Source organism: Erinaceus europaeus, chromosome 2 (genome assembly GCF_950295315.1).
Source record: "Erinaceus europaeus chromosome 2, mEriEur2.1, whole genome shotgun sequence".
Taxonomy (NCBI): Eukaryota; Metazoa; Chordata; class Mammalia; order Eulipotyphla; family Erinaceidae; genus Erinaceus; species Erinaceus europaeus.
The window spans coordinates 177944586-178016176 of record NC_080163.1 but is presented as its reverse complement, the minus strand read 5'-3'; the positions used below and the strand labels follow the sequence as shown (position 1 = coordinate 178016176).

Below are 71591 nucleotides of genomic sequence, written 5' to 3'. Positions count from 1 at the left end.
AGCTGTAGTGTCGGCCCTGTTACTTCATGAAGGTGACTGTCTTGAGAACCTGTTACAGGATTGTGTCTCCCCGGGGACCTGGGGACTGAAGAGCTGGTGCCTGCCTTCACTGGCATCATGTTTACCTCTTGATTGCACCCCCTCCCCACCTAGGGGCTTCTGAGTGGCCTCATGGAGGAGAACTATCCAATGTACTCAGGTTCCTCTCCCACCAGCTCACCCTCCCTGGCGTTCATGTCCCTTTGTCTGAGGTTAGAGTAGTTTTTTGAGTTGTGTTTTTTGAATCCAACATCTTTGCCAAAAAACATAGCTTCCTCTGAAGTGACAGGATCATAAACTGTCTCTGAGATATGCCTCTACACTATAACCCTCCTAGTACTGTATTCAGTCTGCTTCTGAACCACAACTGGAGGAAGTGTCATCAAATTGCAATAAATGTTTTCCCATGTATTTGGTGTAAAGCATCTTTCACACTCAGGGTCATGCACATGGAGTGAAGTGGAATGTACTAGATTTGTAGCTTTGAGGAATTAAAGAAAGCCCCCCCCCCCCACTTCCATTAGCAGCAACCTTCCTGCCCAGCTGTCTTAGTTTCCCTGTGCTGCCTGTTTGAGCACTCACCCCCAGCCACCTCCACCAGCAATGGGATGTCCTCAGGCACAGCAGGAACTTAAGGTTTTTTCAATGGATGGGAAGCAGCGAGGCTTCCTTGGGCTTTGGTTTGGAGTGCTTCTGTTCAGGAAACTCCTGTGTGTAAAGAAAACTTCAAAAAAAAAAAAAAAAAAACTTCAGGTGGATTAAAGCCCACAGGGCTAAGGGAAGATCAAACCTCTTATCTCAGAGACGTGGCTCTTCATCTAGCTGCCTATAGCATAGGCCACGGTCCTGCTATTGATGAAGTCACTTCGACTGCTTGAGTTGCTGAGGGCTGAGGCTGGGGAAAACTCTGGAAAACTGAGTGGGAACTTTTTTGTTGAACTGATCATTCCTGTTCTTCCTGCAGACTAAGTAAGTCCCTTTTGTGAACCCTTGACCAAAAACATCTAAAGTCAGGGCAGGCCTTCTCCCATTTTATTTATTTTTTAAAGGTTTTATTTATTTATTTACTTATTTATTAGTGAGAAAGATAGGAGGAGAGAGAAAGAACCAGACATCACTCTGGTACATGTGCTGCCGGGGATTAAACTTAGGACCTCATGTTGCAGAGTTCAGTGCTTTATCCACTGCACCACCTCTTGGACCTTTCCCCCATTTATTTATTTATTTTTACATTCCCTTTTGTTGCCCTTGTTGTTCTATTGTTGTAGTTATTATTGTTGCCGATGTCATCACTGTTGGTTAGGACAAAGAGAAATGGAGAGAGGAGGGGAAGACAGAAAGGGGGAGAGAAAGATACCTGCAGACCTGTTTCACTGCCTGTGAAGCGACTCCCCTGCAGGTGGGGAGCCGGGGGGGCTCGAACCGGGTTCCTTATGCCAGTCCTTGCGCTTTGCGCCATGTGCACTTAACCCGCTGCACTACTTCCCGACTCCCTCCTTTCTCCCATTTAAAAAGTAGTGTTAGTGGGCTTTAGAGTCACTACTTACTAGGTATGTATGTATTGCAGCACATGCTTGATGCCACCACTTAGAGGCCTTCCCCACGCCTATTTTCTCATTCTGTTTTGAGAAGGGAGAAAGATGGAGAGAGAAGGGAGGGGGCCTGGGTGGTGGCACACCCAGTTAAGCATAGTACTAAGTGCAAGGACCTGGGTTCAAGCCCTCACTCCCTACCTGCAGGGGGAAACTTCATGAGCAGCGAAGCAGGTTTGCAGGTGTCTTTCTACCTTTCTTACCCTCCCCTCTCAGTTTCTGTCTGTCATCAATTATTATTGTTATATATTGTTTATTGTTATACAATAAAATGGGAAAAATAAAATGATTCAAAAGAGAGAGAGAGAGAAGGGAGGGGAGAGCATGCTAATGCAAAAAGACTCATGCCTCTGAGAGTTCAGGTTCAGTCTCCTGCACCACCATAAACCAGAGGAGAGGAATGCTTTAGTAGAGAGAGCAGAAACACTATAGTACAGCCCTACCATTTCGTTTATTTTTTTAGTGATTGCCAGGACTTGAAGAGTGACTTTTTCAGATACACACACACACACACACACACACACACATACATATATAGAGGGGGGAGGAGAGGGAGAGAGAGAGAGATAGGAGGAAGGGAGGGAGGGAGAAAGAGACATGACAGTGTCAAAGCTCAAGTGTGATGAGAGCCAGGGCCTTGAGCATGTGCCGCACGCGTGCCAAGGCAGGTGCACTGTGCAGATGGGTTATTTCACAGGTGGTTGTATTAACAGTGATTTGAAATGAATGCAAGGCCTTGTGCATGCAAGACACCTCCACTGAGAGACTCTCCAGCCCAATTTTCCATTCTTTATTTCTTTGAGAGGTCAAGAGGGAAGGAGAGACAGAGAAGAGATACCCCAGCACCACTCCATCATCCATGGGATTCCCCCCGACTCCCCTCCATGCCATCTGTGGCATTCTCTTGGGATGCCAGGCCTCTAACCAGTGAGTGGCCTTGCTCAGCAAGGTGTATGCCTTACTGGATGAGCTATCTCCTGGCCTTGCCCTCTTTTTAGCGTTGAAGGTATTGATTTGTAGATAGTGTGAATATGAAACCAGACTATAGATTTTTGGTTCAGCACTTCAGAAGAATACTTTTTCACTGTGGAAAGTATGCCAAATTCTGAAATTGCCTTTAACTAATGCTCCTAGCCTCAAACTCTGTTAGGCATTCAGGTCCCACCCACCTATTATTGTGTGTATTGGTTTTGTTTTTTTTTTAATATTTATTTATTTATTCCCTTTTGTTGCCTTAGTTGTTTTATTGTTGTAGTTATTATTGTTGTCATCATTGTTGGATAGGACAGAGAGAAGTGGAGAGAGATGGGGAAGAAAGAGAGGGGGAGAGAAAGAAACCTACAGACCTGCTTCACCGCCTGTGAAGCGACTCCCCTGTAGGTGGGGAGCCAGGGGCTCGAACCGAGATCCTTAGCCCGTCTTTGCGATTTGCGCCATGTGCGCTTAACCTGCTATATGTGTGTTGGTTTCATGGTCTCTGCCCAATACCCAGCGAAGGCCTCTCCATTATGATTGCCTTTATATCACTTAAGGAGATAACCTAACCATTGATTTTGTGTGAATGGAATAACCCTTCTCAGGCAAAGTTACCGTCGACTCACTGGGTTCTGCGTGACTTGTAACCCAAAAGGACAGTCTTGTCTTTCCCAAGCATTTTTTTTTCCCTCTCTCTCTGTCTTATCTGAGGGGCTTTGTGTATATGTGATTTTATTTCTCCCAGCAGACTTTCTTTTTGTCTTTTAATTTTGGGTAGAGATGGGAGTGGAGGGAGGGTGGGGAGGCAGACGTCTTGGTACTGCTCCACCATTTATGGAGCTTCCCCTGGTACCATGTAGATTACTTTCATGTGGTGTTGGGACTCATATCTGGACCAACACACTCGGTGAAGTGTGTTTTCTACTGATAGTAAGCTGTCTCTTGGCCCTCAGATTTCCTTTTATTTGCCAGTATTTATTGCTAAGAAAAAGAAATAGAAAACTATGATATAGCAAAAACACTACAAATTTTACCACTCAGAAAATAATGTCAACGAATTTGGTATATTTTCTACTGTCCTTTTGACCATGTTTGTATATTTCTAATGTGCTTGCACCCTATGCTTTGAACACTTTCTAATAACATTACATAGCATTTTTGATATCATATAAAGTGTCTTTTAAACATGTGTCAGGACTGTATACTATTCTACTGCACTTAACAGATCCCTTAACATTTCAGTTTCCTTTTCATGTTTTAATTGTTACAATGCTGCAGTGAACAGTTTTGTGTAAGTATTCTGTTAAAAGTTTGGAAAAATGTGGTTTTTAGGAACAATTCCTTGAAGTGAAATAGTTGGATTTAAAAATATGCAATATTTTGGGAGTCCAGTGGTAGCGCAGCGGGTTAAGTGAATGTGGCGCAAAGTGCAAGGACCAGCAGAAGAATCCCAGTTCAAGACCCTTGCTACCCACCTGCAAGTGAGTCCCTTCACAGGTGGTGAAGTAGGTTTGCAGGTGTCTATCTTTCTCTCCCCTTCTCTGTCTTCCCCTCCTCTCTCCATTTCTCTCTGTCCTATCCAACAACAGTGACATCAGTAACAACAATAATAACTACAACAATAAAACAACAAGGGCAACAAAAAGGAATAAGTAAATGAATACAAAAAAAATATGCAATATTTTTAAGGTTTTTTTTTATTATTTGATCAAAATTCTTCCCAGTGAGCCAGTTTCCTAACTTTCTCCTCCTCAACAATAGGGTTTGGGGGAAAAGGTACATTCTCTCCAAGAAATATTTAGAATGAGAGTGTCTTAAATTTTTTTTGACTTGACCAGCATCTTGGTTGGTGGGTTTTTTTTTTCTTTTTTTTTTTCTCTCCTACCAGAGCACTGTTCAGTTCTGGCTTATGGTAATGGGGGGGGGGGGGTTTGAACCTAGGCCTCAGGTGCCTCAGGCATCAGAGTCTCTTGGCATCACCATTATGCCCCTCCATTTTTTAAAAAAATCATTTTGTTGGAGGAATGATGGTGTATAGTATAGTTGTTGACACATGGGTACAATTCTCATCTCCCCATGATAGATATCTGCAAAACTGTTACTCGCAGCTCAGGTCCTTGTCCACTACTGTGCAAGTATGAGTGGGGTTGACAAGGCCATGGTGACTTCCTGTCTGGGTCATGCTGAGAGTCCACAGTCCCTGTGGCCAAGGCCCAGTAGAAGGAGAAGGGCCATGGCCTGACACATGTATGATAGGCCAGGAGGTGATGTGGCAGGGTGGCACCACTTGGAAATAACTGGGGTTGGGTTGCCAGAGGAGTGAGGGCTTACTGAGGAGGAAGTTCTGGTAGGGGGCACTCAATAATTATAAAAAGAAACCATCTGCTCAGGGCCAGTTATTAGCCTGCTTCCGGTATTGATGTGATACAGTTTGATTTTTCACTGGCAGATGGTGTATTTTTAGCTAGAGTGAACTTTTTATTCCCTCCCTCCCTCCCTCCCTTCTTTCCTCCCTTCCTTCCTCCCTCCCTCCCTCCCTCCCTCCCTCCCTCCCTCCCTCCCTTCCTTCCTTCCTTCCTTCCTTCCTTCCTTCCTTCCTTCCTTCCTTCCTTCCTTCCTTCCTTCCTTCCTTCCTTCCTTCCTTCCTTCCTTCCTTCCTTCCTTCCTTCCCTTTTTTGAGAGATCTGGTTTGGAAGTAAATTCGTCTAGGCTGTATTGTAAAGCGGGAGGCCTGGAGGCACTTGAGTCCCAGTGTGGAAGGAAGCGGCCAGCTCCATTACTTATTGAGAAGCGCCACCTAGTGGTCAACTGCGTGCACCTTCCTCTGAGCTGGGGGCTGCTGAGATTTTAATGGGTCCCCAGCCAGGCGGGTGCTTGGTTGCGGCAGCACAAAGGGTGCCCGTTTTATGAGTTCCCGTGGGGAAGGGGCTGGGCTTTCCTATGGTTTTAATAAGCCATGAACAGAGCATCAGCCATAACTCCTGCAACTTTTCCAGACGGTCTCTCGGTCCTGAGCAGTAAACATATGGCACTTAAGAAATGCCAGGGTTCATCTAAACTATAGGAAAAGGGACTGTCGGCTTTTCAGTTTGTTGGGAGGATGTATATAGTTTTGTTGGCTGGAAGAGGTGACTCTTCAGACTTTTATGAGAATAGTGAGTCAAGAGGCAGAGTTCTGGCTTTGGGATCCCCAAGTCCTGACAGGTACAGGAAGCTGAAAGCTATTTTTTTATTATTATTTATTAATGAAAAAGATAGGAGGAGAGAAAAAGAACCAGACATCACTCTGGCACATGTCCTGCCAGAGACTGAACTCAGGACCTCATGCTTGAGAGTCCAAAGCTTTATCACTGCACCACCTCCCAGATTACTGAAAGCTATCTTTTACCTATTGAAATGGTGGCTATTTGCTTAATTTTTGTAAATTTAAGGGAAGGACTTTGCTCATTCTCATTAGCAGTTTAGCAAATGCAGGGATTATAGAAGAGCTACCTAGTGTGCACCAATTAATTAGTAAAAATAAATACAAGTGATCAAATCTAGATCTGGCTGGGATGTAGGGAAGCACGCACACACACACAAACACACGAGCACTGGAGAAAATATGCAGTGATTTTCTTTTGGGATGGTAATTTAAAGAAAGGAAAATTACAGGAACCATAAAATCATATATACTTTCAAATTATACTAATGTAAGTGGAAAAATTCTCAAAATATTCATAGTACTGTTGCTTATAGTGGCAGGAAAAGGGGCTGGCTAGTGACACACCCAGGAGAGCACACGCATTACCATGTGAGAGGACCAGATTCCAGTCCAGGTGCCCACTTGCAGGGGGGAATCTTCACAAGTGTTGGAGCAGTGCTGCAGATGTCTCTTCTCAATATCTCTACATCTCTCACTCTCAGTAAGTCAATAATACTTCTCTCTGCCTCTTTGTCTCTCTCTCTCTCACTCTTACCTGAAATAGTCATCCCAGAGTGGATAGTATATATAGTGATGTATATATAGATATAAAGATATCATATAGGTGTTGATATTATATATGATATGAATCTTCTCTGTCAGCAACATCCTATAGAAGTCATAAATGTGAGCTATATATGTAGTTTAAGGATTTCAAGTGATCTTTTTTAAAGATTTATTTATGGGGCCAGGTGGTAGTACACCTGGTTGAGTACTCACATTACAGTGCCTAAGGACCAGGGTTCAAGTTCCCAGTCCCTACAAGCAGGGGAGAGCTTCATAGACTGTGAAGCAGTCCTGTCTCTCTCTCTCTTTCTTTCTGATCTCCCTCTTCCTTGTCAACTCCTCTCTGTCTTTATCCAAAATAAATCATGATAAAATAAGTTAAAATTCTTTTAAATTAAAAAAAAGAATTTTATTTATTAATAGTTTGTTACAAGATTACAATGTACAGTTTCACACCACATCCATCATCAAAGTTCTGTGTCCCCATCCTCCCAAAGATAACCACCATAGTTCTTATAAGTCTTACAGTTAGCTTGCTTCTGTTTTGTTTGGATTTTAAAAATAATATTTTAAAAGAATTTTAAAAAATAGTCCTTTACTTATGAGAGAGAGTAGAGGAGAAAGAAAGAACCAGAGCATAAATCTAGCATATGTGATGCCAGGTATCAAACTCAGAACCATGTGCTGGCAGGCCCCGTGCTTAATACACTGTGCCTCCTCTTGGAACACTTTAATAACATTAAAAACAATCTGGCCAAGCATCTCCTTTGAATAGTACACAGTTTGCATGTGTGCAGTTGAGGTTTGAGCCCAGTCTCTACCACACTGAAAGACGCTTTGATGTTGTGGCTTGTTACCTTCTCTTCACTTCTCTGAAAAAAGCTAAAAAGAAATTAATTTTATAATGTATCTATTTGATCCAATATCACCAAGATATTATATCTACCACCAAAATATTATATCTATAACCTATACTAAAAATTATTGAGGGAGTCGGGCAATAGCGCTGCGGCTTAAGCACATGTGGCGCGAAGCTCAAGGATCAGTTAGGATCCCGGTTCGAGCCCCCGGCTCCCCACCTACAGGGGAGTTGCTTCACAGGCGTTGAAGCAGGTCTGCAGGTATCTCTCTGTCTCTCTTCTTTTCTCTCTCCCCCTTCTCTCTCAGTTTCTCTCTGTCTCTATCCAAAAACAAAGAAATAAAAATTGAAAAAAAATTATTGAGATATTTTCTTTTTTAAAATTTTTTTATTAGTGATTTAATAGTGATCAACAAGATTGTGGGATAAGAGGGGTACAGTTCCATATAATTTCCACCACCAGCATTCTATATCCCATCCCCTCCATTAGAAGCCTCCCTATTCTTTAATGCTCTGGGAGTATGAACCAAAGATCTTTATGGGGTGTAATTGCTTCTCTGCTGGATTTGGCCACTGACAGGTTGATCCATACTCCAGCCTGCTGGGCTAGCATGGGGGTGCCTCTTCCAGGGCACATACTCTCTGGGTTGGAGAGAATGCGACCAGAGCCAGCCTGGGCTGCTACTCACTCAGCGACTCGAGGGAGGTTACTCAGGAACAGACTCATGGTGGCAAGACAATTCAAATCTTTATTGATCAGAGAGCCAAGGCTTTTAAAGGGCAGACCCAGAAGTAGCAAGTTGGAAATGGAAATGGCTTGACATGGTTTGGAAAGGGGCAGAGAAAGGCAGAAGTGCTGGGAAATGTAGGAACTTCCTTAGCAACTGTTGCAAGGGTTTTAACTGGTAGGATTAATAACACCCTGTGGGCAGGGAGGGTCTTGAGGGTAGAAAGAAGAGAGATCAAAGGAATGGAATGGGTGGGGATCTTTCAGGCAAAACAATGACTATGTAGTTAATAAGACTGATAAGACGAGAGGATGGATGTCCCCTCAAGTCAAGCCCTGCCAAGCTCAATCACATCCTCACAATTTCCTGACACCTCCCCCTTTCTTTTTATCTAATGGCCATAGTATCAGGAATGCGGGGTGCTTTGTGAGGCAGGGAATCTGATAAGACTGGGCAAACCTTTGGGATTACTTCTGTCCCTCCTTGCTCAACCTCTTGGTAGAAAGAGAGACTGACAAGATAGACACACTCCTCAGGTCAAGCCCTGCATATCTCCTGAGAGATGTGATCATGGTGAAGAGGAACCAAGGGGTGGCCCAGAGCAAAATGTCCCAGAGACAGAGAACCTGTCTAGCAGAAAAGGAATAGAGGGTTTGGGGATCCTCTTGATAAGGAGGAAAGCTGCCCATGACAGAGGGGTCTCAGGAAAATAAGAAGAGGGAGAAAAAGAACCACAGTGCATTCGTGAACACGAGCCTGTGGAGAGCCAAGCGGCCGTGTACTAACCTGGGGCTGGGGTGCCTTTGTACATCTGCCGCTTGTGTGAAGCCGAGGGGGGGGTAGACCCCACGTTCGGTCACCACCAGCCTGTTTCTAGCTCTCTCTAGTGGGGTAGGACTCTGAGGAAGTGGGGTTCCAGGACACACTGCTGAGGTCATTTGCCCAGGGAACTTTGGTTGGCATCATGGTAGGTAGCATCTGCAACTTGGTGGCTGAGAAGCATTAAAATCTAAAGCAGAACAAAATGCAGGAACCTAAAGGCAAAAATATAGCAGATGAAATTTGAGGTCTTCATGTGGGAAGAAGCCAGGAAGTCTATTTTAGGTATATTCCAAAGGGACCATGACTTTACTGCAAATTAGCTGAGCCTGACAGCTAATTTGCAGGTGGACTGAAAGTATTGTCTGGGAAGATGGTGTCAGAGTTGAAGATATTTTCTAATTTTCATATTAAATTACTGAAACCTAGTATGTGTTTTATACTCATAGAACATCTTAGGTAGCCACTGAAACTTTTCTATTGATATCTGCCCTGGGGACCATCATCACTCCATTCCTGTTTCTCTACAGAATGTACTTTGAGCTCTTGAAATTGAACCTGCTCAGTGTTTGGTCAGCAGCTCTGTTGCTCATACATGTCCTGCCAATCACCAGGGGGCGTCTTTCTTAAAAGACTTGCCTGGATCTGGATCTACAAATTTAAAGTTTTCTTTGACCTTTCTCTCCAGGGACCTGTTCACCTGATTGCGGGGCCGGGAATAGTTAGGTCTGGAGCCTGTCATACAGGGAGAGAGACAACCTTACAAATGAAAATGTCCCTGTACACATATAGCTGTCCCCCAAACAAGGACAACCTCCTTCCAGAGTTGAGAACTGCTCCTGGGGCTGGGTGGTAGCGAACCTGGTTGAGCTCACATGTTGCAATGCACAAGGACCCAGGTTTGAGCCCCCAGTCCCCACCTGCAGGGAGAAAGCTTTCTGAGTGATAAAGCAGGGTTGTAGGTGTCTTTCTGTCTCTTGCCCTCTCTGTCTCTCCCTTCCGCTCAATTTCTGACTGTCCCTATCCAATAAATAAATAAAGATAATTAAAAAATTAAAAAAAGAGAACTCCTATGAAAGATCCTAATAGCAATAAGTATTTTACAGTGGCAAAGTTTGTTTGACACACTTTCAAATTTACTTCCCCCCCCCCACAATGCCTCTAAAAAGAAGTGGGGCTGATACCCAGGGTCCCAACCCCATTAAAATCACTTACATTACTCCCAGGGAAAGATCAAGAGAAGAGGCAGTGAGAAGGAAGAATGCCATCTTATTACCAGTTGTTTCTCCATGAAATCATACATTCCTGGCAGTTGCTGTCATATTCGCTGAGCTCGTGTCTCCCTCCCAGCACCTTCTGGATGGACTCCCCAAACTGTGACTCACCTGCTGCTCATAGCGCCATGGCTCGCAAATGAGTAGTCTAGCAGGAGCAATGGCAGTGGGGGTGGCAGGTTGCCACAGGGGGCTGTAGGCAAGAAGTTACAACAGGAGCTGAAGACTTTCATGAGAGATCTATCAAGATCTGTGGTGTAATCTGCCTGAGCTCCCCAGTGGCTACCCTTACCTCACACCCAGCATGACATTCTAGCCTGAGTGACTTCAGCCTAGATGTTTTGAAAGACAAGTGTTCTGCCCTGGTTCATGTCAGACTAATTCCACCTATAGGGTACAGGCTGTGCTGCACCCTAGAGACAGAAAACTGGAACTGTGAAGTGCTGGAAGGCATGGCCGACCTGCAGGTGGCTATTCCTATTCAACCTAAGTGTGTTCTCAGTTATCCAGGGTACAACACAGCTGTACCCTGTTGACAGTAGGGGCCACTGACATAGCCCTAGGCAGTGACTATAGGCAGTGAGAAAGGAGCTGCTCCTGTCTGGAGATGCAGGATAAAGGCTGGATATTTTCATGGGGAATGTTTGGCCTTGACAACTGAGAAAACTGGATCATTAGCTTGGACCATCAAACTACAGAGTAATTTCAATCATGTCTTCCTTCCTTCCTTTCTTAAGCTTCCCCTCCTATCATATGGGATATGAACCAGAGGCTTTCTGGCTTACCAATGGAAATCTCTCTTTTCTAATATTTTTATTCATTTATAAGTTCATAGATAACAGATAGAAATTGAAAGGGAGGGAGAAATAAAGAAGGAGACACCTGCAGCCCTGCTTCATCACTCCTAAAGCTTTTCCCCTGCAGGTGGAGACCAGGGGCTTGAACCTGTGTCCTTGCGCACTGTGATGTGTACACTTAAACCAGGTGAGCTACCCCTGCGATCACTGCTTTCTAGCAGCCCCTCCTGAGGCTTCCTTCTCTTAGGGCCCAACACAGCTATATCCTATGGAGGCTAATTAGCTCACCATCCAGACCCTGCTCAGACAATCCAACATCAACAGCCCTTTGAACATGCTGCCAAGCTCTGAAAGAACCAAACTAGAGTTTCTTTCTTGACTTTTAAACTAAAATTCCTTCCTTAAAGATTAAGTGTTCAGATGCCTGCATAATGACTCCACCATGCCTGGTAGCTGTTTTGTTTGTTTGTTTGTTTGTTTTCTTTTTGATAGAGACAGAAATAGGAAGAGACAAAGAGAGGCAACTAAAACACTGCTTCACTATTCCTGAAGCCTCCCCTCTGCAGGAGGGGACTGGGGGCTTGAGCCTGGGTCCTCAATTCATGGTAATGTGCACTCTACTGGGTATACTAACACCTGGAACCCCAAATGTATTTCTCCAAAACTTAGGGAAGAAACTCCAGGAGAGAGAATCCAGGTACCAGGTCAGCAGTAGTAGATTTCCCAGATGGTAGCCCGTTAGCAGGATTTTATAGCCTCTGGTTCTGGCTTTGGGTCCAGACCTTGAGGAAGGTCTTGGCTTGGCCATTAAGGTTAATTGTATGAAGGGGAATGAGAAAGCTGAAGGAAGTGTTTCTTCGCTGATGTCTGGCTGATACAGCCTATGTATGGCTCACTGTAATTAAACTGTCCCCAGTAAATGATCAAGTGCCCTGTTAAACATTAAGTAAGCCCAGAGACTGCCCTCCAGATAGGACCAAACCCTCTTCAGTATGCTTAGAGGCATACTGAAGAGTCTTTTGCTGAAGACAGTTGGTTCTTCAAATGTTACCACCTTAAGTATTCCCTGAGACTCCTATATACTTAGTGACTATTGGCACTTGGTGTTGGCATCTAGAAGACTTTGCTGTCCTGCCCAGGACTTTCCTTATTTCACCTGAGATAGCACACACCTAGCCATGAGACCAACTGGGGACCTGTGACTGGACACCTAGGAGTTCCTGAATTGATACCTAAGAATTATGACCCTCTAAAGTGCCCACCTACTTTTACTTACTGGACCAATGAACTCCAAGAGACCAAGTTAACCCACATAGGTATGTACTGGCAGATCACAGACAATGGGAAAAAGAGTTGGAGCGAGGGAGGGTTCTACAAAAAAACTGAAACCTGGAACCTCAGGTTCCTGGAAATTTTCTCCGTTCTAGAATCTTCCCATAAAGCTCTCCTAAAACTTTCTGAGAACATACTTTGTTTTCATTTGCTTACTCCCTTAATGAGCTATGCCCGCTTCTCTCTTCTCTCTCTCTTTTTTTGCCACCAATGTTAATTCCACCTCTACTCATGGTCATCCCACCACTTGCTTTCTTTTACTTGATACTACATAAAGAAACTGAGAGTGGGCACAGAGAAGCAGAGAGAGAGAGATCTGCTTCTCTGCTCATGAAGCTTCTCCCTGCAGGTAAGGACCAGGGCCTTGAACCTGGGTCCTTGCACATGGTAATGTGTATGCTCAATCAGGTGCACCACCACCTGGCTCTCATAACTACATTTTAAGTTATTAGGATATTTACAAAACCAACACAAGCCATTCCCTCCACCTGAATGTTAGAAAGCCTTAGCTGCATATCCTGAGTAATGAAGGAAAATCAGGCTTGTCACCTTAGGACTTGATGGCTGGATCCAGAGACCAATATAATGGGGTGAAAGACCAGAGATGTTGGATTTGGGCCTGTGTGCCCCCCAACCTCTGCATGGTACCATGTATTTGTTTGGTTTGATATTTGGTTTTAATTAATAAATCCTTCATTCTTAGCATCAGTATTGTGCTAGTCTGTAATGGATGGTGGCTGGATGAACTGAGATGCTTGTAAATAAAGGTTTTTACATTTTGTAGGTTTTTTTTTTTTTTTTTTGAGGTAGGCAGAGGCATGAGAGAGAGACCACAGCACCGGAGTTTCCTTCACTGCAGTGGTGGCTGGGCTAGGCAAATTTCAAAGGAGTGCAGTATACAAGTGAACTATTTCACCGGCACTTAATAGCATTATAGCCCTCAAGCACCAAACAGTACTTCACCAGTCCTACCTTGCCTTCACTTCTTTAAGAGCCCCAGACTGTCCCAGAAAATTCTCCTAAGATCTCACCCTAACAAGGACTGGATAAGGACAGAATTGGTATATCTGGGCACAAGGATCAACCAGACCATGTGTCCCTTTCAGCATGAAAGTAATAACAGAAGTCAGACCCCCTTCTTTCAGCACCCTAAAAAGAATTTTGTTTTGGTCCATACTCCCAGAGTAAGAAATGCTAGCGACAATTCTAAGGGACTAGAGGCCTGGAAAACAGTAATCCAAGAGGATAGGCAAGTGCTTTCTGTAGGCCAGTAGGAAGCTGGCTCCAGGTAGGACCAGGATCCAGAATTTAAAAGGAAGAGGAACACATGGACAGGCTTTTTCTCTCGGGGCCTGCTTTCAGTGCGGTCTCCAAGGACATTGGCGTAACCAATGTCCTGATAAATTGCGACCACGCCTCCAGCCAGAGCAACCCCGCTTTCAGTCAGGGAGCCAGAGACCACGTACTGTTTGTCCAAAATGTCGTAAGGGGTTTCATTGGAAGAGAGGGTTTCAGAGTTCCAGAGTTGCAGAGTTCGAGAGAGTGCTTGCGCCGCCGCAAAGAGACAGCAGAGTTCTGTTTGGTGATTAGTTTGGTTTAGTTTATGAATCATTGTTCCTGAATAAAGAAATACAGCTTCCCTGCCCAGCCGTATGTCTCTGGTCGTCTCTGTTACCCGCCCGTGAAGCTAGCCCGTCCAGCTAGAGCCTTCCGAATTTTAACAACAATGGCCCTCATGTATTCTGTCATACAAGCTCTCAACCATCTTAATACTGTTTCTGCACAGTTCCTACCTCACACCTTTGCAATAGTTTGCATTTTACATACTTGCTCACAAAATTACTTGTGATTCTTCTGAGGTGGTGTCATGACTGGACTCTTCTCCTGAGAGTAACTGGTGGTCCTGGGAATGTTCCAAGAACCTGGTTGGTTTTCACCAATAGAACAGTGCTATTTCATGGAGGGACGTACTCCTAGGAGGACATCTGTGCCTTGATTCAGGTGTCTCTCTCTGTGTGTAATGTCTGCTAGTTTCCTTCCCTGTACAGCTTTAAATACATATTGATTCTCCTAACCACTTACTCCTTGACCTGTAGAGAAGAGATTGATGTGCAGAAATACCTAGGACCTCACAGGAAACAGTTGCTTGCACTAAGTAAACTCTCAGAGACACTCATTCTCTCTGCACCATTGTTCACCCAGCATGAGGCATGCTCAGCTGGCTTTGTTTCCCCAAATCAGGTTTGCATCTGAATTATGCTTATACCTCATTTTGACTCATAGGATAATCAGCTTGTGAGACAGCAAGGCTGCCTGAATGAGATGTTGCATTGTTTTTGACTTGAATAGAGGAAAAAATCACTGTCCATTATGCTTTTAATGTACTGTTTTCATATCTTGGAGCTGTTTGTGGTTGCGTGGATTTCTCCCTAATTGAAATCCACACAGTGCTCCCTGGCTTATGCTTGCTTGGTGATGGTCTCACTCTGGGGTAAATCTGGATGCTGACAGCCTCACCTGGTCCCTTCTCTTAGACTGTCATGAGAGTAGATTCCCCACTAGGTGACATGAGGCTACTCCTCTCTCTGTGCAGCCTCAGCAGGTTCCACAGGTCTCTCTGGTCAGACTGCGAGCTATTTTATATTTTATATTTTATTTTATTTTATTTCTTATTATTTTTTAATATTTATTTATTCCCTTTTGTTGCCCTTGTTGTTTTATTGTCATAGTTATTATTGATGTTGTTGTTGTTGGATAGGACAGGGAGAAATTGAGAGCAGGGGAAGACAGAGAGGGAGAGAGAAAGACAGACACCTGCAGACATGCTTCACCCCTTATGAAGCAACTCCCCTGTGGGAGGTGGGGAGCCAGGTGCTTGAACCCGGATCCTTATACCAGTTCTTGTGCTTTGCGCCACGTAAGCTTAACCCACTGAGCTACTGCCTGACTCTCTATTTTATTTTATTTTTGATAGAGATAGAGCGTCTGGGGGGCCAGGCAGTGGCTCACCTGGTTGAGCACACACATTGCCATGTGCAAGGACCCAGATTCAAGCCCCTGGTCCCTACCTGCAAGGGGCAAACCTTCATGAATGGTGAAGCAGTGCTGCAGGGCTACAAATTTCTCTCTGTCTCTCCCCCTCCTCTCCGTCCTCCCCGCTCAATTTTTCTCTGTCTCTATCCAATAATAAATAAATAAATAATATATTTTAAAAAAGAGAGTCAGAGAGACAGCAAAAGAGGTCACTATAATGAAGTTTCCTCAAACCTGGGTTGTGTATATGACAAAGCAGCATACTATTCAAATGAATTATTTTATGCCCCCCCATTTTTTGTATTTATTTATTTTTATTTATTTATTTATGAGAGAGAGAACCAAAGTATCACTCTGACACATTTGATGCCAAGGATCAAACTTGGGTCCTCATGTTGAGAGTCCAACACTTTATCCACTGCACTACCTCCAGAACTGCTGGTGCTCATTTTTTAGAGCCAGAATGAAGGTTCAGCAGTACCAAAGCATGCCGCGTAGGGTATGGAATGGGGCTTCCTCTGGGGTTCCAAAACACTTCTGTTGTCTCCTTTGCTTTCACACCATTACCATATCACAACTTCTGACACCCAAAGTCAGACATCCTCTTTGGGTTGGAGAAATAGCTTAGCAGGTAGGGTGCCCGCTCTGATGTGCCCCCTCAACATTGAGCCCCAGCACCATGGGGTGAGGGGAATATTATCACATTGGAGGAAGCTCTGGTGCTGAGGTGTTTCTCCCCCCATCCCCCAGTCTCCCTGAATTAAAAAAAAAAAAAGTTGTTCCTGAGATTAGTGAAAACACACACACACACACACACACAAAACCCCAGCTTCACAAAGAGGAAGAAAGTAAATAAAAAGGATGAAAGGAGTGGTGGCTCACACAGTACAGTGCACACATTACAAGCATTAAGACTGGGGTTCAAGCCCGGGTTCCCCACCTGGAGGGGAGAAGCTTAACAACAGTGAAACTGTGTTGCAGGTGTCTTTCCTTCTCTCCTCCCTGTCTCTTACCTTTTATCAAAAAGAAAGAAAAATGAGCACCAGGAACAGTACCTACCTCACTTCTTTGAAATTAAGTAGCATATCTGTTCCATGTAATCTTTTGTGATTCTTCTAAAATGATATCCAAGAGTGGACCAGAAACCCTGGTAGCTCTTAGGCCCCCTCTCAGACCCAGGGCCAGCCCTCCTGCAACAATCTGAAGAAGAAACAGGACAGGGGGCCTCAGAACCCCCTCTAGCAGCCGTGGAAAGAGGTTGCAAGCAAGCACACCTGATTGAGCACATATGTTAGCATGTGCAAAGACACAGGTTTGAGCCCTTGCTCCCCACCTTCAGGGGAGAAGCTTCACAAGGGGTGAAGCAAGTACTGCAGGTGTCTCTCTCCCTCTCTCTCTACCCCTCAATTTCTTTCTGCCCTATAAAAAATTTAAAATAAAAGGTCACTGGGAGCATTGGGCTTGTTGTGTAGGCACTGAGTGAGCCCTAGAGATAATCTTGGTGACAATGAGAAGGGGAGCGAAAGAGAGAGAGGGAGATAAATTAGCAAGGGGGACTTGTAAAATGACACTGTGAGTACAGGACAGTATACAAGGGGTTAGGTCAGTTAGTTCTGGGGTGATAACGTTGAGGGAGCAGCTACAGAAGTTACCGCCTCAAAAGTCAGAGCTGTTCCAGGAATGTTGGTAGAAGGACCACTCAGCGATGGGCGTGGTTAGTGGTGTGGCTTGGGAGGTGTAGGCGGGGTTTTGAGTTGATAGCCCCAAAACAGAGTGCTTTCAGGCTCCTTCTTGCTCTTGCTCTTGCTCTCTCTTTGGTCTGGACGCTTCATGTAAATCTCTCTTCCTTTGCTATCTCACACACTCTCTTTCCTGGGACCACCATGTGACCATAAAGTTTCTAAGTGAGTTCTCTTCTCTCTCTTTCCCTAACATGTTTTATTTTCGATAAAAGTTTAATTTAGGGGTCGGGCAGTAATGCAGTGGGTTAAGGGCAGATGGCGCAAAGTGCAAGGACTTGCATAAGGAATCCGGTTCAAGTCCCCGGCTCTCCACCTGCAGGAGGGTCGCTTCACAAGCGGTGAAGCAGGTCTGCAGGTGTCTATCTTTCTCTCCCCATCTCTGTCTTCCCCTCCTCTCTCCATTCCTCTCTGTCCTATCCAACAACAATGACAGCAGTAATGGTAACAACAACAATAATAACGACGATAAAACAACAAGGGCAACAAAAGGGAAAAAATGGCCTCCAGGAGCAGTGGATTCGTAGTGCAGGCACCGAGCCCCAATGATAACCCTGGAGGCCCCCCCCAAAAAAAACAGTTTAATTTACCTGAATAATCATGTTCTCTTATCAATTTATTGTTAAGCTAAGACATGGCGAACTCTCAGAATTGGAACAGAGGCTATTCGACTCCATAACCCTTTTTTTAAAATTTATTTTTTATTTAAGAAAGGATAAATTAATAAAACCATAGGGTAGGAGGGGTACAACTCCACACAATTCCCACCAACCAATCTCCATATTCCATCCCCTCCCCTGCTAGCTTTCCCATTCTCTATCCCTCTGGGAGCATGGACCCAGACTCCATAACCCTTTAACAATAACCCTGACCACCACCAAAAACTGGGCTGCTTCTTCCATTCCCTAGGCCCACCTTCCTCTCACTGGAACCCCTCTGCTTCAGTTCCTGTTCTCTCCCGCTAACTCCAGCTCAGACCTTGGGAAATTAAGTCTCAGCAAGTGGCTGTCTTGGCTCAAGGCTAAAAGAATTGTTGGCAGTCCAGGAGGTGGGACAATGGCTAAAGTGTTGGACCTATGAGTAAGAAAAAGGTCCTGAGTTTGACTCCTGGCATCAAATATATCAGTGTGATGCCTCGATTCTTTCTCATTAATAAACAAATCTTAAAAAAAAAAAAAAAGAAGTGACACTGTGTAAGGCACTGATTCGTAGGTATGAGGTCCTCGTCTGGTATCATACGTGCCAGAGTGATGCTCTCCTGTTTTCTTTTCCCCCTTCTTGCTCTCTCATGAATAGTGATTAAATAAATAAAAAAAAACATTAAAATATTTTTAACTTGATTTTGTATTACTCCCAGGGTATTGCTGGGACTCTGCCTGCACGATGAATCCACTGCTCCTGGTAACTGTTTTTGTTTTGAAGTCGAGTGGGAATAGGGAAATAGGGAGAGAGATAGAGAGACACCTGCAGTATTGCTTCACTATACGTGAAGCTTCCCCACTGTAGGTGGAGATCAGGGGCTTGAACTAAGATCTTTGCACATGGTAATGTGTGCACTCAACTTTGAGCGCTATCACATGGCCCCAATAAAAAATATTTATTTTTAAAAAGGTTTTTGGGGAGTCCGGCGGTAGTGCAGCAGTTAAGCACAGGTGGCGCTAAAGCACAAGGACCGGCGTAAGGATCCCGATTTGAGCCCCCGGCTCCCCATCTGCAGGGGAGTCGCTTCACAGGCAGTGAAGCAAGTCTGCAGGTGTCTATCTTTCTCTACCCCTCTCTGTCTTCCCCTCCTCTTTCTATTTCTCTCTGCCCTATCCAACAACGACGACATCAACAACAACAATAACTACAACAACAACAACAAAAAAAGGGCTACAAAAAGGAATAAATAAATGAAAAAAAAAAGAAAGATGCTATTTAAGGGCTGGGGAGACAGCACTGTGGTTCTGAAAAAAAAAAAATTCTGTACCTGATAGACTGGAGGCCCAATTAGCTGGATTCTTGTTTGGGAAACAAAGTAAGCATTTGGCAATAAAGGATGATGGTAATATGCAAAATACATAGAGTTTTTGTGTATTCTGTGTGTTCTTAGCATGAGAAAAAGAGTGAGAGAGACTGTGTGTGTGCATGCGTGTGCAAATGTGTCCCAGAATCCTGAGTTTCCACAGTCAGCTGTGCTGAGGATGGATGAAAGGCAGGATGACTGGCCCTTGTTTTCCTCCCTCCAGCCTAGAGGCCATGGCGGGTAGGAATGTTCCCCTGAAATCCTGTTATTTGGGGTCAGAAAGCTTGGCAGGACTCTTAAGCTATTGCTTCAAGGATTAAAATTTCCCCTTGTTTTTGCCCAGAAATGTCTGGCTCTATCTGCTTTTCCCCCTTCCCTCCCCCTCCCTGTCTGCTTGCCTGCTTTACTGCTCTCACTGGTGGAACATTCCAGTCCCAGCTAGGCTCTGTGGTGCTGGGTAGTGATGAGCCAGCACACACAGCTTCCCTTCTCATCTGGCACAGCCCCCAACTTGTGAGTGGCAGGGCACCTACTGCCTGGGACCTCAGATTCTCTGCCCAGAGAGGGGAGGGAATGGAGAGCTACAGAGAGCCTGAGTGTGATCTCTCTGCCTGCCCTTCCACCAGACTGATCCAGAGGCCAGCTTGAGATTTTGTGGGTGAGACTGGGACGAAGGAGACAGGTTGGCTGAGTCCAGGGCTCGTGAGGAGGAGGAGGAGGAGGAGGGACTGAAGTTTGCCTGTGTGCATACATATGTGCACGGTGTACACATTCATGCATACATGGTGCTTGCTCTCTAGTGGGGCAGGACCCTGCCCTGCACAGACTATGAAGCCTGGCCTATGTGTACCTCTGTGATTTTGCTTGAACATATTCTTTCTTTCTTTCTTTCTTTCTTTCTTTCTTTCTTTCTTTCTTTCTTTCAGACTTTCTGTTTATTTATTCTCTATAGAGACAGAGAAGTTGAGAAGGAAGGGAGAGATAAGAGATAGGAGAAGGGGTGGAGAAAGACTTGCAGCATTGCTTTACCACTCCCGAAGCTTCTGCCTTACAGATGAAGACTCAGGGCTTGAACTTGGGTCCTTGGTCACCGTCATGTGGTCATGTGTGTGCTACCACAGCTAGGCCCATTGAACTTCTATGCTGGCTTTGATATGCTTCTGGTGCCTCAGTGCCTCAGATCCCCTCAGTTTGGACCTGGTTCTCTAGGAGGATGTACAGATGAGTGATGAATAAGCCCACCAGCAGCTCAGGGTAGTAGACAAGTTTCTATGGACTCCGTCCTTTCATTTTGATGATGATGAAGGCATTTTGGGGATGATGAAGGGTGGAGAAGATGGAGCAGGGGCTCCCAGCTGGGGTAACCTAGGAAGGCTACAGAGTGGAGGTGGTATCTGCAGTGAGGTCCAAGGTTCACAGGCAGAGATGGGGAAGTGTGGGGTCAGTCAGCAAGTAGCCCAAGGAGCCTATAAGGCAACTCTAACAGTAGGCCTCTCTGCCTTGTCCTCAGCCCCAGCCTGCATCTGTGCTGTTCATGAGTGCAGGTCTCTCATGTCTGCTCAGGCTATACATGAAGGGTGGGGGAGGTGGCTAGCCAGCATAGAGGAGGGAGGTCTTGTGGGGCCCAGAATCTGCAGGAGCTGGGTGTGAAAAGCCCCAGACAGGAAGGCCTCTCCTCTGCTCATGGCCCCTGGAGGGTTATTTCCTGTAGCTCCACCAGAGGCAGGTCAGCGGAAGTGGCAAGTGGCTATTTTGGTTTGGGAGTGTGGTTTGAAGGACCCTAGATCCTGGCTGAGAACTAGGCCAGACTCACATGCCCACTCTGCTGGGGAAGGGGAGGGAGGGGCAGGCTTTTCCTAAATCCTCTCTGTGGCTGAGTCCCACCCTCTGATGTCAACCAGGACACATCCCCAAAGAAGCCCTTTGATCTCAGCCTGTAAGGTCTGACATCATAGTCCTGCCTGGGTGGGTGGAGAGGGTGGAACAGCTACTCCCTGTTCCGGCCTGAGAGAGGAACCATCAGTATCTGATGGAACATGGGAGAAGCGGGTTCATCAATGTCCAGAAAGAAGCCGGCCACTCTCATCTAGCACCTTAACTAGAGGCTACAAGGTTGAGGGGTTCCACCCCCATTTCATTCCCATCCCTTCTGCCCCAAACCCCCAGTCTCACTGCTTGCTTGATTTACTGATGTTTAGGACCAAGGGCAGGGCAGGGCAGTAAAAAAAAAAAAAAAAAAAAAAAAGTTGGGTCCTAATCCTTGTGGCACCATCCTCTCTGATAAAGCTCTACCCTCCTGAGGTTGAACCACAACTACCTCCTCAGGGAAGCCCTCCCTGGTTACACCAGTGTTCTACGAGTTGCCTCTGACAGTAGCATTGATGTGCTATGAGGGAACATGTGAAAATACTACCAGCCAGGGGGTATGGATTGACCTATCAGTGTCCATGTCCAGCGGCTCTGGACCCCAGTTCCACCGGGACCCAAAACATTTGTCACCAGGCATCTGTGCTTTTATACCATCACCAAAAAGGAAGCGAATCTGGAAAACATCAGAAGAAGTCAGACATTATTTCACTTATCCGAGAAGAGGAAAAGGGAAGTAGTAATAGCTATAGATGTGACTTAGGAAGTGAAAGCAGGACTGCAGAAAAAAATGGGAAAAATAGATACAGATATATAGATATAGATATAAAGTCAATCCATATCTGTAACCATTGGAAGAGAATGGGAACACTGAACTCTGGTGGTGAGAACAGTGTGGAATTATACCCCTATTATTTTATAATTTTGTAAATCACTATTATATCACTAATAAACATTTTAAAAAATGCTACTAGCCAAGCACACAGAAAGAAGCCACTCTTTCCCTTGTTAAGACCTCCCTCAGTGTCTTGAGTCTTGTAGAAATGAATGCTCCTCCCCTGGCCAAGCCTGCCTGTTATGGTCCCCAAATGCCCTGTGACTTCACTCTCCACCTGGTGCACTTCCCTTCTGGGCTGGTTTCAGTCTGGGCATTTCAGGCCTTGGGGAGGAGGATGTGGGGACTTCAACACTTCTGACACCAGAGCCTGCCCCACGAACTCTCCCTTTGGCCACCTGCATCTGGGGGTGGTGTGTTGGGGGGGGGAGTAAGGCAGACCCTCCTGAGGGCTTGAAGCCCAGAATGTATTGCTCACAGCTGGTAGGGCAGGCTCCCAGCAAAGGACGGCAGGACTTGGTTGGCAGGACAGTTGGTTGCTGTGTCCTCACGAGGCCTTGCAAGCTAACCTCAGGTGGGAGTGCTGCCAGACCTCAGACTTCCTTCTGGGAAAAAGCCTCATCTGCATAGATCTCTAGAGCACTGATTCACCCTGAGAGTTCCTGGCCTCTAGGTGTGGGGGCAGGGCAGTGAACAGAAATATGGTCAGCACATAGGCTTGATTTGGGGCAGCTGCAGAGCTGTGGGTGAGATAGCACTGCCCCTGCAGCCCACTGAGCAGCAAGCCCCTTCTGAAAACAGTCTGTCCAGGTGGGCAGAGGCAGGAGCTGACCTGACCCCTGAAATAAGCTAGGCTGCCATTCAAGGGAAATATTCTGTGAAGAATCAGAGCTGATAGGCTCCAGAGGTAGCTGCCCCCTTTCCTGGACCTGTTCTCCCTTGTCCCTTCCCCTCTGCATTTTAGTGGCCATGGACAGCATGATTATGTTCCAATTCACATGGCCCATGACAGATGCTCAGTCCACAGGCCTGAACATACCCTCCCCCTGGAGTCCCTCTGCTATCATCCACAACATCTGGCAGAGCAGAAGAGAGGCCAGTCCTTTAGGAGGTGTGGAGGTCAAGCTTTGCCATCTGTCCCCACCACCATAGACAGATAGGTCAGGAAAGGCCTTCATGGAGTTTTGCTTGATCCTTGGGTACCACACAGGAGTGGGCAGTGGCAGAGCCACTCTCCTGGCAAGCAGGTGGCAGGCAGGTACAGTCTCTGAGAGAATAGAGCAGAACTGTCACCCTGCAGAAGGCTCCAATGGCTCCCAGCACCCCCAAAGTGGGCTCCTTAACTTTCCAGACCATTCCAGACATAACTTCATCTCCTCAGGGTCTTTGAACTTACTGATTCTTTGTGCTTAATACCCCCCCCACACACACACACACCACCACCATACACATACAAGTGGCATTGCTTGTTCTTTGGAGTAAACTTACCTCTAATAAATGTTACCCCCTCCGACCCCCATAAACTCTCCATTTTGGCCCCTATCACATGAAGACCACCTACTCTTGCACATGTCTGTCAAAACTCCACCCCACCCCCAAAACACTCCTGGAGTAGTGACCTTATGTGCCTCACTCACAGCTATGTCCCAGCACTTGGCACAACATATAATAGGAACTGGCAAGTTGTACACATGAATGATGACCCCTCCAAAGGCTGCTGGCTACCCAAATACTTGGGTCCTTGCAGGGCCTAATATCTCAAGACTCAGGACTGCAGCAGACCCAGATGTGTGTGTGTGTGTGTGTGTGTGTGTGTGTGTGTGTGTGTGTATGTCAGGTGAACAAACACAGGGACCTAGGCTGAGGGTCTGGCCCTAGCTGAGAAGGCACTGCTACCATGGGCCACCTTCCCTGGGGTCCTATAGTCTGCCTTTTCGTAGGCAGCTGTGGAAGAGGCTGGTGAGAGGATCAGTCACAAGCAGTTCATTCTCCTGTCCACATGATTACTGCCCTGTGGCTTTTCCCACCTTAGACAAGAACAGTTCCAGGGGACAGGGAAAGCATCCAAGAGGCCAGTTACTGGAGCCAGGCCCTCCCTGTCCTTGCAAGGACTGCCAGGTCTGGGCTTCTGAGAACACACATGATCTGTCTTCAGGAAATGGCCCCTCACCCCGTGACTTGTCTGGTGCTGTGCCCTCTGGCCTATGCAGAACTGGTCTAGACTGGTTTCTGAGGCTCTGGAAGGCCAAGGGTCTGTAAACCTGCAAGTCATTCTTGGAGGCACCACTGATCACCACTTATCACTCTGTTCATGGGGGAGGGTCACAGACAGATTCTAGGCACCCCAAACTGCCCCAGAAGCCACCAGACTGGAGCCCCAGGGGACAGAGCTAAACCTTGAAAGCCCAGGCAGAGCCAGATGAATAGCTACTTGTATCCTGGATTGTCCATTTAAGTAGCCCATGTTGAAGAGAGTAGGGTGCAGGCCCACTCTATGGGGACCGTTGCCAGACCACGGTCACAGCACCTGCATAGGGCTGTCTCTTCAGAGAACCAGCCCAAGTGTGGCACACACTTCTGTCCCCACTGTGCTGCCAGTGATCCTAGGACTGCCTGGCTTGGTGACAAAGTGGCTGACATTCATCACCCTATCTGGCTCCAGTCCCTGTTCCAAGCATGTCTGATCCAAGAACACACCTGGACTTTCCAACCACCTGAGTCAGTGAGGTCTTTTTTATTTATTAAGTCAGTTTGGGAAGGGTTTTTATCTCTTGCGATTAAAAGTCCTAACAGAACCCACACTGCTTTCTCTGGTTACTAGAAGAGAGGAGGACAATACTGAGAGAAGTGCCAGGCTTCCAGAGAGAGGGCAGATGGGGCCAGAGAGTGGACTAGCCTGGGCACTAGCAGACTGCAGCTTGGGACCTGGTGAGCATCCAGCATGGTGGAGCCTGCTGCCTTGCTCAGTGAGCCCATGTGCCCAGCCTGTTGAGTCCAGGTGAGGCAGAGGGGCATCTGTTTTTATTTATTTATTTATTTATCTATTTATTTATTTATCTATTTATTTATTTACAGGAAGGCACCTCCCTGCAGTCATCCCCTTCTGGAGTGTTGGAGAAGTGAGGCTCCCACACCAGCCCTAATGGTGCCCCTGTCATCTCATTCTACACCGGATGCAGCAGTGACCAGAGTTCCCAGCCTCCCTTGGGGCTGCAGACCCGGGTCAGCTGTGGAAGGATGACCAGATGTTGGAGGCATAGAACTTCACCTGGCCTGGCCAGTCGCCATCCCCGCCACCCTCCTTGTCTTCATCTGAGTCGTCATCGTCGCCACTGGACGCCCCGACCAGGTGGGCCAGCTGCCTCGGGGACCCCGTGCCCTGCTCCTCCTCCTCCTGCTTCTGGGCTGCCAGCTCGCGGTAGCAGAGGCTGCAGACACGCAAGGGCTTGGGCGAGAGGCGCGGCAGGAGGAAACGCTCCCGGGAACACTCTGCGCAGACCACAAAGCCGCACTTGCGGCAGTGGTGGCGCCGGGTGATGGCGGAGAAGCGCGTCTGGGTGCAGCGCATGCAGATGTCCGTGGCCTTGTCAGGGATCCAGGGCGCCGCGTGCTCCGTGCTGGGTGGGCGGCCTGTGGCCAGCAGCTGCCTCCGCACACACTCCTCGATGTGGCTGATCCACTCCTGGCGCTCGGTGGTGGACGCAGCAGACACCACGAAGGACTTTTTGGCCGTCTTGATCATCCAGCGGTTCTTGGCTTGCAGTGTCTCTGGTAGCGGCTCTAGTGTCACCTCTTCCAGGGGAATGATGTGCTGGCTACGGTACTTGCGCTTGTTGAGCACGATGCTGCCGTACACCAGGATGTCGTTGAAGAGGAAGAAGATGCGTGGCTTGGCCTTCTTGCGGCACTCCTTGGTCAGCACGCCCTCGCCCAGCAGCACCCGACCTGGCAGGGCCAGCGGCTGTCCGGACGCCCCAAAGCAGCTCTCAACCGCCGCAATGCGCTGGCTGTTGATCTCCGTGTTGGCCAGGTAGTCTACCATCTTCACCAGGGACTCGACTGTAGGGGTGGCATACAAGAGTCAGTTGGGGGGGCAGGGGGAGAACCATTCTCCGCCACCCTGAGCCCTTCCAATTAGAACTAGCAAGCCACCTGACCAAAGAAATTCATCATCACCCAGGAAGTGACCTTTAGACAATTACTGGAGGGAGAGTGGTATGTGGAAGCCAGCCAGCTGTAGGCAGGCAGCAGGAAAGCTGGGTGAATGAGCGGACCACCACAGTGGGCAATGTGGCCTCAAACCCTGGGGAGGGAGGGGAGACCTTGGAAGACAGAGTAGGTGGGAGAGACAGCATAACACTTATGCAAAGAGACTTTCATGCTTGAGGTGCCAAAAGTTTCAGGTTCAGTCTCCTGGATCACCATAAGCTAGTGCTGAGCAGTGTTCTGGGAGGAAGAGAAGAAAGAGGAGGAGGGGAAGGAGGGGGAGGAGGGGGGGGAGGAAAAGGAGGGAGCTGAGAAGGGGGAGGAAAAGCACAATGACAGAGTAGAATATGCTCAGCCAAGGGGCAAAGAAGCTGGGACAGTGTGTCCTCAGTCCCATCAGCTACTCCCAAGGCAATAACTGCCTGGCGCATCAGTCCTGAGCCAGGTGAGATTGTGCCAGTGCAATAAGGTATCTGCAACTTCAACCCATCACTGACTCCTCAGCCACCAAACCATCACAAACCCTGGCACCCACTGATTCAGCCCCATGGTCACCACTGCCATCATTACCGGTACATGGTCTGAGTGCTTCCTCTATGAGAAGGACTACTATCTCATTTAGTTCTCACACCAATCCTAGGTTGACAGAAGTGAAATAGAGGCTCTACTAGGAAGTGGTAGGTCCAGAACCTAAAGTACCTAGAAACTATGCTATTATATTGCCTTCTCTCATTCTGTCCTTGACTGCCAAGCAATAAATACTGGTCGCTCTAGGGCTCTCCCAGAACCTCTGTCCTGTTTACACACACACACACACACACACACACACACACACACACACACACACACACACAAACATAAACACACATTGATTTAGCCTACTTGGCTTTGAAGACCATCCCAGTGTTGCTGAATGCCTAGGGTAGGCCTCTAGTCCCAGTTCTGCACTGAGCTATGGATCCCACCTGCCCAGGGAATCTCTCACCTGCAGATCAATAAGGTTTCACTCAACAAGCCAAATATAAACCTAGCTTTCCCCTCTAGTTCTTTTCTATAAAGAGAACCACCTCTGACTTAGTTACCTAAAGTCCCTCTCTGAAAATTCATCCTTAAACTCCCCTGTATCCCTAAAATCAACCATTTGTGTCTCTCACACCACATCTACCCACTTGTTAAACTGCAGGTGTAGTCTTGCCTGAGACACACTATCTCCTTTGGCTTCTTCCTGTAATCTTGTTCTCAGGTCCCATCATCATGTTACTTCTTACCTATCCCAGGGTGAGGGAGATAGCATAATGGCTATGCAAAAGAATTTCGTTCCCAAGGTTCTGAAACCAGGCTGAATCCCCAATACTACCATAAGTTGGAGCTGTACAGTGTTCAGATAAAAACAAAACAAAACAAACATACAAGCAAAAAAGCTCTTTGAGAATCTCAGCAGCATCTCCCAGGACAGGGTGGATGACCTGCTAGCCAAATCTGACACTCTTGTTTTTATTTTTATTTTATTTTTTTTGTAAATAAAGTTTTATTGGAACACAATCATACTCACTAATTCACATTTTTCTGTGGCTACAGGGGCAGAGCTGAGTTGTGGTAACATGACTACATGGCCACAAAGTCTACAATATTTAGTAACTGGCCTTTGATAGGATTTTGCTGAACTTTGGGTTGTTACGTTGCATATGTTTTTCCCATAGGACTTAAAGAGACTTGATACTTTATTGCCTACCTGTTGTTTGTATATTTCCTGCCTTCCCCCACCCCTACCAGTTCTAAACTCCTTTTCTTGCTCATTGCTGTATTCCCAATGACCAGAGCACTGCCAAGCATGCAGTAGGTGCTTCATAAAAAGCTAGTAAATGAATGGACCTTTCCAGGGCCTCCATTGGTTCACTGAAGAGAAAGAATTGAGAGCTGACCAGACACCACCACCACCACCACATGTATGCACGTACAATATGCCCCAACTGAGCTGATCACATATGTGGTGTTTCTAGGTCACCACAGTGCAGTTCCATCTACCAGGCCCCCCTTGGAGGAAGCTGGGGAGGGCCCCGCTTGGGGGCTGGGGATATTGCACAAGAGGGGTGCTGAGCCTGGAGTCATATACCACTTGCTCCTATGAAACCACAAGGCATCCTGAGAAAAGCTGTCCACACTACCTTATGTAAGAACTGCTATCTTTAGGTTGGTGATCTTGGTTGCATGTTGCAAGCCTAGCAGGTTATCAGTGACAGCCCTGGGCCATCCTGCTACCACAGATCAATGGGTGAGAGAGAGCCTGGTAAAATTCCAGAGGCTACCCCAAGAAGCCCTAGGCTGAGCACTGAGGGCCTTAGAGTGGGCCAGATGAGGGCTCTGCAAGGGGGAGCTCAGAGCACAACAGAGAGAGATCCACCAAAAGCAGTGGGTACAGTCAGTACCTGTATCAGAGGCTGGAAGCTGCCCAGCAGCAGAGGAAGTGGCAAGCCCAGGGGGTCCATTCACATGATGGAATACTGTAGGCTATGCTAAGCCCAGCCTACACAGACCAACATGGAGTGATGATGACAGACATCAAATGTTGGGACACAACACTGTGTAGAGCAGTATGCAGAATGTGATACTAGGGGTTTGGTGGTGGTATCTGAGTGCACATGTTACCATGCACAAGAACCTGGGTTCAAGCCCCTGGTCCCCACCTTCAGGGAGAGAACTTCATGAGTGCTGAAGTAGTGTAACAGGTTCCCCTTTCTCTCTCCTTATATCCTTCCCTTCTCAATTTCTGTTTGTCTCTATCCAATAAAATTTTTCTAAAATTTTTATTTATTCCCTTTTGTTGCCCTTGTTGTTTTATTGTTGTAGTTATTATTGTTGTTGTTGGATAGGACAGAGAGAAATGGAGAGAGGAGGGGAAGGAAGAGAGGGGAGAGAAAGATAGACACCTGCAGACCTGCTTCACTGCCTGTGAAGCGACTACCCTGCAGGCGGAGAGCTGGGTGCTCGAACTGGGATCCTTACGCCAGTCCTTGGGCTTTGTGCCACCAGTGCTTTACCCACTGCACTACTGCCCAACTCCCCCAATAAAATATTTTTTTAAAAGGTGACACCAAATATATAGAAATCACACACCATTGGTCAAGAACAATATCTACTAATAGATGAATGGCACCTCATCTATGGATGTCTATCAAAATGAAAAACAGGAAATAGGTGTTGGAGAGGATATGGAGAAGTTGGAACCCTGTATTCTATGAGTGATAATATTGAATGGTGCAGCTACTATGGAAAAGTTTGGATGTTCCTCAAAAAACTTAAAAATAGAACAACCATATGATCCAGCAATCCCACTTCTGGATATTATCCAAAAACTCAAAGCAGGTTCTCCAAGAGGAACTTGCATTTTTAAGCATCATTGTCCACAAACCCAAAATGTAAAAGTAACTGGAGTGTCCACCAATGGGTGAATGGGTAAACAAAATGTGATGTAGACACACAATGGAAAAGTATTCAGCCTTTAAAAGGAAGGAAAGTCTAACATTAGCTGCAACATGAATGAACTTTCAGGATGTTATTCAACGTGAAATAAACCAGTTTCAAAGACAAAAAACTGTTTTGATTCCATTTTAGATGAAGTACCTGAAGTTGCAAATTTAAAGAAATAGAAAGCAGAATGGTGGTTACCAGAGGCAGTGGGGGAGGTGGAGGACTGAGGAAAGAAGAGTTGCTATTGAATAGGTATAGAATTTCAGTTTTGTGAAATGAGTAGAGTTCTGGAGATCTGCTCCACATCAGTGGAGATGTGCTTAACCATACTGAAGTGTATGACTAAAGGACATGAACAAACCAGTCAGGAGAAAGAAGCTGTAGGGTGAGGGATCTGGATGTCACAAAGTGGTGTGTGTGCGTGTATGGGAGGGGGCAATTTATCAAGTAGGACTTCACCTTTATGTCCAGTGGTTTACTCCTTCCCTTCCTCCACCCTTCCTTCCTTCCTTCCTTTCTCTTTCTTTCTTTCTTTCTTTCTTCCTTTCTTTCTTTCGTTCTTTCTTTTTCCTTCCCCTCCTCTCTCCCATCCACCTCCCCCAATTACTCTCTCATCATCATGACTTCACCACTCTGAGCTGACTTATTCAGATAGAGACAGAGAAAAAGGGGAGTATGATACCATAGGACTGAAGCTTCCTTCATTTCAGTGAAGACTGGCTTGAACCTGGGTCATATACAAGGCAAAAACAAGCATACTATTTAAGCAAATGATTTTTGCCAGACCTGTTTTATTTCTTTTACTTAATAAAAACCTAATGTTGGAAGGCCTCCCTCTTTCCTTTCTGCAGCCGACATGTCATCCAGACTCAGGAAGACCCAGAAACTTTAGGGTCACATGAGCCATAGTCACAACTGCATTGGCAAACACTGGAAGCATCAATGCTGGTGGCATGTATCAGCACAAGATAAACTTTGAGAAATATCATCCAGGTTACTTTGAGAAAGTTGGTATGTGGCATGAGCACTTAAAGAGGAATCAGAGCTTCTGCTCAACAGTCAGCCTGGATAAACTGTGTTCCCTGGTCAGTGAGCAGACATGGAAAAATGCTGCCAAAAACAAAAGTGGTGCTGCTCCTATCACTGATGTGTTGTGATTGGGCTACTGCAAATTTCTGGGGAAGGGAAAGCTGAAGCAGCTCATCATCATGAAGGACAAATTCTTCAGTAGAAGAGTGGAGGAGAAGATTAAAGGTGTTGGGGGAGCTTGTGTCGTAGTTGCTTGTAACCACAAAGGAAGGCTCAATAAATGCTATAAATCTAAAAAAAAAAAAAAAAAAAAAACCACCACCACCAACAACAACAACAAAAAAAACCTTAATGCCAATCATATGGGAGTTAGAAATATGAACTGCTTTTTCTTTCTTTGTGAAGCTAAACTCCTCAAAGGGATAAGAACAGTGTTTGGGTCAAGAGCTCCAAACTTGGTGTACTGCACCAAAGTAAAGGACTCTGGGGTGGGGGTGGGGGGGGGGAGTATTCAGGTTCTAGAACATCATGGTGGAGGAGGACTTAGGTGGAGGTTAGAGTGCTATGTGAAAAACTGAGAAATGCTGGGGGCCAGGAGGTTGCACACCGGGTTAAGTGCACATGGTGAGAAGTGCAAGGACTGGCCTAAGAATCCCAGTTCTGGGAGTTGGGCGGAAGCACACCGGGTTAAGCACACGTGGCGCAAAGTGCAAGGACCGGCTGAAGGATCCTGGTTCGAGTCCCCAACTCCCCACCTGCAGGGGAGTCGCTTCACAAGCGGTGAAGCAGGTCTGCAGGTGTCTACCTTTCTCTCCCCCTCTCTGTCTTCCCCTCCTCTCTCCATTTCTCTCTGTCCTATCCAACAATGACATCATCAACAACAACTACAACATTAAAAAAAAAACAAGGACAACAAAAGGAATAAATAAATAAATATTTTTTTAAAAATCTCAGTTCAAGCCCCCGGCTCCCCACCTGCAGGGGGGTCACTTCACAAGCAGTGAGGCAGGTCTGCAGGTGTCTATCTTTCTCTCCCCCTCTATCTTACCCTCCTCTCTCGATTTCTCTGTCCTATTCTACAACTACAAAGGAATAACAACAATAAGGGCAACAAAAATGGGAAAAATGGCCTATGTATGTACCAATTCCTGTATTTTACTGTTGACTAAAAACCATTAATCACCCCAATAAAGAAAAAAAAATAAAAGATTTCTAAACCAGGGGGTCAGACAGTAGTGTACTTGGTCAAGCGTGTGTGTGTGTGTGTGCGCGCGCACATCTACATACTACCATGTATAAGGACCTGGGTTCAAGCATCCCATCCCCATCTGTAGGGGGGGCAGTTTCACAAGTGGTGAAGGAGTGTTACACGTGTCTCTCTCCCCTTCTGTCCCCCACCCCCAATTTTCTTTCTGTCCTATCAAATAAAAGAAATAAGGAAAAAAAAAAAAAAGAAAGAAAGAAAATCTAAGCTCTGCCACCCAGCGGGCCATTAATGGGGTCACCTCTCTGAACCTCCTTGACCACCCACAGAGTATCAGGGCCCAGGACCCTAAAGAAGAAACACCACCCTTCAGCACACCTCTGTATCAGGAAAACGGATGAAACCCAGACTTGTGGTCACACACCTAGGCCTAACATATCCGGTGGCTGAGGCAGACAGACTTTGTACTGAAAGAGGCAAGCAGGCCCCTGACTGTGGGATTTGGTCAGTGGTAGAGGCCAGCTGTACAAGTCCTCCTCAGAAGATGCCATGTGGCATGGAGGCAGGCATCGTGGAGGAAACAAAAGCAACACCAGGGAGGAGAGAGAGCTATGGCTGGATACTTCTTTTACAGGACACTGAGTCAGCATATTGGGTGGGGGAAACTACAATACTCTCCATGTATCTCAGAGGGGGCAGCAGAACACCCCACACAGGACTCCCATCCTGTTGTCACAGAACTCCCTACCCTTGTCTTGGTGGCCTTCTGGACTATCCCTAATTAGGGGATACAGCTGATAATTTCTTTTCTTTCTATTTTTATTAGATGGAAAAATTAGGAATTGAGACAGAAGGGGGAGACAGAGAAACCTGCAGACCTGCTTCATTATTAATGAAATGCCCCCATCCCCCATGGGTGGGGGTGGGGGTTTGAGCCCCTGTTATGGTAACAGTTAACCAGATGCAACACCACCCAGCCCCCATGGTTGATTTTTCTTTTTTATTTCTTTCCTTCCTTCCTTCTTTCCTCCCTTCCTTCCTTTTTTACTAAAGCACTGCTCCACTCTGGCTTATAGTGGTGCTGAGGGATTGAACTTGAGACATCAGAGCCTTAGGCCTGAAAGTCTTTTGCCTTCTCCCAAACATGGCTGATTTTTCATCTGCCCTTCCTTCCCTTTAGCTCCAGGAGGTTGAAGCCTATGAAGTCTTATAATGCACCAAGTACAGTCTTACAGTGTCAGGCATTAGGTTATAGCAGGGGGCAAGGGACTATGCTTTTCAGTGACATCCTACCTATGGGGAAAGCCAGACTGGAAGGCTAGGTCAGCAAGGTAATTTCTGAGCAGAGTGCTATGTGCTATGAGGAAAAAGGCGGGCAGGGCTGGAGTAGGTCTGGCAGTCAAGAATGGCCTGGTGAGGAAGTGGCCCTGCACCACCCTACTGTGAAGGAGCCAGCCATGCACAGGTTTGAGAGAGTGACTGGACCCAGCAGAGGAAAGTGTGGGGGGTAAGAAGCAAGCTTAAAGGGGCCACTAGGGCCAATCCTGCAGACCCCAAGGCCAAAAGGATTTGACCACATGTACTTAGGACAGTGGTCTGATCCAAGTGCCCTCTCCTTCAACACGGCCACCCCTAAGCCTTGTCTTGTTCTGTCCTTCCCAGAAGAAAGAAGAGTAGTAAGGTAAATAAACAGGGTGCTTCTTACCAAGAGGCAACAGCACTCCAACACAATGGTAAGCACATTATCAAAATCATTTCATTCATCCCCCACAAAAACCTCCCTGGGGAAGATTCCCAACATCAATGTCACTGCCAAGGTCCCAGTTAAGTGACTGGAAAGCCCAGCTCTAGCTGCTGCTGAAGACTGCTCTTGACCAAAGACAGAATGTCCTGTCCTCAATGGCCTGATCCCAGCCCTCTATCTCCTGGGACTTCCAGGGTGGTCTGGGCAGTTCCATTAGCTGATCTGGGTTTCTCAGCTCCCTTTCTTGAAATAGGCTGGATCAACAGTCCCATGGGCTCAGCTGGGCTGCCTTACCTCTTCCTGCCTTGGCTGCCCTGGGGGTTCACATGTGCAGGAACGCGCAAGCTGAAATCATTCACTTGTACCGACCCCAGTGGAAATTATGTCACAGCTACACCCCAGCACAAAAATGGGCCCCCAAATGACCCCAGCTCCTCCCCTCCTTCCTGGCCTTTGACCCTCTCCTTTGGTGAGATTGCAGCTTAGTTCAAATTCCAGCGGAGTATGCTGGTTGAGGGTTTCAAAATGTCTGAGAAGCTACTTTTTACCACCTGCCAAGGGGGCGGCAGAGATAGCTCTTTGGTGGTTCAAGAAGACCGAAAGGGGTGATGATTCCAGTCCGGGAAGGGGCTGCCACCTCTCTCTGGGCCTGCCTGAGTTATTTTCTCTGCGACATGGGAGATTAAGTCCAGTTCGGGTTCTTTAGACAACTCCCACTAAAACTCAAATGTTTCAGAGATTGTGTGGCTCCTGCTTATGGGACTAGAATGCCGCCCAAGCACCTGTTAACCACTGTCACAGCCCATTACACCGAAGAGGAAGGCTCCCAAGGCCTGCGTGAGACCAGGACTCCGGAACCACAAATGGGCAGTAGGAGCGCTGAGACAGCCCCCCCCCCCCCCCGCAGCCCCAGAGTGCAGCGCCCCGGGGATCTTGGCCCGCTCAAAGTCCCATCCCCCTTACCTGTTCTCACCACCTTCTAGGAGCTCCAGTAACTCCCACCCGCTGACAGTCTGCTCCCCGCGGGCGATGGGGAGAGTGGAAAATTGAGTCCAAGACCGTCCTGGCTGTGAACACGCCCCACCCCAGCTTGAGAACCGCCTGCTCTGCGCCCCCGGCCGGTCGCGCCGCTCTTACCTCCTCGGTCAGGGGCCCCGCTTCCCGCTGCGTCCCGCAGCCTCGCAGCCCTGCAGCCCCGCAGCTGCCAGCGCTCTGGCTGTGGCCGCGGAGACCCGCACCACCCCCGCCGCGGAGTTCCAAGTCTCTTCGGACACGCCCCTTCGAGGAGGATCCACCAATCGGAGATCCGGCGCACAGGCAGGGGGCGGAGCCTAGACGTCCTACTCTGGTTGTCCAAGTTCCAGAGAAAAGAGCGCGGGCGGAGCAGCCCCAGTTAGTGAGTGCCTGGTGAGCGTCCACTGCTGACCCGGCCTGGGTGGGTGGAGCTGGTTCTTTAGCCTCCACCTCCCTCCTCTGAACCCAGCCGCCGCAATTTGCACCCTGCCTGCTCGAAAGCTTCGTCCTGGGCCAGGCATCTTGGTTTAGGGGAAGGAAGCAGCGAATGGAGGAAGGTTATGCATTCTGCTGCTTCTGGTGGGCTTCCCTATTACTTGCTCACCTAGTCCTCTCAGCAAGGAAGTTATCCGTGCCCCTCGCCCCCAACACACACACACATTGGAATGAAATTCCAGACCCTCATTGCACCACTTGTCTTGTCTCCTCCTCCCTCTGGCTTCCTCCTACACTTCATCTCACACTCACAGTGGTTTCTTCCAGTTCCTCAAAACTCAAAGGTTGTCCCACCTCTGGGCCCTTACGCTTTGTTGCTTCTTCCAGCCTCCGGAAGCTAAGTGCCTCCCTCTCTACCATCTGAGCTAAGTACAGAGCTGCGCAGATGGTTCTGCTGAGTTGGTGGTGAGTCCAAAGTCCTCAACCTTTTCTGTTTTCTTTATCTGACAGTACTATTTGTTGAAAAGAGCAAAGGTATTTATTAAATGAAATATAGTTGACATGTAACATGTATATAGCATAATGCGTATATATGTGGCATACGCATATCATATTTCAGGTATGCAGTATAAAGGTTCGACATACACGTACATATGTTGAAATAGATACATATCAAAGTGATCCTACATATATCAAAATTATCCTATATAGTTACACTTTTTTCTTTTAGTTAGAACTTTGAAGAGATACTTGCTTAGCGACTTTCAAATGTGAATTCAACAATATTAACAATAGTTAATATCCAGAGAGCCTCCCTCAGTCTCCTCATCCAGCTCTCCAACCCTTCCCAACAGAGGCCTCCAGTGGGTGGAGAAGTCTTGGATGCGGGCTGTGCTTTCTCCTAATAAGAGAGGAAAAACTCGTGACTCAGGGAAAGGCAGAAGTTGAGTCAGCCAAGCCACAAGCTATGGAAAAAATGAGGTCTCCTTGAGGCTTTTTCTGCTTCTCTATTAAGAAACCCTTTCTGAAGAAAAGTTAGTCTCTAGGCTAAACTGCAGAAAGCAGGTTTTCTGGACTTCAGAGGCCCAGAATTTCACACAGGGAGATTTTAGCAACCACCTCTGTGGGAAGTGCTAGGAGATTTTTGTTTGTTTTTTGCTCCCCACCCCCCAGCACACTTTTTAGCTCAGGCTTGTAGTGGTGCTGATGATTTAACTTGAACCTGGGACTTTGGTGTCTCAGGCATGAAGGCCTTTTTAAAACTTTTTATTTATAAAAAGGAAACATTGACAAAAACCATAGGATAAGAGTGGTACAACTCCACACAATTCCCACCACCAGATCTCTGTATCCCCCCCACCCCCATAGCTTTCCTATTCTTTAACCCTCTGGGAGTATGGACCCAGGGTCATTATGGGGTGCAGAATACCTCTGGCTTCTGTAATTGCTTCTCTGCTAAACATAGGCATTGACAGTTCAATCCATACTCTCAGCCTACCTCTCTCTTTCCCTAGTGGGGTGTGGTTCTTGGGAAACAAGGCTCTAGGACACATTGGTGGGGTTGTCTGCCCAGGGAAGTCTGGTTGGCATCATCTGGAACCTGGTGGCTGAAAAAAGGGTAAAGAGTTTTTGCATAACTATCTCCCCAGTCCAGGGTTAGGAGTTTTTATTAGCTTACTGTCTTTGTGCCAAGCACTTCATCTCTCTGTTCTCTCCCTCTCTCTAATATTTCCAGCGTTAAATTTAAGAAAGTGAGGCAAGTAGCACTGAGGGACAGAAAAGATGAACTCACATGTTTCAGTAGAAAAGAGAAAACAAGTAGGACAAAATATTTAGTTGATGACACCAAGTCAAGAATTGACAATTTTTTCCTCTAGAAGGTCTAATAGTAACTATACTGGGTTTAACAACCCTGCCTTGTAGAACAAAACTGCCCTAGACACTACACAATTATGTGGACAAATTTTATTTAGGGGCACTAATATTTTCTGTCAAGTCATTTTCATGTAAGATAGAATAATATTATTTCATTTTTTTAAAACCACTTACAGTGTAAAAGCCTTTCTTAGCTCATGGGTAGCACAAAAACATGCTAGAGTTTGCTGACTCCTGATTTATGGCTGTTGATCATACTTGCAATTCTTCTGTAGCCCTGAAAATATTCAAAACAAAGAGCTGGGAAGACAAATTAAAAAAAAAAGACAAAGCTCACTCTGTTTATAATGGGCGGGTATTGGACTTGATTCCAAATGTTTTTGGCTCCCATGATGCTCTTTTTAAATTTATATATATATATATATTTAATACTTATTTATTTCCTTTTGTTGCCCTTGTTGTTTTATTGTCGTAGTTATTATTTATATTGTTGTTGTTGGATAGGACAGAGAAAAATGGCAGGAGGAGGGGCAGACAGAGAGGGGGAGAGAAAGATAGACACCTGCAGACCTGCTTCACCGCCTGTGAAGTGACTCTATTGCAGGTGGGGAGCCAAGGGCTCGAACCAGGATCCTTATGCTGGTCCTTGCTATTTATTTATATTTTTTAATGAGAGAGATATATAAAAACACACACACAGAGAGAGAGAGACACCAACCAAACAACAGACCAAAGCACTGCTAAGCTCTGACTTACGAAGTAGCTGGGGATTGAACCTGGGATTTCAGAGGCTCAGGCAGGAAAGTCTTTTGCATAACCATTGTGTTATCTCCACAGATATATGATGCTTTTTATTTTAAATCTTTTTAAAAATATTTATTTATTCCCTTTTGTTGCCCTTGTTTTATTATTGTAGTCATTATTGTTGTTGCTATTAATGTCATCATTGTTCGTTCTATAGGACAGACAGAAATGGAGAGAGGAGGGAAAGACAGAGGGGGAGAGAGTAAGATAGATGCCTGCAGACCTGCTTCACTGCCTGTGAAGTGACTCCCCTGCAGGTGGGGAGCCTAGGGCTTGAACTGGGATCCTTAAGCCAGTCCTTGTGCTTTGCGCTATGTGCATTTAATCCACTGGGCTACCACCTGACTCCCATATATAATGCATTTTAAGTTAACATTTTATTGAGAGAGAAAAAGAGACAGGCACTACTCCAGTCTATGCAGTGCTTAGGGTTTTCCTGACTGCCCCATGTTTTCGATATCAGTACTATATCTGACACCGAGTCTCAATGCAATGGAATTGGAGCATATGGGAAAGATTTATTTTCAAAAGGTTACAAAGAATAGCTTTAAAGGAGGAACTCTTGAGATGTCTAAAGAAAAACACAAACAAAAACTACCACTTCCAATGCAAATCTCGAGGGCATGTGTTTTGACAATGAGATACAATCTAGGCTCAGCTGAGCCAAGAAATACAGTAACTTCCCCTCCCCTTTCTGCAGTGCCAATATTTATTCCTTTCTGTGCATGTGTTTCCCCATGGTTGTCATTCCAAGTCTGCACATCCTTTTCATGTTTGTGGGTATTACTGTGCCTGTTTCCCATCAAGGGTTTCCTTATAAAGCTGTGGCCAGGTCAAAGGGGAAAAGAAAACAGAAAAAAAAAATACCCTTTAAAATACTTTAGGAAGATGAAATAAACATAATGTCTAAATATAACCTTCAGAGTACATTAGATGCACCTAGTTCTTGAATCAGGTAAAGCCATGAGGCCCTCTGATTGCACAGGTTTAACCAAGGTTCACCTGAGTTATTTATTTGTTCCATAGTTATTGGATAGCTGAGCAGCAGATATAGAGATAAAGAAGGCACTGCCTCTGGCTTTGTGGGGGTGGAGCTCATAGCTGTGAAGGGGTCAACCCCCCATAAACTTTTATATCTCCAAGAGAAGTAAGAACTGCTCAGCAGAGGACAGAGGCTTTCTTGGGAAAATACTGTCTTGGCAAGATAACATGACTTCAGGCATCATCTTGGCATTTGCCTTTGGACTTGGCTGACATTTAAGGAAATAACAGGAATTTTAGACAGCAGGGAGAAGTAAAAGAGAGAGAGGGAGAGAGGGAGGGAGGAAGGGAGGGAGAGAGAGAGAGAAAGAGAAAGAAAGAGACAGACAGAGAGAGAGAGAGAGAGAGAGAGAGGAGGTCTCAGCATTTGGTGTGGGGAAATTCTCTGAATCTTGGCTGCTGGTGAATGGTTTCAAAGTACAGGGATAGTTTGTTTCAAATTACTTCCTAAGGATGGCTCATTCAATTTTTTTAATTTATAAAATGGAAATATTGACAAGACCATAGGATAAGAAGGGTACCATTCCACACAATGCCCACCCCAGAACTCTGTATCCCATCCCCTCCCTTGAAAGCTTTCCTTTTTTTTTTTTTTTTTTTTTGCCAAGCATATGCTTTTAGCATACTCAGTAGAGGATACTTACTATTCTCTGAATCTTGGCTGCTGGTGAATGGTTTCAAAGTACAGGGATAGTTTGTTTCAAATTACTTCCTAAGGATGGCTCACTCAATTTTTTTTTTATAAAATGGAAATATTGACAAGACCATAGGATAAGAAGGGTACCATTCCACACAATGCCCACCCCAGAACTCTGTATCCCATTCCCCTCCCTTGAAAGCTTTCCTATTTTTTTTTTTTGCCAAGCATATGCTTTTAGCATACTCAGTAGAGGATACTCTGGATTTTCATCAGATATTACTTATTAAGCATATGTTTGTAAATTTTTTTCAATAGGTGAAGAATGTTTATTTCTTATTTTTATTTAAATTTTTAAAAAATCTTTATTTGTTGGATAGAGACAGTCAGAAATTGAGAGAGAAGGGGGTGATAGAGAGGGAGAAAGACAGAGAGACACCTGCAGCACTGCTTCACCACTTGTGAAACTTTCCCCCTGCAGGTGGGGATCAGGGACTCAAACCTGGGTTCTTCCTCACTGTAACATGTGTGCTCAACCAGGTGTGCCACCACCTGGCCCCTGAAGAATGTTTATTTTCCTTTCTTTCTTTCTTTCTTTCTTTCTTTCTTTCTTTCTCTCTCTCTTCTTTATCCCTCTGGGAGTATGGACCCAGGATCATTATGGGGTGCAGAAGGTGGAAGGTCTGGTTTCTGTAATTGCTTCCCCACTTCTTCTTCTAGCGTTTGCCGCTTCCCCACTGAATATGGGCATTGGTCATTGGTAGATCGACTCATACTCCTGGTCTGTTTCTATCTTTCCTTAGTGGGATAGGGCTCTGGAGAGGTGAAGTTCCAGGGCCATTGGTGAGGTTGTCAGCCAGGAATATCAGAATGGCTGAATGGTAGCATCTGGAACTTAGAACTTGGTGGTTAAAAAAGAGTTAAGCTATAAAAGCAGAATAAAAACAAATTTGTTTATAAAAACAAATTGTTGACTAATCATGAACCTAAAGGCAAGAATACTGCAGATGAATATTTGGGGGTCTCTATTTTGGAAAAAAGCCAGAATCCGGCATGAAGCCCAGCCAGTCTATCTTGGCGTTACTCTCGATCGCACCCTGTCATTTTACGAACATCTCATAAAAACTGCAGCAAAGGTGGGCGCGAGGAATAACATCATTGCAAGACTGGCCAGTTCCTCATGGGGCGTGAGCGCTTCCACACTACGATCATCCTCTCTGGCATTATGCTATTCCACTGCAGAATACTGTGCCCCAGTATGGTTCCGTAGCCCCCATGTCCACTTGGTCGATTCCAAATTATATTCCTCCATGAGGATCATTTCTGGAACCATCCGTTCCACCCCGGTTCCATGGCTGCCAGTTCTTAGCAACATCACCCCGCCAGATATTCGTCGGGATGCGGCATCATCTAAGTTCATTTCCCACGTCTATGCTCGACCGGATCTGCCAATATATGTGGATATCTTCGGCCACCCTGTCCAACGCTTGACGTCTCGTCACCCAATCTGGTCCCCTACGCCTACACTGAACTTCTCTGTTCCAGACTCTTAGAAACAGAGTTGGCAGTCAGCTGAGGTAAAGAACAAACACCTCATCACAGACCCCTGCAAGCGTCAACCCGATTTTGACCTAGCACGTTATGACTGGACCCTCCTCAATCGCTATTGAACAGGCCATGGCCGGTGCGCCGCTATGTTCCATCGCTGGGGAGCCAGAGACGACCCGAACTGCCCCTGCGGCTACAGACAGACTATGACCCACATAGTCAACGACTGCTACCTCTCCAGATTCAAAGGAGGTCTTGAAACTTTACATTAGGCTCAACCTGACGCTGTTGACTGGCTACGGAAGAAGGGCAAACGCTAGAAGAAGAAGAAGTCTATTTTAGATATATTTCAAAGGGCCTGTGATTTTACTAGTTTTTGCCTGAGTTTGACAGCTAACATGCAGGTGGACCCACCATCTCTGGGGAGATGGTGTCATAGTTGGAAAAAGGACTAGAAAGCTGGATTAGGGAAGAGAGTAGCTCGCAAATATGGGAAAAGTATATAAATATTGTTAACTGTAAGTCCTATCAATTTGATCTGGAGTCCATATTCAGCACAGGAGCCTGTGTAACCTCTGAATCCTTGTTGGTCTGAGCTTGCATTCTGTGGTCACAGTTATGAACATTCCAGGCTGCACTAGTTTCAGGACCCATCTCCCTCAAGTAGTAAAGTATGTTGCCCAACCTCCCTTCAGAGAACAGTCCCTACCATTATGGATCCACACTGAGGGCAAGGTCTTATAGGGGGCCACAAAAGGGTCCATTATGTTGTTTCTGGTGGAGATGACTAGTGACAGTGGAGAGAAGGATCTGTTATAAGTCTAGGCCCATCATGTTTGTGTGGGAATCCCAAGACTCCCTGTGTAGGGTCCCAGGTGATGGGGTGGCCTGGTAGTGACCAAAGAGTCGTCATTAAAGCATGTTAGTCTCTTGCCCAACTTCTGTAGTCCTTACTTTGTTTGACAAACTTAGCTTTGGAGTGATTGAGGGAAGTGTAATAGGAAGTAGGTGAGGAGGGTATCTAGGTCTAAGTAGAAACTATTTGATTAGGTACTTTATGGTGTCTCTTTATATATTTTTTTAGGTCTTTCTACTTGCTTGCTGCATTTATTGACTCACTGCAAACTATTGTGCACTTTTGCTTTAAGGTATATATTTTCCCCTAACTTATGGATACATGCCCTATAATTTTTGACCATTGTCACTTGAGGCCCCAAGAAACCCACACCTTCACTAAGAGGAGTGTAAACTTTTACATCTAGATGGATGTCTTCAGTGTGGCACCATCTAGAATACTAAAATATGCACAGATGTACCCATCCAGTGAATTCATTTCTAGAAATTTATCCTTAGATATTGTACTTGTACAAAAGGATATATGCACACATTCATTCACTGAAGCATCACTTTTGTTAGGAAAGCAATGGGGACAACCCAAATATAGGAATAAGTGACTGGTAAAATAAATCATGGTACATGGATACAACAGAATGACTTGCCACAGCTAAAAGGAAGAAAGGCAGGTCTTTCTGTTCTGTTGGAGAAAGATTTTCAAGATATATTGAGTGCAAAATATGAGGGAGAAAGTGGATGTGATTTCTGTGTGTTTAACATAATGCTGGCAGGATTTGTAAGTAACTTGGAGATATGGATTTGTAGGTGTTTGCTCACAGATACTCCTGTGGAAATTGGGCCCTTATCTACTTCTCTCATACTCTGAATATTGTGAGAATGATAGTGTGGGCTTTTGCAGGCTCACAAAGGACATGTGGGTTCCTTCTTACTCTTTTGGGTCACCTGGTTTAGAGGAAGCCAGCTGCTTACCCATGGAGCTGGTGAGCAGCCCTGTGGAGAGGTTCATATGATGAGAAAACTGAGGCCTTCTGCTAATAGTCAGCACCAATTTGCCAACCTTAGGAATTAGTCATCTCCAGAGAAGATCAGTGATGGCACCCTGGTCCGCATCTTAGCTTGGAGACCCCAGATCAGAATCATCCAGCTGAGCCATGCCTCAATCCTGATCCATGAAACAATGTAATATTAACTGTTTATTGTTTCAAGCTGATAAATGTTTGAGATCATCTGCTATGCAGTGACTGACCTCCCTTTATGTCTCTTGAACTGTGTACCTTTGGCACTTGTGCATATCCAAAGCATAGTAATGATAAAAAATGGTTTAAAAATCATAATATTAATCGTGGACTTTGTGATTCATAATTTGGGGGTAGATTTGAGGTGGGGAGATGGGAAGTCACTGCCTCATAATATGGAGGCACTACCAGGAGTGTTCAGAGTAAAGAAGGAAGAACCTGGCTTCCAGCTGTATGTGTTGGCAGACACAACTGTGCAACAATGAAAAACAAGTGCTTAAGGACAAAGGTTTTATACTGGAAGCTCAACACCACACTGACTCTTTTATTTGGCTAGCATATTAGATTGGAAAAACTGAATTTGACACCTTCCCACACACACACCCACAGTAATTAAAAGCAGAGATGTTAACAGCATTAAGTGTTGGACCTCTTATATATCAATAATTTCCTTGTAAACCATTATTTACCTCAATAAAATGATTAAAAAATAAAAAGTTCCCCCACTGACCTGCCCAACACTTTATTGGAAATGGACTGTCTTTTGTGATTGCTTCTATCCTTTTCTTTCTTTTCCATCTCTTTCTAGTTGTCAAGCCAGCATCACAGTCTGTAATCTCTCCCTACCTTTCCTGGCCACCTGTTCTTTATCCTTCACAGGTCTTCCCTCCAAGAAGTCTCCTGTGTGTCTGATCCTGTCTGCATCTAGGACACAGGTGTACCAGTGGCACTCAAAGTACTTCTAGAGTTTAGAAAACTCCCTCCTGCTCTTCCCTTTCTCTGTCCTTTCTTCCAAGCCTTAATCTCTATTCTTTTCTCCAGCTGACGTAATGATGGAAGAGCATTAATTCACCCTCTGGTCACATTTCAGGATTTTTTTTCAAAGAGATTTATTTATTTATTTATAAGACAGAAAGGGAGAGTGACACACAGAGAGAGGAAGGAGAGAGAGGGAGAGGGAGAGAGGAAGGGAGGGAGGGAGGGAGCAAAGGAAAGAGTATTATATATACTGCTAGGGATTGAACTTAGATCCTTACTCATGCAAATTCTCTGTTCTACTATGAAGCTACCTCCCAAGCTGCTAAGATTGCTTTTTTGAGACAGGAATATCACCATCTTTTCCATGATGCTTTCTATTCTTGTTTATTGAGACAGACTTAGCAGTATCTTCACAAATCCCCACAAAATCTCCCTGCTTACAGGCTAAAGCAAGAAAATCTTTTATTCTGAAAAGAAGGCTAAAGAGAGAAATTTCCTACTATAGGAGTAAGTGCCTGAATTTTATGAATGAGGAAACTAAGGCTTAGAAATGTAAAGAGCCATTTAAAGCCACACAAATTAAGAAATTTCACAATTAAGATTAAAACATAGTTTTACTCTAATACAGGGTTTAAATTCTTCACCATTATAGTATATATTCATATCAACTTCTATAAAAGAAAATTAGAACCTTCAGCTAGAGAGAGACCTGAAAGTTAGTGATACACATATCTAATTGTTTTTATTTTTATTTATTTTTATATTATTTTTTAAATTTTTATGCCTTGAAAAACTGCAATAAGAATAGTACAGAGAGTTGGGCGGTAGCGCAGCGGGTTAAGCACACATGGCGCAAAGTGCAAGGATGGTCGTAAGGATCCCAGTTTGAGCCTCCGCTTCCCCACTTGCAGGGGAGTCGCTTCACAGGGAGTGAAGCAGGTCTGCAGATGTCTCACTTTCTCTCCCCCTCTGTCCTCCCCTCCTCTCTCCATTTCTCTCTGTCCTATCTAACAACGACGACATCAAAAAGTACAACAATAAAAAGACAACAAGGGCAACAAAAGGGAAAATAAATAAAAGAAAAAAAAGAATAATACAAAAGGAATGAGGTGCTGACAGAAATGAAGTAGATTCACTAAAATCACAGACTGCAATTAACAATTCTGGATCAAATATACAAAGCAACTTAAAGACCCTCAACCTTCAGTCTTATAAACACTACTCAAAATGTTCAAGGTGCAGCCAAAAATAACTCAGTACATAAGGAATCAGGAAAATGTGATCAGACACTAACCTCAAGATGACCCATATGCTGAAAGTATTAAACATTCTCACAGTTATTATCCTCTAGGAGATAAAGGCAAACATGCTTGAAAAGATTAAAAATCCTCAAATCAGGGCCCAGCAAAATAGCTCATTAGGAAAGTGTGCTGCTTTGTTATGTACACGACCCAGGCTTGAACCAGCTCCCACCACATTAAAGGAATCTTTGGTGCTGTGGTCCTCTCTCTCTCTCTCTCTCTCTTTCTCTCTCTCTCCTTTTTTCCTTCATCCTCTTTCCTTCTCTGACTTTATCTAAAATAATCTTCAAATCAATAATAAAAGATCAAAAATAATATAAGATTACACCTCGGGACCAGGCAGTAGTTTGCTGGGTAGAGAGCACACCTTACCAGAGCCTTGAGCAAGGACCTGGGTTTAAGTCCCTGGTATCTCTCTTTCTCCCTCTGTATTCCTCCTTGCTCTTCAATTTCTCTCTGTCTCTATAAAAAAAGAAAGAAGAGAAGAAAGAAAGAAGAGAAAGAAAGAAAGAAGGGGAGGAAGGAAGCAGGAAAGAAAGAAAGAAAGGAAGGAAGGAAGGAAGAAAGAAAGAAAAGTTAGAAAAAAAGAAGAAAATGGTTACTGGGAGCAATGTGGGTACTGAGCTCCAGTGACAAGCCTGATGACAATAAAAATATGAATAAATAAATCAAATTATAAAATAGATTTCAGCTTAGATTTTTTAAATTTTTATTTATTTATTTGTTTGTTTTCCCTTTTGTTGCTCTTGTTTCATTGTTGTAGTTATTGATGTCATCATTGTTGGATAGGACAGAGAGAAATGGAGAGAGGAGGGGAAGACAGAGAGGGGGAGAGAAAGACACCTGCATGTGTGTGCACGTGCGCGTGAATGCGTGTATTTATATTTGAAATAAAAGACTGACAATTTTTAAAATTTATTTATTGGGGAATTAATGTTTTACATTCAACAGTAAATACAATAGTTTGTACATGCATAGCATTCCCCAGTTATCCATATAACAATACAACCCGCACTAGGTCCTCTGTCATCCTTCTTGGATCTGTATTCTCCCCAACCCCCCACACCCCAGAGTCTTTTACTTTGGTGTAATATGCCAATTCCAGTTCAGGTTTTACTTGTGTATTCTCTTCTGATCTTGTTTTTCAACTTCTGCCCAAGAGTGAGATCATCTCATATTCATCCTTCTGATTCTGACTTATTTCACTTAACATGAATGTTTCAAGGTCCATCCATGATTGGCCAAAATAGTGAAGTCACCATTTTTTATAGCTGAGTAGTATTCCATTGTGTATATATACCACAACTTGCTCAGCCACTCATCTGTTGTTGGACACCTGAGTTGCTTCCAGATTTTCACTATTACAAATTGTGCTGCCAAGAACATATGTGTACACAGATCTTTTTCGATGGATGTGTTGTTTTCCTTAGGATATATCCCCAGGAGAGGAATTGCAGGATCATAGGGTAGGTGCATTTCTAGCCTTCTGAGAGTTCTCCACACTGTTCTCCACAGAGGTTGGACCAATTGACATTCCCACCAGCAGCGCAGCATTTGTTGCTGCAGCATTTGCTGCTGTTACCTTTTCTGATGTATGACATTCTCACGGGAGTGAAGCGGTATCTCATTGTTGTCTTTATTTGCATTTTTCTAACAACCAAAGACTTGGAGCATTTTTTCATGTGTTTCTCAGCCCTTTGGATCTCTTTTGTGGTGAAGATTCTGTCCATGTCGTCTCCCCATTTTTGGATGGGGTTATTTGTTTTCTTGTTGTTGAGTTTGGCAAGCTCTTTATATATTTTGGTCATTAGCCTCTTGTCTGATGTATGGTGTGTAAAGATCTTCTCCCATTCTGTGAGGGGTCTTTTGGTTTGGGTAGTGGTTTCTTTTGCTGTGAAGAAGCTTTTTGATTTGATGCAGTCCCATGAGTTTATACTGCCTTAGTCTTCTTTGTAATTGGATTTGTTTCATTGAAGATGTCTTTAAAATATATGCATAAAAGAGTTCTGCCAATATTTTCCTTTAAGTATCTAATAGTTTCTGGTCTAACACCCAAGTCCTTGATCCACTTGGAATTTACTTTTGTATTTGGTGAAATATAGTGGTTCAGTTTCATTCTTCTGCATGTTTCAACCCATTGTTTCCAACACCATTTGTTGAAGAGACTCTGCTTTCCCCATTTAATAGTCTGGGACCCTTTGTCAAAGATTAGATGTCCATAGGTGTGCGGGGCTTACTTCTGAGCTTTAAATTCCATTCCACTGGTCAGTATGTCTATTCATATTCCAGCACCAAGCAGTATTGATTACAATGGCCTTATAATACTGATTGAGAATTGGAAGTGTGATGCCTCCAGTTCTGTTCTTTTATCTCAAGATTGTTTTGGCAATTCTAGGTCTTTTCTGGTTCCAGATAAACATTTGTAACATTTGTTCTATTCTCCTAAAAAATGTGCTTGGGATCTTGATGGGGATAGCATTAACTTTGTAGATGGCTCTGGATAGTATATTCATTTTGATGATGTTAATTCTTCCAAGCCATGAACATGGAATATCTCTCCACTTCTTTGTGTCTTTTTCAATTTCCTTGAGTAGTGACTCATAATTTTCAGTATACAAGTCTTTCACTTCTTTGGTTAGGTTTATTCCTAGATATTTTATTGTTTTTGTTGCTATAGTAAAAGGAATTGATTTCTGGATTTCAATTTCTTCTAACTTAGTGTTTGTGTGGAGGAATGCCACTGACTTTTCAATGTTAATTTTGTAGCCTGATACCTTACTGTATTGCCTGATGATTTCCAAAACTTCTTGCTGGATTCCTTAGGGTTTTCTATGTATACTATCATGTCATCTGCAAATAGGGAGAGTTTGACTTCTTCTCTTCCAATCTGTATCCCTTTAATTCCTTGCTCCTGCCTGATTGCTATGGCAAGAACTTCCAACACTATGTTGAATAGTAATGGTGATAGTGGGCATTCCTGTCTAGTATCTGATCTAAGTGGAAATGCTTCCAGTTTTTCACCACTGAGTATGATGTTGGCTGTAAGTTTGCTATATATATACTCTATTATCTTCAGTAATTTTCCATCGATTCCCATTTTGGTAGTGTTTTGATTATAAAGGGATGTTGTATTTTGTCAAAGGCTTTCTCTGTATCTATTGAAATGACCATGTGGTTTTTGGTCTTGCTTTTGTTGATATGGTGGATCATGTTGATTGATTTACATATATTAAACCAATCTTGCATGCCTGGGATAAACCCCACTTGGTCATGATGAAAAATCTTTTTACTATATTGCTGTATTGGCTAGAATTTTGTTCAACATTTTTGCATCTATGTTCATCAGAGATATTGGTTTGTAGTTTTCTTTTTTGGTTGTGTTCCTGTCTGCTTTTAGTATCAAAGTGATGTTGGTTTCATAGAAGCTGGAAGGGAGTATTCTAGTGTCTTCAATCTTCTGGAAGACTTTTTAAAAAAATATTTATTTATTCATTTTCCCTTTTTGTTGCCCTTGTTTTATTGATGTTCTTCTTATTGTTGTTATTGATGTCATTGTAGGATAGTAGAGAGAAAGAGAAATGGAGAGAGGAGGGGAAGACAGAGAGGGGGAGAGAAAGATAGACACCTGCAGACCTGCTTCACCGCCTGTGAAGCGATTCTCCTGCAGGTGGGGAGCCAGTGGCTCGAACCAGGATCCTTAAGCCGGTCCTTGTGCTTTGCGCCACCTGCACTTAACCGCTGCGCTACCTCCTGACTCCTTCTGGAAGACTTTTAAAAGTAGTGGTATTAGTTCTTCTTTGAAGGTTTTGTAGAATTCATTTGTAAAACCATCTGGTCCAGGACTTTTATTCTTGGGAAGGTTTTTTGATAATTGTTTAAATTTCATTAGCTGTGATGAGCCTGTTCATATTATCTAGTTCCTCTTTAATTTTGGAAGTTCATAAGTATCTAGGAAATTGACCATTTATTCCTGGTTCTCTAGCTTGGTGGCATATAGTTGTTCATAGAAGCCTCACATGATATATTGAAATTTCTGTGGTGTCTGCTGTGATATGTCTTCTTTCATTTATGATCCGATTTATGTTCATAGCTTGTATGGCTATGAACTTCCCTCTCAGTACTGCCTTAGCTGTGTCCCAAATATTTTGATAGCTTATATCTTCATTTTCATTGAACACTGGAAACATTTTGATTTCCCCTTTATTTCCTCTTTGACCCAGTAGTTGTTAAGTAGTGTACTGTTGAGCTTCCACATTTTGGGACTATTACTAATCTTTTGTTGACTGTTAAGTGTTAGTTTAATTCCACTGTGGTCTGAGAAGATGCTTGGGATGATTTCAATGCTCTTGAATTTGCTGATGCTGTGTTTACGGCCTAACATATGGTCTATCCTGGAGAATGACCCATGTGACCTTGAATAAAATGTATATTCCAGTTTCTTGGGATGAATGACTCTGAAAATGTCCAGTAGTTCTACTTTGTCTATCTCCTCATCTAGCCCCCTCATTTCTTTATTTATTTTCTGCCTGGATGATCTGTCAAGTTGAGACAGTGAGTGCCCTACTATGACTGTGTTGCTGTTAATATATTGCTGTAGCTCTTTCAGTAGATGTTTGATATATTCAGATGGCTTCTCATTGGGTGCAATGATGTTAATAATTGTTAAGTCCTTTTGATTGACTGATCCTCTAAGCATTAAGTAATATCCATCCTAACCTTTTAAAATTTTATTTTTTTTAAAGTCTGTCATGTCAGATATGATAATAGCTGTTCTTGCCCTTTTTTGTGGGTGACAGGCTGTTACGATAGTTTTCCATCCTTTCACTCTGAGTCTTTGCTTGTTTTGTTGAGTTAAGTGAGTTTCCTGTAGACAGCATATTGTTGGGTTGTGTTTTCTGATTCATCTTCCTACTTAGAATGCCTTTTAATAGGTGAATTCAGGCCACTGACATTTATTAACATAAAAGTTTGAATATATTTTAACGCCATTCTTGTAGATTTTTAGAGTGTTCTGGTAGATGGCATATTTATGGTGGTCTGAGTGTTTATAGGAGACCATTCAGAACTTCTTTCAGGTTAGGCTTGGTGAAATTGAGAGAGGAGGGGAAGACAGAGCGGGGAGAGAAAGACAGACACACCTGCCGACCTGCTTCACCGTGTGTGAACCAACCCACTTGCAGGTCGGAAGCGGGAGGCTTGAACCTGAATCCTTCAGTTGGTCCTTGTGGTTCACACTATGTGCGCCTTACCTGGTATGCTACTGCCCCTCCCCCAAACAAACAAATCTTAAAATGTATAAAAAGTCATAGTCTAGGGGTAAAATTTCAAATCACATACCCGACAAGGGCATCCATAGTATACAACTTTATTTAAAAATGGGTAAAGGGAGTTGGGCGGTAGCACAGCGGGTTAAGTACAGGAGGCACAAGGTGCAAGGACTGGCGTAAGGATCCTGGTTCAAGCCCCAAGCTCCCTACCTGCAGGTGAGTCACTTCACAAGCAGGTCTGCAGGTGTCTATCTTTCTCTCCCCATCTCTGTCTTCCCCTCCTCTCTCCACTTCTTTCTGTCCTATCCAACAACAACGACATCAATAAGAACAACAATAATAACTACAACAATAAAAAAAACAACAAGGGCAACAAAAGGGAATAAATATATATATATTTTTTTTAAAAAAAAATATGGAACGCTTCACGAATTTGCGTGTCATCCTTGCGCAGGGGCCATGCTAATCTTCTCTGTATCGTTCCAATTTTAGTATATGTGCTGCCGAAGCGAGCACAATATATATTTTTTAAAAAGATGGGTAAGAAGGTTGATAGCTGCTTTACTAAAGAAGATACTTAGTTGACAAACTAATGTGAAAAATGTTCAGAATCATTAGATATTAGAATGATGCACATTAAAACCACAATATATCTATTTGAATGACTTATAAAACAAAATCAGTACAAAAAATGGAAATATCAGGTGCTGGTACAGATACTGACCAACTGAAACTTTCATTCATAACTACTGTGAATTCAAAAAAATGGTACAACCACAGGAAATGTAGTTTTAATGTCTTAGGAGGTTCAACTCTCACTGTATGACCCAACAACCTCACGTCTAGTTACTTACTCAGAAGCAATTTTTTGTTTATTGTATTTTAGTGAGAGAGAGACCAGAGCACTGGGATCTTAGAGCCTCAGGCCTGAAAATCTTTTGCATAGATGAAACTGGGGGGGGGGAGGGCGAATATATACAAATATAGACAGATATTTGTAGAGATAATAGCTTACCCAAATCTACAACCTTAAGAGAACAGCTTACAATGGAGGGAGGGAATTAAGAACTCTGGTGGTGTACCCCTTTTATATTCTAATTTTGTAAATCAATATTAAATCACTAAAAAAATTTTTTTTTTAATGCCATGTAACAGGTTACAACTTCATCTTGATTTCAGTAGGAAATAGCAAAGAGTTTTGACTGTAGGGTCTAGAAGTGACCCCTCCCCCACCTTATTGCAATCAAAGGAAGCCAAGGAATGGCATATCTGGGAATTACTTGGGAAACAGTCCTACTCCACCACCCCCCCCCCCAGAACCAGTAGCAGTTATCTATTTTCTGAGTCCCTAGGAAATTTGTGGTTGGAGAAAATTAGAGCAACTGGTAACCTGATTGTTCTGCCCTTGTGTCTCTAGTGGTGTTTCCCAGTAGGAAAAATTAAAGCAAGAAAGTCTGGTGTTTTGTCCTGCCTCCAGCAAGACCCTGAAGATGGTGGGGGTGTGGAACAGAAATGACTTCTAATCACTTTCCAAAGGCACTAAGAACCTCAGTCTCTAAATGACAAGTATTGCTGAATAATTCCCCTGACCCTTTCTCCAGGTTTTTGTCCTCTCATTATGTCTTTTTTCTTATGTGGAGGGTTGGAAAAAAAATGGCATGGTAATTTCCCCTGGCCTTTGTAAGGCTGTTTTTGTGTTCAGATTTTTATATTTGATTTTCTGAGTTTTGTTTTATTTTGTTTAGTACAGGAGGATTTGTGTTCTCTTAGAGTAGTCTTTGATTTTGCTGATTTATTTTTGTTTATTTAGAGTTTTGCTTGTTATGGGTTGAGGGAGAGACTCTGTTACTTAGGAAATCCCCTCCTGAGCCTTTGGGGGGAAAAAAAAAAAAGAGGGGAATTTCTTATTCCTGGCCTCCTACTCAGGAAATAGCTGAAAATCCATAGGAGAATAACGACTTTAACCTAAATCATACTGGCACAGAGTTCCTTCTAATGGAAAACTGTGCTTGTTTCACGTGGTGAAGCAAGTCTACAGGTGTCTCTCTGTCTCTCTTTCTCTCTCTCTCCCCATTCCTCTCAATTTTTCTCTATTCTATCAAATGAAATGAATAAAGTTTAAAAAAACTTAAAAAAAAAGAAAATTGTGCTTTTGAATTTTTCCCTCCTTTTCTAGCAATAGGAAGCTCAGAAGTTTTCCAGCATGATTTCATTTACTGCCCAGATGGGCACTGATGTACAACTCCCAGATTTAGTCATTCCTTTGAGGGAATCCAACACATTAAGCTTAACAAAAACAAAAATAAACCCACACACATAAATCTCAATTAGTTGGCAACTCATGTCAAGAACAAATGTAGGAAATGTTTTATGTACTGTGGGACTTTCAGCTACAAATTACATAATCACAGATTTCATTAATTCTGATTTTGAACTCATAGTAAATTTCATTCTTTCAGTGTCAGTTCCAAAAGTTTTGGAAATAGCATTTGGTATACCCTTAAAAATTATACTTAAAAGTTTTTTTTCCAGTGATTTAATATTGATTTACAGAATTACAAGATTACAGGGGTACACCACCAGAGTTCCTAATTCCCACTCTCCGTTGTAAGCTACAGCAGTTCTCTTAAGGCTGGAGATGTGGGTGAACTATTATTTCTGTAAGTATCTGTCTATATCCGTATATATTTGCCCATTCCTGCCCCCCTACAGTTTCATCTTCTCTTCCTTTCCAAGCCACACATACACCTATTACTACATCCAAATGTCCCTCCCTCTTTCTTCTTCTCTCTCTTGAGTCCTGATGGAGTTGGAGTTCAGAGCCCTCTGGTCATCTTCCCTCTATCATTTCTCCTCCATTGGGACTATGAATCAAAATTCTTTTGGGGGTGCAGAAGGTAGGACTTCTGGCTTCTGTAATGGCTTCTTGGCTGGACATGAGCGTTAACAGGTCAATCTATACCCCCAGCCTTACAGGACATTTTTGTGCACTCTCCCTGGCCTTCTGTTGATGATGAGCTTCTTATCACCTCAGTGCTCCATGAACCAGAAAAACCATTGCTTATCTGGTGATTTGAGGGAGCATGCCTAGGAGTATTGCCTGAAACCTATAGCTCCCTGCAGAAACTAATGGACAACAGACTTAGCAAATGAAGAAATGTTTACCCCCTCCCTTAAACCTCCTTTCTCTTTATCAGACTGTAACAGCTCACAGAGCTGAACTGAAAGCCTGGTGTTAGAAGAAGAAATTACATAGAAAACTTCAAACAGTGTCAGGATTGGTGTTTGTGTTAACTTAGGGCCTTTTAAAGTGTGTGTGTATATTGCCAACACTTTAAAAGATTGTAAACAGCAGAAGCAGCAACAGCATACCCTCTTCAAATGTCTCAACAAATTAAAACACACAGTTTGAAATCAAAACAGTGCCCACACATAGGATTATCTTGATGTCCCTCCCTCCTGTTTCTCCTTCTCTGGGTCAGAGACATTGGTCTCTTTTAGCTGATTTGTCTCAGTTAGGCGTAAAAAAAAAGGGGGGGGGGACTTCTAGTCTGTCTCAGACACCTCGAGGCCTAGATACAGTTTGTAAAATAAAGGGCTGAATTTTCAGTTTCTCCAGGCAAGTTCACAGTAGAGGATGTGCACAAGATAGAGTAACCATAGTGTGGGGTATATATAGGGAATAGCTATTCATATTGCTTTCTCTGTTGTGACCAGGGCATGACTTTAGAACATCTCTTTCCTATCAAGAGAGTGGGTGCTTTTGCTTTTTACCCACTGCCACTAAGATAGCTCTGAATCCCATTTCTTGAACTCCCAGCAGCCCACCTCCCATGTGAACTTTGTGGTCACACAGGACCTCTGGCAACAATCAGTGTTACTGAGAGACAGACAGGGTTTCACCTGGTTTAGTCTGTTTGACTTTCTGGAATCCAAACTGCCTTACTCAGTTTATGTTTCCCTAATTCATCATGAAAATAGAAGATTGACTGAGCATAAGTTCACCTAATTAGAACTCAGAATACATTTATTTCCTTTTGGTTTGAGAGCTTTCCTAATTCTGAGCCCAGAGGGAACCTTTCTTTTTAAATTCAATAAATACAACTGTATACCACGCAAAGATTATCAGTAGAGATTTGTAGCTAAAATCCAACCTTTACCCCACTTGTACCCTATCTGGAATGCAGTCCTTGGGGGGCTCTTCCCCCCCCACTAGGATTATTGCTGGGGTTTGGTGCCTGTACTATAAATCCATTGCTCCTGGATTTTCTCCCTTCCTTCCTTCCTTCCCTCCTTCCTTCCTTCTTTCTTTCCTTCCTTCCCCTTATATTCTCTCTTTCTCTCTCTCTTTCTTCCTCCCTCCCTCCCTTTCTAATAGAGACAGAGAAAATAAGAAGGAAGGGGGAAGAGAGAGAGAGAGAGAGAAACACTTGTAGCACTGCTTCACAGCTTTTGAAGCTTCTCTGTGTGGGGATCAGGGGCTTGAATCCCAGTCCTTGTGCATGGTAATGTGTACATACTATCTGATACATCACTGCCCAGCATACCCCCTCCAGATCCCCCCTTAAAAAAACCAGTCTGTCCAGGGGCCAAATAAGTGTCATAATATTTAGACCATTGGACTCTTAAGTTTGTACTCTTGAGTTTGATTTCTGACACCTCATGTACCAGAGTGATGCTGTGATTTTTTGTTTTGTTTGTTTTCTCTCTCTTATTAATAAATACACTTTTAAAAAGATGAAAAGTGTCACTCTATGAGGCTAACTTGCAGGTTGTAGAGAACTTTTTACTATCCACTGTTTATAGTACAGCCCCCATTTGGATTATTAGAGGCAAAGTAACTTCTGGAGTTTGTGTGGGCAGGGGTATCTTGAGAAGTTTGGAGATGTTGCTCATGAGGTTAGACCCATTTTTTCTTGTCACAATGGGGTTGGGGTGGGGGCGTTGTTATTGGTGGGGAGAGGTAGGGATGTTGTTAAGTACCCTATAATGCACAGAAAAGCTCCCTCAACAGGAAATGATCTGACCCAAAATGTGAACAGGACTATGGGATGAGAGAGAAAGCTCTATTAGGTAAGGTACCTGTACTGTCATGGTTTCACAAGAAATATGTTATGGTAATAAAGGAAGAGCCAGTGCTGTCATATTTGTCCCCTTCTCTCTGTAAGATGAATACGCAGTCCAGAATAGTAAAATCACAAATGTGTGAGACTCAGCTCAAAAAGAAAAAGGAAAGAAAAAGGAAGAAGTAGAAAGAAAGAAGGAAAAAAGAAAGAAAGAAAGATAGAAGGGAGGGAGGGAGAGAAGGAAGGAAGGAAGGAAGGAAGGAAGGAAGGAAGGAAGGAAGGAAGGAAGAAAGAAGATAATAAAGCAGGTTGTTCTATTCTGAGGAGTGGTTGACTCATCGCAAATTCAAGCAGAGGATAGTGACTGTGTCTGCTTTTTGTTGATTTCCTGTTTGTCCCTGTCCAGGTTTGTGCAAGTTCTCACCTTAGTGTAGGAGGCATGGCCAGTGTCCATCAGGTCTGATAGTAGTGGGTGTGTAGAGGGTTCCCAGGAACCTCTTCACTCTAACTCCCTGTATAGAAAGGCAGCAGGAGTCAGCAAGAGGCCCTCAGGGGAAGGAATTCAGCTGTCTCCCTCTTTTTTTTTCTTCTTGTTTTATTTTTATTTTTTATTATTTATTTTCCCTTTTGTTGTCCTTGTTGTTTGTTGTTGTTGTTGTTGTTGATGATGATGTCATCGTTGTTGGACAGGACAGATTGAAATGGAGAGAGGAGGGGAAGACAGAGAGGGGGGAGAGAAAGATAGACACCTGCAGACCTACTTCACCGCCTATGAAGCGACTCCCCTGTAGGTGGGGAGCCGGGGCTCCAAACAGGATCCTTACGCAGGTCCTTGTGCTTCATGCCACGTGCACTTAACCAACTGCACTACCGACCGACCTCCTCTTATTTTATTTTTAGCATATGTCAACCAGGTGCACCACCACCCAGCCTTTGTTTTATTTTTAAATATTTTATTTATCTGTTGAATAGAGACAGAAGTTGAGAGAGAAAGGGAAGAGCACCTGTAGTGCTGCATCACGGCTCATGAAACTTCCCCCATTCAGGTGGGGACCAGGGGCTTGTGCACTCTACTAGTCATGCCACTAGCTGGCCACTGGGTGTATATTTTTTTCCTGTGCAGCCACTTCAGATTGGACAGTGAGGGACTGAATTGGAGGCAATGCCTAACCTCCTTTGGTCCCTCTGGCTTATTACTGATCTGCTTCTAAGCAGCACACACCTTCCTGTGATTCTCTCCCCTTAGACTAGGCATCCCAAGGGACAAGGGGGTGGGGCTCAGTGCCCACGTGCATGTCCATGATAACTGCATTTTTTTTTTTTTTTTTTTTTACTGATTTGAATCTTTCTTTCAGAGTTCAGGTTAGATCAAGGGAATGGAATAACAGTGTCCCCATACTAACAACGTTGGCTTTTGCCTGAAGTGTCAGCTACACCTATTATACTCATAAACTGTTTCCTTTAAGGAGCTATCTCTTGACTATTGACCATCACAATTGAATTTGAAAGTGCTTGGATCTCCCCCACACCTATGGACATCTAATCTTTGACAAAAGGGCCCAGACTATGAAATGGGGAAAGCAGAGACTCTTCAACAAATGGTGTTGGAAACAATGGGTTGAAACATGCAGAAGAATGAAACTGAACCATTGTATTTCACCAAATACAAAAGTAAATTCCAAGTGGATCAAGGACTTGGGTGTTAGACCAGAAACTATCAGATACTTAGAGGGAAATATTGGCAGAACTCTTTTATGCATACATTTTAAAGACATCTTCAATGAAACGAATCCAATTACAAAGAAGACTAAGGCAAGTATAAACTCATGGGACTGCATCAAATCAAAAAGCTTCTGCACAGCAAAAGAAACCACTAACCAAACCAAAAGACCCCTCACAGAATGGGAGAAGATCTTTACACGCCATACATCAGACAAGAGGCTAATGACCAAAATATATAAAGAGCTTGCCAAATTCAACACAAGACAACAAATAACCCCATCCAAAAATGGGGGGAGGACATGGATAGAATCTTCACCACAGAAGAGACCCAAAAGGCCAAGAAACATGTGGAAAAAATGCTCCAAGTCTCTGATTGTCAGAGAAACGCAAATAAAGACAACAATGAGATACCACTTCACTCCTGTGAGAATGTCTTACATCAGAAAAGGTAACAACAGCAAATGCTGGAGAGGGTGTGGGGTCAAAGGAACCCTCCTACACTGCTGGTGGGAATGTCAATTGGTCCAACCTCTATGGAGAACAGTCTGGAGAACTCTCAGAAGGCTAGAAATGCACCTACCCTATGATCCTGCAATTCCTCTCCTGGGGATATATCCTAAGGAACCCAACACATCCATCGAAAAAGATCTGTGTACACATATGTTCTTGGCAGCACAATTTGTAATAGTGAAAATCTGGAAGCAACCCAGGTGTCCAACAACAGATGAGTGGCTGAGCAAGTTGTGGTATATATACACAATGGAATACTACTCAGCTATAAAAAATGGTGACTTCACCGTTTTCAGCTGATCTTGGATGGACCTTGAAACATTCATGTTAAGTGAAATAAGTCAGAAACAGAAGGATGAATATAGGATGATCTCACTTTCAGGCAGAAGTTGAAAAACAAGATCAGAAGAAGAAAAAAACACAAGTAGAACGTGAAATGGAATTGGTATATTGCACCAAAGTAAAAGACTCTGGGGTGTGGGGGGTTGGGGAGAATACAGGTCCAAGAAGGATGACAGAGGACCTAGTGGGGGTTGTATTGTTATATGGGAAACTGGGGAATGTTATGCATGTACAAACTATTGTATTTACTGTTGAATGTAAAACATTAATTCCCCAATAAAGAAATAAAAAAAAGAAAATGCTTGGATCTGCATAATACTTAGCCTATCTCCATTTGCAGCTTTATAATGAAGAATTTAATTTTACCTTGAGATATAACTGAGAGAGGGAGCACATTCTAATTTTTAACAGACCTACTGTATACTTTGTAATGAACTGTTCATTCCATCAAATAGAGGTGTCCTGTGGCAGCAAAATAGCTCAATTGGTAGAGTGTAGGACTTGCATATAAGAAGCTCCTTGCTCCTTGGTGTCACATATATCAGAGTGATGCTTTGATTTCTCTCTCTGTGTGTCAAATGAAAAAATACATATGTAATCTCAAATTAAATAGATAAATATTATTTTATTTATTTTCCCTTTTGTTGCCCTTGCTGTTGTAGTTATTGATGTCATTGTTAGATAGGACAGAGATAAATGGAAAGAAGAGGGGAAGACAGAGAGGGGGAGAGAAAGATAGACACCTGCAGACCTGCTTCACCACCTATGAAGTGATTCCCCTGCAGGTGGGGAGCTGGGGGCTCAAACTGGGATCCTTACACCAGTCCATGTGCTTTGCACCAAGTGCATTTAATTCGCTGTGCTACTGCCTGACTCCCAAGTAGATAAATATTTTTAAATGCAATATCTTGCCTTGAATTGTCTTAAAATTATGTTTAATTAATGTTGACATAGCAGTTATTTTTCTTTTATTTACTTCTTGTTTTTTAATTAGTGATTTAATATTAGTTTACAAAGTATGAGTTTATAATTCTACACCATTCCTACTACCAGAGTTTTGTGTCCCCATGGAAACTGCAGTGGTTCTGCCAAGGTCACAGATGTGGGCTGAGTATTATTTCTATAACTGTCTATCTATAATTATTTATATTTGCCCATTTTCCCCTGTGGTCCTGCATTTCTAAGTCACAGCCACACCTATTACTACTTCTGAATGTCCTTTCTTTTATCCTCATTTTTCTCTGAGTCCTGATGACTCAGAGATAATTGGAGTTCAGGGTCCTCTTATCATCTTTCTCTATCATTTTCCCACTCTGGGAGTATGGAGAAAAATTCTTTATGAGGTACAGAAGGTATCTGGCTTCTGTAATTGTTTCTCTGTTGGGTAAGGGTGTTGGCAGGTCGATCCATACGCCCAGCCTGTTTCTATCCTTCCCTAGTGGGGCAGGGTTCTGGAGAGGTAAGGTTCCAGGACACAATGGTGAGGTCGTCTGCCCAGGGAAGTCAGGATGGCATCAGGGCAGCATTTGCAACTTGGTGGCTGAAAGGCAGTAAAATATAGAACAGGATAAAATGTTTCATAAACAGAAATCAAAATATAGGAATACAGCAGATGAGAATAGGGATCTTAGGGTGGAAAGAAGCTAGGAAGTCTATTTTAGGCATGCTTCTAGGGACCCATAGCATTAGTAATTTTTGCTTGAGCTTGATAGTTAACATGCAGGTGACCTAAAAATACTGTCTGGGAAGATGGTATCAGAGTTGAAAATAGGACTAGAAAACTAGATTAGGGCAGAGAGTAGCTCACAAGCATGAATAATATGTATAAATACAGTTAACTGTTAACCCCATCCATCTGACCTAGGGCCCTATATAACTTCTGGAGTCCCTGTCAGTCCAAGCTCATAGTTCACGGTCACAGCTGGGAACATTCTAGGCTGCACTTATTTCAGGACCAGACTTCCTTCAGTGGCAGGGTAGGATGACCCAACCTTTCTTCAGAAATTGGGGTAATCCTTACCATTGCTACTGTATAGTGAGGGCAAAGTCCTGAAGAGACCCACAAGAGGGCTCATGATGACATTCATGGAAGTGATGGCAGAGAGAGGGATCTATAAGAGGTCTAGGCCTATCATATCTATGTGGAAATCCAAGGATTTCATGACTAGGGCCCTAGGTGATGTGATGGCCTGGTAGTGACCAAAAAAAGCCATTATTAAGTGAGCCAGTCTCTTGATCTTGCCTGTAGTCCCTTCTTTATCTGATAAGCTTAGACTTTTTTTTTTTTTTTTTTTTTTGCCTCCAGGGCTATTGCTGGGGCTCAGTGCCTGCACTTGAATCCACTGCTCCTGGAGGCTATTTTTCCCTTTTTGTTGCCCTTGTTTATTGTTGTTGTTATTATTGTTATTGCAGCCATTGTTATTGGATAGGAGAGAGAAATAGAGAGAGGAAGGGAAGACAGAGAGGGAGAGAGAAAGATAGACACCTGCAGACCTGCCTCACTGCTTGTGAAGCGACCCCCCTGCAGATGAGGAGCCTGGAGCTTGAACCAGAATTCTTGAGCTGGTCCTTGCGCTTTGTGCCATTTGCGCTTAACTCGCTGTGCTACCGCCCAACCCCCGAGCTTAGACTTTCTCCCAGTTGTTAAAGTGATGTGTCATTTGTTGTATCCAAACTGATATTAGGCTTATGGGATCTTTTTTTGATAGGACAGAAAAAAAAATTGAGAGGGGAAGGAGATAGAGAGGGAGAAACAGAGACATCTGCTTCACTGTATGTGAAACTTTTCTCCTGCATATGGTGGCTGGGGTCTTGAAACCTGGGCCCTTGCACATGGTAACATGTACACTAACCAGGTGTGCTACTGGTCTGTTTGAATTCTCTTTTTTAATGTTAACATAACTACATTCCACCCAGTATACTGTTGTCAGCTGAGCATTTTTTTAAGCACACAAATATTGCCTAAGCAATCTTTTTCCATTGCTTTGTTTTGATTTTTTTTTTTAAATATCTAACATGAAAAGAAATAGCAAATGCCTTATCTAAACACTAACTTCTTTGTCTCCATTCACCTCTCGGGTACTGCTGAGTGCAGTACCAATAAGAGGTAACTCTTCCTAAATCTGATCACCCTCTGAGAACAAAACAGATCTCTTTTTTGTCAATCTTCAAAAAAAATTTTTTTCTTTAATGGAGGATTAATGGTTTACAGTCAACAGTAAAATACAATAGTTTGTACATGTGTAACATTTCCCAGTTTTCCACACAGCAATACAACCTCCACTAGGTCCTCCTCTGCTATCATGTTCCAGGACCTGAACCCTTCTGCCCAACCCTAGTCTTTCACTTTGGTGCAGTACACCAATTCCAGTCCAAGTTCTCCTTAGTGTTTTTCCTTCTAGCAAAGCAGATCTTATGCCAGAGTTTTGGGCCCTTTACCAACTGGCACCTACCAAGTACTAAGCAGTGGACTAAGGTTTTTTTTGGGGTGTGTGTGTGTGTGTGATTTACAAAACTATAAAATAACAGGGATACAATTCCACACCATTCTTACCCCCAGAGTTCTGTGTCCCCATTTTCTCCACTGGAAACTGCAGTGGTTCTCTCAAGATCACAAATGAGATTGGCTATTATTTCTTTTTTTATTTCTTTATTGGGGAATTAATGTTTTACATTCGACAGTAAATACAATAGTTTGTACATGCATAACATTTCCCAGTTTTCCATATAACAATACAACCCCCACTAGGTCCTCTGTCATCCTCCTTGGATCTGTATTCTGCCCAGAGTCTTTTACTTTGGTGCAATACACCAAGATTGGCTATTGTTTCTATAACTATCTATCTATGTATATTTTTGCCCACTTTTTTCTTTTTTTAGTACTATTTTTTTATTGGGGAATTAATGTTTTACATTCAACAGTAAGTACAATAGTTTGTACATGCATAACATTCCCCAGATTCCCATATAACAATACAACCCCCACTAAGTCCTCTGAATCCTTCTTGGACCTGTATTCTCCCCACCCACCCATACCCACCCCAGAATCTTTTACTTTGGTGACATATGCCAATTCCATTTCAGGTTCTACTTCTGTTTTCTTTTCTGATCTTGTTTTTCATTTTTGATCTTGTTTTTTCATTTTTTTCTATAGTCCTGTCTTCTCCTTTTTAAGTCACAGCTATACCTTTTATTGTTTCCAAATGTCTTTCCTTTTTTCCTCTTCTCTCTCTGGGTCCTGATGGAATTGGGTTTCAGAGTCCTCTAGGAACTAAGTGATCTTATTGAACCTTTAGTTAGCTTATTGAACCTTTCAACATTCCAAAGTTAGTTCCATGATTAATCCCATGATAATCTCATTTTTCACATGGCAAAATTGAGGTTAAAGAAGTTTATAAGGATTTCCCTAAGTGTACCAATATGTAAGTAGCAAAACCAGCATTATCAAGATTGTCAACTCCGATGTACTTGCTTTAGGCTATTTATGTGTATAACTGTGTCCTTCCCTTGCTGGTCTACTTTGGCGGCATTCTGGCTGCTTTCTCTGCTGTCATGTATGGGAGCCAATCCATGTCCTTGTCCCATGTCTGGTCCTTCTCCATCCTCTAGAACATAATACATTCTGCCTTCATCTTTATTAGTGCAACCCAATATAAAGGGGCCCCAACCTGTGTGCATGTTGTAATCAAAGAATCACAGCCGCAAAACAATTATAAGTACTTCCAAATCTTGCTCAGGCTCTTGAATAAGAACCACAGAAGGAAAAAATAAAGCACCCTAAAGGTTCAGTAAGGGTTGAAAATATTTTTTCTCTCCTGAGATGTCAGCCCTCCAGCTCCAATAATCTGGTGAGACCTTTCTTAACACATGGGACTACTTAGCTCCATTTCAAATGGCATACTTCCTTAAAAAAAGTTACTGACCCTATGCAGCTATCAAGAACAATGAACCCACCTTCTCTGACCCATCTTGGACAGAGCTAGAAGGAATTATGTTAAGTGAACTAAGTCAGAAAGATAAAGATGAGTATGGGATGATCCCACTCATCAACAGAAGCTGACTAAGAAGATCTGAAAGGGAAACCAAAAGCAGGACCTGATCAAATTGTAAGTAGGGCACCAAAGTAAAAACCCAGTGGTGAGGGGTAGGCATGTAGCTTCCTGGGCCAGTGGGGGGTGGGAGTGGGCGGGAGGGATGGGTCACAGTCCTTTGGTGGTGGGAATGGTGTTTATGTACACTCCTAGCAAAATGTAGACATATAAATCAGTAGCTAATTAATATGAGGGGGAAATCAATTGTATGTCTCAAAGTTTCTCAAAAGACAAACTGAATCTTTTTAATATATAGGCTATGTATTTGATATGCGGACTCTCTCAAAAGCCTAGACCAAGTAGATTAGAAGCTTCCAATAGCACAGCTATATACAAGATACTGGGTACTGTCCAGCAAACCATAACAAAGGGACTTTTCAAAGTTAACCCAATTAACAAATAATGTGATGATAATATTAACTATTGAGTGTCTTTTTGAACCCTAAGACAGCAGGAACCTCACATCTTCACTATAGAGCCCCTACTTCCCCCAGTCCTGGAACCCTTGGATAGGGCCCACTTTCCCGTATGCATCTCCCAATCCAAACCAAATAACATTGCATCTGCCGATCACAACCTAACCAAAGCAACGATTGCTACCTCAACATGCTTCACCTCAGAATGTATCCAGAGACTTCACGTGTGGAATGACAACCCTTCAACTTCATTACTCGGGTGAGACCTTTCCTTTAATAGTACACTCTAATTTCATCTCAGGTAGTTCACTTTCTAACAAAGTCCCATAACCTAGATATACACCAGTTTCTGTGAGAGAGAGCTTATGTGCACACGTATCCATAAACTACTGCAAAATATATACCTGAAAGCAGGACTACACTAGAGTTTGCAGTGAGTACCTCCCTAACACTTCCTCTCTACTATTCCAAGCTTGGGATCCATGATTGCTCAACAAATTGTTTGGCTTCATATGTTAACTCTCTTTTCAATCACCAGGTTCCAGATGCCACCAGGATGCTGGCTAGGCTTCCCTGGATTGAAGACCCCACCAATGTGTCCTGGAGCTCAGCTTCCCCAGAGTCACACCCTACTAGGGAAAGAGAGAGGCAGACTGGGGGTATGGACCGACCAGTCAACGCCCATGTTCAGCGGGGAAGCAATTACAGAAGCCAGACCCTCTACTTTCTGCATCCCTCAACGACCCTGGGTCCATGCTCCCAGAGGGATAGAGAATGGGAAAGCTATCAGGGGAGGGGGTGGGTTATGGGGATTGGGTGTTGGGAATTGTGTGGAGTTGTACCCCTCCTACCTTATGCTTTTGTTCACTAATCCTTTCTTAAATAAAAAATTAAAAAAAAAAAAAGTTACTGACCTAGATATAGGCCAGGGAGGGCCTAAGGGACAGGGTACATGTGCACATGTATACATAAATTAGGAGAAAATATATATCTCAAAGTAAAATTGCTCAGTAGTCTGCAGTGAATAGATTTAGACTCAATAAGTACAGTAATGAAGTAGAAAGAACTAAAAAAAAAAGACATCATAAAGTACTTAATCAAATATTTACTACTTAGGTCTAGATACTCTCCTCTCCTATCCCCTACTTCACTTCCCTCAATCACTTTAGGCCTAACATTGTCAGATAAATTAAGGATTATAAAAGCTAGATAAGGGCAAGAGACTGGCACACTTTAATGATGCCCCATTTGATCACTACCAGGCCACCCCTCATCTGGGGCCCTAGTCATGGAATCCTTGGATTCTCACATAAATATGATGATACTAGACCTCTAATAGATCCCTCTCTCTACCATCACTGGTCACTTTCATCAGAAACATCATCATAATCCCTCTTGTGGGTCTCTCCAGGAACTTGCCCTCAATATAGAACAGCAATGGTAGGCACTACCCTACTATCAAAAGGGAAGCTAGATCAACCTACTCAAGGATGACTGGTCCTGATATAAGTGAGTGTATCCCAGAATGTTCCTAGTTGTGACCATGGACTGTGAGCTCAGACTGACAGGGATGCAGAGGTTAGCCTCCTGTGCTAAATATGAATATATATTGGCCCTAGGTCAGATGGATGGGATTTACAGTTCATGGTATTTATATACTTTCCTCATATTTGGGAGCTACTCTCTGCCCAAATCTAGCTTTCTAGTCCTATTTTCAACTCTGACACTATGTGCCCAGACAATACTTTTAGTCCATCTTCATGTTAGCTATTGGGCTCAGACAAAAATTACTAAAGTCATGGGTCCTTTGGAATAGACTTTTTCCCACAAGAAGGCCCCTAGTTTCATCTGATCTATTCTTTTTTTTTTTTTTTTTTTTTTTTTTTTTTTTTGCCTCCAGGGTTATTGCTGGGACTCAGTCGGTGCCTGCACTATGAATCCACTGCTCCTGGTGGCTGTTTTTCCCATTTTGTTGCCCTTGTTGTTGTAGCCTTGTTGTGATTATTATTGTTGTTGTCATTCGTTGTTGGATAGGACAGAGAGAAATGGAGAGAGGAGGGGAAGACAGAGATGGGGAGAGAATATCTGCAGACCTGCTTCACTGCCTGTGAAGTGACTCCCCCGCAGGTGGGGAGCCCGGGCTCGAACCTGGATCCCTACACCGGCCCTTGCGCTTAGCACCACATGTGCTTAACCCACTGCGCTATAGCCACCCCCCCATCTGATCTATTCTTAACTTTGGGGTCGTGTTTATTAAACATTTTGTCCTGTTTTATATCTTACTGCCTTTCAGCCACAAAGTTGCAGATGCTACCATGATGCCATCCTGACTTCCCTGGGCAGACGACCTCCATTGTGTCCTGGAACCCCACCTTCCCAGAGCCCTATTCCACTAGGGAAAGACAGAAACAGGTTGGGAATATGGATTCACCTGTTAGTGTCCATGTCCAATGGAGCAGCAATTGCAGAAGCCAGACATTCCACCTTCTGTACCCTATAAGGAATCTTGATCCATAATCCCAGAGGGATAAAGAATAGAGAAGCTTTTAATGGAGGGGATGGAACACAGAACTCTGGTGGTGGGATCTGTATTAAATTGTACCCCTTTTATATTACAATCTTGTTAATAATTATTAAATCACTAATAAAAATTAAAAAAATGTTTTTCCCCACCATTGCTAATTTCACACTCTGAAACAGACAACAGTGGTCTCCAATATTCCTTTCCTTCCCCCATGCTTACCTCTTCATCCTCCAAATTCTCCCTGACAATCAGCATAGCTTTCCTTATTTCTTTTCTTTATTTCTTTCAAAGATATTTTAAATTTCACAGGAGACAGAGCGAGAGTGAGAGCGAGCGAGAGAGAGAGAACAAGAACAGCATATCACTCTGGAACAGGAGGCACTGGGGATAAAGCCAAGTGCCCTGGGTGTGCAAGTCCATGCTCTATCATTTATCTATCTTCCCTGCTTCCCTAATTTTCTTTTCTTCTTTGCCTTTTCCCATCCCAGCCATTCCAGTCTTTTTTTCTCTCCTTTTTTCCCCTTCTTTTCTCTTTTCTTTTCTTTTTTTGTGGTAACATGGACCAACCTTCCTTCTCTGATGTCCTTAGTTTTTCTTTTTCTTTACACACACACACACATACACACACACACGCACACACACACACGCACACATATCCCAGCCCCCTTTTCTTCCCTGTGGAAACATCCTATTCCTAGTGTACAGGGACTCATTCAGTATTAAGATGTTTACATCCATCAGCTGGGTGGACCACCCAGGAATTCTACCATTTGAACAGGTGTGTGTGTGTGTGTGTGTGTGTGTGTGTGTGATGGGGAGGCAGGGGGGTTGTCCTCCATGTCTATACCCTGACAGCTAGAATCGGCACTTTCATCTACTCCCTGCAGCAGAGTGGCTCCTCTTCCCTCCTGCCTGCAGATGTTTTATAATAGCAATAAGATAACTCTGGGGAAGATCTTCTCAGATGAACTCCAGGGAGTAATCATCTCATCACACTGCAGGCTGATCTGAGGCACTCATCTGGACCGAATGCCTCCCCACACCCCAAGAGTGGTGTTATGAGGCAGCAGCCAGACCCCAGCGAGCCTTATTGCTTAATTAAAAACAAATTCCCGGGTAATTTATTTTTATTTTTTCTGTCTTCCCATAAAATCGCTAGCCATTTAAAGGGTGAGAAGTCCAGGAGTTGGGAGAGGAAGTTGAGATTTATGGCTTTGGTCATCGTGTTGGCCGCCCTGTTCCAAGGTTGACATTATAAGACCTGCCTGCCCCTTCTTCCATCCTGGGGCTGACTGCTGGGCTGAGCCTGGTGCTGCAGGTACACTCCAAAGTAGCTCACAGGGGCTTGGGAGGCCACAGCACCTCTAAGTCTTGACCTGTGGTGTTAGTGTGAGTGCTTGGGGCTGTGGCAGAACCTCCAAATTGCTACTACCCTAAATAGGATCTTAGTCTCTTTGTATAAAGCTGCTGGGGAAGCCCTTAGCCTACCTGGCCCCTACCTGGTTCTGTAAACCTTAAGGGCTGGAGCCTGGGCACCCACAGCCTGCCTCCAAGACACACACACACACACACACACACACACACTCTCTCTCTCTCTCTCTCTCTCTTTCTCTCTCTCCTCACTACTCTCAGGGTGTCTCTGGGACACTCACCATTTATCTCTGGGTCCCAGACTCCTCAACTCAAAGAAGCACAGATCCCATTTGCCTCATACAGTGATATGGACATAGACCTTGTAGAATCTGGGGTGTCTCATCATTCACAGAGGATGAGGAAGGGAGTTTTGGTTTCAAGCCGGGAGACAATCCCAGTTTCCTGACTGTGAAAGACATCCTCTTGGACCTCTGCAGCAGGAGTCACTGGGCAGAGAGTGGGAGTGAATCAGCAGAAGGGTGTGTGTGTGTGTGTTCATGTGTGCAAGTGTGTGGGTGGGCATGCGTGTGTATCGGTAGAGGCCCAAGTGTGTCTGGTACCTGTGCTTCCATCCGCAGAAGGAAACAGTAAAGGGCATGAACTTTGGTCATAGCATTGACCTGGTTCAAATCTCAGTTCCACTCTGGTTAAATTAACTTAAGCTTTCTGAGCCCTGGTTTTTCATGTCTGCAAAAATGGGAGTCAGGATAGCTCTAATCTCATCAGGTTGGTAAAGGACTGAATGAATTAATGCATGCAAAGAGATCAGAATGGTGCTTTCTAATTGTTCAGCCAGGAACATGCATTGTGACTTCATGAAAATGACATGTAATATAAACTCCTCTGACTCAAGTCTCAATTTTTCCCACAGACTTTAATTCTGAAAATTAGAGACTTCTAGAAATAACTTTGTTTCTGTGACAAAATGAAGTAACCAAGATGACATGATAATTCTTTATACAAAAAGTGATGGTGATGTTTTATGCAGGAAAGAATGTGACTTATGTCAGGGTACAGACCAGGGGTAGGTTGCAGACAGAACTGAAAAGAAAGGATCAAGAAATAATAGCTCACTTGAATAGTGTGCTGCCACGTGTGAAACTCAGGTTTGAGTCTGAGCCTCATCACATCAAAGGGCTTTGGTGCTAATGGTTTGTTTCATTCTGTCTCTATCTTAAACAGAAACAGAACTGAGAAGACAGAGCCCCTTCCTCTATTTCATGATTCTGGTTTCCTGAGAAATTTGCCTCCAGAGATGACACTTTGTGAGAAAACTGAGCCCCCCAAATTTTCTTCTCCTCACTTTCCTCTCCTCCCACTCCCACCATCACTTCAGAAATAAAAGCCAAGTGGTCAAAATCAGCTTTGAGAAGATTTGCAATCAAGAAAGAGTGGAGATCTGAAGCCAATTCAAAAAGAGGCAGCCTTTCCTGGGAAATTTAAGGGCCATTCATTAGCATCTTCAGAAAAACACTGCTGAGAAGAGACTCAGCAAGAAACTGCTGCCGCAGAAGGGAAGGCCTTGACTGTTAGTCCCTGTGGGCACTCAGGAGGAGCTACCAGAACAAGGGCCCCAGGGAGAGACTATTGATAAAGGCAGGTCACTGGAATGTTCATTCAGTTTTCTTTCTCTGATAAATCATCAGAACCTGGCAGTGTCCTAGAATGGCCCTGATGAATTGCTGGGAGTTTGTGGGGGAAAGCAGTGGCTTCAGAACTAGACATCTGGGATTCGGATCCCTGCCCTTCCATCTTGTGGGTAGAGGTCCACTTCCTGAAGCCCACCAGTGAATTTAGATGTTAGTAGTTGTTTCACTGGACTGTTGCTTGGATTTGAAGTGGTTGTGGAGTGCCTAATATCAGCTTCATCAATGCCAGCTCTACAGCAGATACTACTATATCCTGCCTATCTTCTGTATGTTGAAGTCCAGTTATTCTCTGCATCTATTTACCTGAGGGCATCCTCCAAAGCTACAGAACACACCTGTGTCCCCTTGCACCTGGTCCAGATGGGACAGCCTTTACTACCTGGTTTTGGTGATTAAATACTTCCTTACTGTTCAGGGGGCAACTCAGAGTTGGGGTTTGTAATTGGCCATATAATTTAGTTCTGGTTGTCTACAACTCAAACTTGACCTTTGCCAATGTTTACCAGAAAAGAGATAAACTGCTCACATTGAGATCCTTGTCTGGCTTTTTCCTGGGCAAATTCAAGCTAAAGCAGTTCCTTTCACCTTGGTCTTATTCCCTCCCTCCTAGCTGCTGGGTTGGCAAGGTTTGACATAATAGTCATATCACTACACTGCTCCCAAACCAGCTTTCTCACTAAAACCAAATAACCTGAGTTGGCACAGATGCATTTGTCTACCATTCTTGCATCCTTTCTTCCTTTTGGCAGAAATAATTTTCTTAGAAGAGCTACATCTTTTTCTCCCTTCACTCCTTTGATTCACAGAGGACTAACCCATGCCATTTTTGTTTATAACTGTTTTATTTATTTATTTATTTATTTTAGATAAAGACAGAAGTTGAGAGGGAAGCAAGTACTACAGAAGAAGAAGTAGGAGGAGGACAAACAGAGAGAGAGAGAGAGGGGCTGAGACCTGTAGTACTGTTTCACCACTTATGAAACTTCCCTTCTGCATGTGGAGACTGGGAACTTGAACTCATGTCCTTGCGCACCGGAATGTGTGCATTCAACTAGATGCATAACCACTCAGCACCTTGACCCAAGTCTTGACCATAAAGAGATGTGAGGTATATGCCTGGCCCAATGGAGAACAGCTCGTTCAAGGACATGCTCAGCCGGGCCAGTGAGAACTGGTTTGGAATATCACTGTACTATTAGGAAAGAGATCTTCACAAAGAGAACCTATTTTAGTCAAATAAGAACCAAGTACTCCCAGAATCAGTAGGTAAGAACCTGAGAGTAAAGTTGACATGGAAAAAATAATTGAGAGATGGAGAAGGGGAGATCCATGACAAGACTGTTGGGCACTGTCCCCATTCTTTTAAGTGACATGACTCAAATTTATACCCTTTCTATTTTTTAAAGTTTCTTATTCTATAGGTTGACTTTAAAATTTTTTATTATCTTTATTTATTGATAGAGAAAGTCAGAAATTGAAAGGAAGAGGGATGTATAAAGGGAGACACCTGTGGCACTGCTTCAGCACTTCTGAAGCTTCTTCCTGCACATGAGGACTGGGTACTTGAACCTGGGTCTTATAACCCTGTGCATTTTAACATGTGGTCAACCAGGTGCACCACTGCCTGGCCCCACTCTTCTGTTTTCTTATGGACCAGCCTGGTTTCTGCACTTCCAATCAAATGATCCATTACTCAACCTTGCTTAGGGTTTCTCCTCCTTCCCTCCCTCTCTCCCTTCTTTCCTTCCTTTTTTCCTTATTATCTTTGACCAGCTCTGGCTTATGGTGGTACTGGGGATAGAACCTGGAACCTCAGAGCTTCAGACATGAAAGATGTTTGCATAACCATTATTTTCCCAGTTCCTCCTGCGTAGCTTTCTGGTTGAGAAACCAGAAAGTTGAGTACCAACCTTCTGGTACTTCGGTGAGTTGTAGTCTCTTTGCTGGTAAAGTTGACTTAATATTATTGCCTGGGAAGAAAATGCATTCATGCCTTTAAACAGGGCATCTTCAGCTGCAAGTAGCAGAAGCCCCAAATTCCAATGGGCTTAAACAAGAAGGGATTTTATTACAGGTTTCTCTTGCTATCCCAAACAGAACCTTTTCACTATGTTTTACCAGGTTATTTTTGGGGTCTGGGATTGCTATTATAATTAACATATATGAAAAAACTCTTTAACATCCTCAACCCCCCTAAACAGGTCTTTCAAAACCATACCAAAAAAGTACAAAAATGTACTATGTGGGAGATATCTATAGTTTACATAAAAGGAAGTTGAGAGCTAAGAGAATTTGCAGGGTTGGTTGAGTCAGTGATTTGACCCTGTTCTTGTCACTCCTCTGCCATGCAGTCTTCAGGTTATAGCTTTCTCTCTGACTTCTGCTGTGATGACAATTCAACTCGTCTTCTCATCCACACACAGCACCATCCAGAGGAGGAAAAAGGATTGACTGGCTCCTGTTCTATGCTTCATTCTTAGAAACATACCCCCACAAGCCCCACCCTCCACCATGATTATTCTGTAAAAGTTCAGTGACATTTTTTTTTTTTTTAACAGGGGCTGGGTGGTGGTA

The 71591-nt window shown here is 43.9% G+C and overlaps 2 protein-coding genes, 1 long non-coding RNA gene, 1 other non-coding gene and 1 pseudogene across 8 annotated transcripts in view; 3 read left to right on the top strand and 2 right to left on the bottom strand.

Moving 5' to 3' along the window:
- The window catches only part of C2H19orf12 (chromosome 2 C19orf12 homolog), a 12672-nt gene extending 12222 nt beyond the window's left edge, over positions 1–450 (top strand). For all 4 annotated transcript variants that reach the window (XM_007539451.3, XM_060185640.1, XM_060185639.1 and 1 more), the window contains one exon: positions 1–450. This exon is cut by the window's left edge and continues 516 nt beyond it. The gene's annotated coding sequence lies outside the window, so the exon portion shown is untranslated.
- Positions 451–24881: 24431 nt separating this feature from the next.
- PLEKHF1 (pleckstrin homology and FYVE domain containing 1) lies at positions 24882–34793 on the bottom strand. Its single transcript, XM_007539449.3, has 2 exons — positions 34652–34793; positions 24882–25922 (listed from the first exon to the last, which is right to left on the bottom strand). The coding sequence occupies exon 2, from the start codon at positions 25903–25905 to the stop codon at positions 25087–25089; it is 819 nt and encodes a 272-aa protein (XP_007539511.1). The 5' UTR covers positions 25906–25922; positions 34652–34793; the 3' UTR covers positions 24882–25086.
- On the top strand, positions 30394–34849 carry LOC103128616 (uncharacterized; annotated as a pseudogene).
- Positions 34850–35000: 151 nt separating this feature from the next.
- On the top strand, positions 35001–68697 carry LOC132536784 (uncharacterized). Of its 2 annotated transcripts, none has more exons than XR_009548314.1 (3): positions 35001–35107; positions 35351–35428; positions 68557–68697. It is a non-coding gene; the product is annotated as an uncharacterized LOC132536784 (long non-coding RNA). The 2 variants fall into 2 exon arrangements; XR_009548313.1 differs by lacking the exon at positions 68557–68697 and adding an exon at positions 56707–57258.
- Positions 50695–50801, bottom strand: LOC132537138 (U6 spliceosomal RNA). The gene has a single exon (XR_009548601.1). It is a non-coding gene; the product is annotated as a U6 spliceosomal RNA (small nuclear RNA).
- Positions 68698–71591: the final 2894 nt, after the last annotated feature.

Excerpts from the sequence above, each read along its gene's own strand:
- PLEKHF1 (XM_007539449.3), bottom strand. The coding sequence starts at position 25,905 with ATGGTAGACTACCTGGCCAACACGGAGATCAACAGCCAGCGCATTGCG.